This window comes from Ziziphus jujuba, chromosome 10 (assembly GCF_031755915.1).
Source record: "Ziziphus jujuba cultivar Dongzao chromosome 10, ASM3175591v1".
In the NCBI taxonomy this organism is placed as follows: Eukaryota; Viridiplantae; Streptophyta; class Magnoliopsida; order Rosales; family Rhamnaceae; genus Ziziphus; species Ziziphus jujuba.
In genome coordinates this window covers 5,640,703-5,701,650 of record NC_083388.1, presented here as the reverse complement: position 1 = coordinate 5,701,650, position 60,948 = coordinate 5,640,703, and the positions used below count along the sequence as shown (strand labels likewise).

Sequence of the window (60,948 nt, the reverse complement as noted above, 5' to 3'; positions counted from 1 at the left end):
GACATTATAAATAAATTTTACTAAAATTTTTTTATAACATTTTATTATCCTCTTTTCAAAAAAATAAAACTTTATACTATCCTAATATTTTGTGACAAATATTAATAAGTATAGATAACAAACCTGTAAAAATAAAACAATTATTAAAAATTAATAAAATATAAATAAAATATAAATATTAACACTTTTTTTTTTTTGGTTAGAAAATAAATTATTATTTTACCTTATAGACATTCTTGCATGTAAGATTTAAGTTTCTTTTTTTTTTTTAAAAAAAAAATGTATTTAATATGTATATAATAGTGTCATAGTTGTTATTTTATATTAACTATTTTTTTTAATCATTTATAATAATTTTTTTTCAACCTCGATAATTATTTCCATCTTCTATTTTGAATCTATGACTTTTCACATATGAATGTTAGTTTTTGTTTAATTCTAAATAACTAATGGATTAGGATTTTAGGAAGTAAGACAAAAGAATCCAACGGTATATTCTATAGAGATTGTATTTTTCTTTTATTCCAATATTTATCAAAAACACTATGATTTTTCAGTCATTTATCGTCATTTATAATTTGAATTCTGTTATATAACGTATACATGTAATAACATTTCCTGATAAGTTGGAAGAAAAAAGGGATTTTATTATGAGAGTAAATTATTTTCATTTTTCCTTTTGCAATAAATTTAATTATTAAATGTATAATTTTGGTTTTTGATTTATAAAAATCAGTTTTCAGTTTTCATTTTTTATTTATTTATTTTTATTCATCACATCCCTCCAATTCAATCAGGACTAGTTCAAGCTCAATTTCTGCTACCTACTCACACCTTAACTTTCTGTCCTAACACACACCTTAATATGTTCACTTTGCCCACCTGCCCAGGCCCAGTCTTCTCCTTCCTTCTCGTTCTCTCTCTCTCTCTTACTCTGACTCTCTCACTTTCTCTCTCTAAAGCCCAACTGCTCTCTCCCTCTCACTATAATAAATCTTCCCCACTGGTTTGATTCGTGTGCTGACGGTAAGATATCAAAATCTCATTCTTTACGTTTTTGAATTGAAATGAAAAAGAAAAAAAAATTGGTTAATGGAAGCTCTTTTTTGTTTCTGTTTTTTGTCTGATTCATTTTCCTTTTTTCCTCTGCTACCAAATTATTTCCATGATGAATTTTCATCATTATTCACTGCCTTAACGTAATCTGATTCATGAAAATTGCCTAGTTCTTCTTAAGACTCGCACTTAAATACTTGTTTTTATTTCTGCGCATTGCTTTTGGTCCATTGAAAAATCAAACTGCAATGTGTAATAGATTAATGGGTTTGCTACTATTTTCATTTTTCTTATCTGGGTTCTCTTCTCCAATTCAATGTTGATTTGGTTTATGACAGAATGGAGGAAATGAAATGAAGAGTGTAATTTCCGTGTATCTTGAGCTTGTTACTTTAGGTATGGCTTGTCATGAGCTTTTTATTTTATATATATGTTTTTTGCACTTTTTCACTCTTCTGAACTTCCAAGGAAGTAGGATGCAGAAATCTGTGTTGATGAGACACAAAACGGTATTGTTAAAGTTTGTTAGTTACATATTGCACAAAGTCCTAAGGAGAAATGATAAGCAGTTAAAACTTTTCCCATTTGGCGGTTTTAAACTTTACTCCTCATGACTGAATTGAATGTGAAGAAGTTGTAATATGGTTGAGAAAATATTGTTGTTAATCCTCCTATATATATTCAAATTCCAAACCAATAACAGAAGTTTATAGGAAACTAAAAGTATTGAGGTTAGAAGTTAAGACATGCTTTCAGAGAAATTTTTACTCAAATAAAATTAATGCAGTCATTTTACTCTTTACATTATTCTTTTTATTTTCTTTTCCTGTGTGGAATAAAGACTTTAGAAGCTATTTGAGGGTTGTACTCCTGCTAAAGTGCATTTGTGTGGGTGAATTTTTTGCTTAATATTATTGGATAAAGTCTAAAGTATATGACATGGAAAGTTTTGTTGAGTACCTCTGTGCATTATACATTGACCAAAGGTTCAAGTAGTTTTATTTGCTTGTCAATTGTCTACAGACTGGATAATTTGAGCGGTTGCATGAGATTGGTCAGCAGTTTTTCTCTGCATAGATAATGGCTTCAAGAGCAATCTTGCAAAGGAAGAGATATCTCTTCAATTCCCTGAATCAACCCAATGGCTTGGTTCGAGGTTTCTTTAGTTTTGAGCACGGACAATTATCCCAGTCTGATGATTTAGGAACTGTGAACTGGGTTGCAAGCCAACCATCTGCAACTACTGATTGTAGAAGTGAATCTTCGGGAGGCAAGAATGCATTGTCAGCTTTTATAGCATCAGGGTCTTTTAACCATAGCTTCTTTAGGACATCAACTTTGGGTAATGGAATTGGAAGGGCAGGCGTTGTTTCACCTCTGGGAGTTAGATGGACCTTGCAATCTATACGTTACATTTCAACAGCCTCAGCTGGTCAACCTGAATTTGGGAGTAGTGGTGATAGAAATGGACAAAAGGTTTCCGCTCAGAAGAAGGAACCTTCACCGGAGGAGTGTGATCAAGCAGTTGAAGGTTTAAGCACCGTAAAAGCTAAAGCAAAAGCTAAGCAGATACAAGAATCCGAAAAAGATGCTAAATCTTTTATGATAACAATATGGTCCAAGCTTTTGGGAATTGGTCCTGCTCTAAAAGCTGTTGCATCCATGAGCAGGTTTGAAACTTTTTCCTCCTTATGTTGTGCTTGGTCTAGTTTAATATATCAAGTTATTATCTGATGTTTCAGGGAGGACTGGGCTAAGAAGTTTAGTCATTGGAAGGATGAATTTAAATCTACCATGCAACATTATTGGTTGGGTACAAAACTCCTTTGGGCTGATATTAGGATTAGCTCAAGGTTGCTGTTGAAACTTGCTAGTGGGAAGAGTCTTTCTAGAAGGGAGAAGCAACAACTCACACGCACCACAGCCGATATTTTCAGGCTAGTTCCTTTTGCAGTTTTCATTATAGTTCCATTCATGGAATTTTTGCTGCCGGTGTTCCTGAAATTGTTTCCAAACATGCTACCATCAACCTTCCAGGACAAGATGAAAGAAGAGGTAATGATTGCTAAGCTACATTTCATTAAATTTCTAGTTTTATGTTTTTGAAGGAGAAAGAGTGTTTTACTATTTTTATTTCCTTGATACTTTTTAGATCTTCAACAGTTCGCCCTTCCACTTTATGAGTAGCTGGCTTTTCTGATCATGCAGTAACCTTTGTCTTGTGCTTTGTCTATCAACTTTCACTACTAAACACTGATATTATAAGTTTAATTTGAACACTCATTCAATAGTTTTGCCAAAATTGTTTACATTTTTCAACTTTCTGGTACTTGGACTTTGCACACTCAAGAAAGGTAGTTTGTGCACATATATGGGCATGTATGTAAATAAATAATAAATTATTTTATCCTTTCAGTACTGTATGTCTGTTTGTCAAGAAGAATAGTTGTTTTTATTGAAAAGATACTGTACTTGTAGGAGGCATTGAAAAGAAAGCTAAATGCAAGAATAGAGTATGCAAAGTTTCTTCAGGGCACAGTGAAAGAAATGGCAAAGGAATTACAAAACTCGCAGAGTGGAGAAATGAGGAAGACAGCAGAAGATCTTGCTGAATTTATGAAGAGGGCAAGTTCTTATCTTTTCTTCCCTTCCATATCGAAGATTGTGTTTATATTATTTACATACTTATATTTGGCTTTACTTTCCCATTTTAACAGGTTAGAAAAGGTATACGGGTTTCTAATGATGAAATTTTAGGCTTTGCCAAGTTATTCAATGATGAACTTACTTTAGATAACATTAGCAGGTTGGTTTACTATTATAAATTCAATTAGTTTGGAATTTCTGCAACTTTTTCTAGGGATTCTCTCTCATATCGAGTGACAAACTTACCTTTTTGGTTACTACATACAGGCCACGGTTAGTAAATATGTGCAAATACATGGGTATCAGACCATATGGAACAGATGCATATTTGCGTTATCAGCTTCGGAAAAGACTGCGGGAGTACGATATATTTTGTTTATTTTTCCCCTTTAGTTTTATTTTTTGGTTTTAGTAGTGGCATTCATTTTTTGTTGACTTTATCCTTATGTGGTTCAAACTGTTTATTCGCTTGCCCATACAAGTGAATTACATCATTGGATGGACAACCATTTTTTTCATGGTGGTTCTTAATATGGAAAATTTTTTTTTTTCTGCATTGATCTGATATTTTCCTTTTTGTTTGGATTTTGAGTACAGAGAATGCATATTTTACTATGATACCAGTACAGGTTAAAAGATAATATTGAACTTTCTGCATCATAATCTATTTTATGCTTTTAATTCTAACAATTCCAGATATGTGAGAAATGAGGGGAGCATCATAGCTTTTTATGCTTCTTGAAAATTTTCTTAAGTCTTTATATTTTTTAAAAATTGCATATGTTGTATTTGGCAGGATCAAGACTGATGATAGGATGATTCAAGCAGAGGGTATTGAGTCTCTCTCAGAAAGAGAGCTTGTTATGGCTTGTCGAGATCGAGGCTTACTACGACCAATGTCAGTGGAGGAAATGCGGCAAGAGGTTTGTACTTAATCTGTATGCTAACTAGAAAGCACATTGCTTACTCTCTCCCTAGAAGCAATTCAATTAGGCCCAGTTTGTGAATTATATTACTTATCAATAGCTGTATCAAATTGTGATATTCTCTTGAAGTGCCAAATCAACCAAAAAGGTTTTTAGAGCTTTGTTGGCCTGCAAATTTTTATTTGGAGTTGCATTCCTTTTGTATGGTAAATGAAAGCTTCTTTTGTTCGGGCATGTAAAATGTTCTTTCTGTTTGCAGTTGCGTGATTGGTTGGATTTGTCTCTCAACCACTTTGTTCCATCTTCCCTCTTGATTCTTTCTAGGTATTTTAATGCATCAACTGTTTATATCTGTTTTGAGAAATACAGGCATATATAAATCTGCTTTATCTGTTAATGCCTGCAGAGCTTTCTCGGTGCATGGGAAAGTTAAGCCAGAGGAAGCAGTTCAAGCTACTCTCTCCTCTCTCCCGGACGAGGTTGTGGATACTGTTGGGGTTACTGCTCTTCCATCTGAAGATTCTGTTGCAGAGAGGAGGAGGAAGTTGGAATTCCTAGAAATGCAGGAAGAACTGATCAAGGTTGACTTGTTATGCTATCATGCTTTAGTTCAATGTATATAGATTTTTTTCGTGTTTGAGAAATGGTTCTTACATTACTAGACGTGGACTCGCTTTCCCAGTATATCATTATTTCTATCTTATCCAATGGAAGCACATCCTAATGCTTTATTTATGATATAGCAATTTGGGAGGTGATTAAGAAGATTTTTATTGAAGCTCCTGGAAATAAAAATCTTAATTTGATTAGTATTTGCCATGTTTAAACATTATTTTATTCATAAGCATTATCCATTACTTTATCTGAATATATACTATATAATTAAATTGCTTGAATGAGTTGCGTTGTAATGTTAGTTAATTAATCTGCAAGATGCTTGGATATTTATCTTTTTTATGGTTCTCTTATTTCTTTGATGCAAGGTATTTAAGTGCTTTTGTTTGTCATTAGTGGTTCTAACTATTTTAGTTTAAAGGAGGAGGAAGAGAAAGAAGAAGAGGAGCAGGCCAAGTTGAAGGACTCTGTTAGCAGACAAACAGATGTGGCTTTGGAAGAGATGACTACTCCCACAGCTAGAGAAGCACAGGAACAGAAAGGAAAAATACTGGACAAGCATGAGCAGCTTTGTGAGCTCAGTCGTGCATTGGCTGTTTTAGCTTCAGCATCTGTAAGGATAGGCAGTAATTTTGTTGAATATTTTGTTTTTCTAGGTGAGGAAATCCACTTAATTTCTTTTATTTTTCTTGTCTACTACTTCAGTCAGTCAGTCGGGAGCGTGAAGAGTTCCTGAGACTTGTCAACAAGGAGGTGAACATTACTAGTCTCTTTTCTCTGACATTGTGAACCGGTTTTTCTGACTTTTGAATTCATAAATAAATGCAATACATTTATTTGTTTGCTTAAAGTATGTGAATATGATTTTTAGTTTTCCTCTATCGTTGTTTTCCCTCTTTTCTTCTTCTCTATTTTTTCAAGGTTCATGGTAAAACTTGTTTGCTAAGTTGCACTTGTCACCTTAATGTATGTTCCTGGAGGCAATCTTTGTGATCACTTGGAATGAAACTTTATTTGATTGCATATTTCTGTTGAATATCCGGTCTACCTTGTGCAGTGACATCACATTTGTGATGGTCATTTTCTCTTGATATATAGTATCAAATAAATTATCTGATGTTACACCCTAAAAAATAAAAATTCCATCTAATGATGGTTCATTTGTTTATTTATTTTCTTTTTCCATTATTGTAATTCTTAACATTTGCAGGTAGAGCTGTACAATAGCATTGTGGAAAAGGGTGGAACAGAAGGTGAAGAGCAAGCTAAGATAGCATATAAAGCCGCCAGGAAGGACAGTGATCAAGCTGCTGAGATGGCTAAAGGTGATAAAGTTTCTACAGCACTTATAGACAGGGTAATTTTTCTCAAATTAAATGTTCTTAAAGTTGATGTCTTGCAATTGATTAATCAGCTATCTACATCTGTGTTGTCATACATTCAGTGTGGAATTGGAAGGAGCTAAAGTTCTTCTGAATGTTCACATTACATTGCAGGTTGATGCTATGCTGCAGAAGCTTGAAAAGGAAATTGATGATGTTGATGCCAAAATTGGGGATCGATGGCGGTTGCTTGACAGGTCTTCTAGTTACCTTCTATCAGTATTTTGTTCATTTTTAAGTTTTTAGATAGCTACTAGAAACTAAAGGCCAAAACGGGTTCAGATGTTTTTTCATTTTTGAGTCATATTAATTGGTACAAAAGTTCAATGCGAGTGCTGATAAAGAGTTGTACTGCAATGTTTAGGAGTTCTTTCGAGCTAATCTTAATCCCATCTATGAGGTTAGAGAATTCCAAAAATTCTATCTCCATCCTTTGTAGGATTATTGCTGTGGATATGCCATGGCTTAGGTTCAGTAGATGGTTGGTCTTTTACAGGTTCCAAGCAAGAAATTTCAGTGGCTTGAATTCTATCATTTCTTAGGATGGAAATCTATCCTGATAATGCAATACATTTATTTCATTTGGTTATTCTCTTTTGATTTCAACTTCTTCTCCTCTAGGATAGGATGAATTTCGTTAAATGAAATCATATTTGTCATTTGAATGGCAGGGATTATGATGGGAAAGTAACACCTGAAGAGGTTGCATCTGCTGCCAATTACCTCAAGGACACCTTGGGCAAGGAGGGAATTCAAGAACTTATTGGAAACCTTTCCAAAGATAGAGGTCAGTTTATCATTTTCTTTCTTTGGCTTCCATGGCTCTCTCTTATTTGATAAATTAAGTAATTGTAGGGTGTTAGATACCAGAGCGTAACTAAATTTATGGGCAGACCTGCTTAAGACATTTGCCCTCCTTGCTGATCATATAATTTATATTTACTTGAGATAATCTCATTGACCTCTCCTTAATTTGGCACAATTACAATCAACCTACATTGGTTTGAAAATTCATCAATTGACTCCCTTATGGTACTAAAGTTTATCGGTTAATTTCCTTATTGCAAACTATAAATGGTTCTAAACTTTCAAAATGAAATTAGAACTCTTTATAAAGTAGAGGAACTAACTGATGAAGTTTCAAATTACCGGTGGCTTACTATCATTATGTTGAGCATCAAAGGAATCAATGAAACATTCCCTGTTTTCTTTTTCAATGTTTAAGTGCGTGCCTGACGTATGATCTTAAAACTAAAAAATTAATCGAGGATTAAGAAGAAAAAGATTTAATAGGCAAATGTTGATTTATGATTGTGTTCTATCATATTGTCAATGACCTATCTTAAATTGTTTATAATAGTATCACTTAAGAAGCTGCTTTTCATCTGACACATGATTCAATGCCTAAATAGTTGCGAACTTGAGATATGCAAGTCTTCTTTCATGGTTGTGTTCCTTTTCCTAGTCCGCCCGTTTAAACATTATCTAATATCATTAATGTTTCAACAGAAGGAAAAATACGCGTGGAAGATATCATCAAATTAGGCTTCTCAACAGAAGAGGCTGATGCAGAGGAAGCAAGAAAATAATAGAAGATGTGATTTCACGATTTTTGGTTGAGTTGCTTTTTTAGGGCATCTGTTGCATTTTTTTTTTTTAATTTTTTTTTTTATAAGATGCTGGTTTACAAGCCCAATACCTTTCAAAATGAACAAAAGCAGGAAAATGAGGGCGAAAATATATTGAGATTCTTTGTAGCAGTAGGTAACAGGTATCATCAACTTTCTACCAAAAAAAAGGGTAACATATGTATCAATTTTATAGTTATGGAAAGGGCATTATACATGAAAGAACATCAAATTCTTGCACTAATAGACAAACCAATGCTATTATGCTAGATTTTTATTAAAAACTTACTGTATATTATTATGTGGTAAAAATATTTTAGAGGAAGAAGGTATGACTGTCAATAATTCATAAGATGCGTCTGGGGGTGATTGTAAATTGACTGTAAGTGGATTAATGGGGAAAATATCCTAATTTCCTGCTTGAATGAACCATTCAAGATTTGATTATCGTTTTCTGAATTATGTTTGCTGTCTACTGCTTCATTTATTTTTAAACTTTTTGAGATTTGTGCCGTGGATATTAATGAATGGAAAAGCATCTAAATCACAAATCCTCCTCAAATATCTTTGTATTTATGATTCAGTCTAATAATATGCTAAAAAGTGGCTAATGATTGTTGAGATTCAAGTTTAGATTTATTACAGTTTTAAGTCCAAAATAGAGAAGATAAAGTCTAAACATTTTCACAGTTATTAGTTAACAAGAGACAAATCTTCGAGCTCAAAAAACCATGGCAAAGCTGCTACATGCCAGACAACATAGCTGTTTGGTACAAGTTCAGAGAGAAACCAACAAACCCATAAAAAATAATAACAAAATAAAAATAAAATAAAATAAAAAGGCAAATTCCTTGGTATGGATATGAAGCTTTTTGGTAGGGAAAGTTCTTTACATGCACACATCTCTCTATGACCCACAACCGAGGGTAAATTTGCCATTTTACTATCAAATTAGATATAAAGGCGTGCCTGTTTAAATTTACTTGTACTTTTAGTAGAGTGTCTAGGATAATGACATTTGTCAAATAGTGGTATTGTTTTTCTTTTTCTAACTAATTAATGTTAATATGTTTCATTCAAAAGTACTATTTTATTCATTTGTCAAGTAATATATAAGATAAGATATCGATCCCTTACATTTTATTTTTTTTATTAAATTGGATTAAATAGACTTTCGTGTCAAATCTTGCTTCAGAAGCTCCTTAAATTTGAACAAATATAATTAAAAATAAAAAATACTACATCTCAAACTATCCTAAACTAATTAATTCCCTTAGACTGTCCCACCAAAAAAAAAAAAAAAAAATCAATGATCATAAAATCATGTTACATACAATAAAGTTATTCAACAATCAACACAGAATATAAATTTTCTTGTCATTCAGAAAACCAAAAAGTTAAAATCAAACCCCAAAAAACCTGCCGAATAAAAAACTAAATAAACAGAAGAAAACTTAAATTTTTTTTTATTTTTATTTTAAAGATAAAAATATATAAAAGAAAGAAAGAAAAAGACAGCCCGTGGTAAGTCAAAACTATATACAAACAAATTATATTTTATATCATGAAAAAAATTGCAAACTAACACAATATTTCACCAAATAAATTCAAATTATTCAAAAAATAAAAATAAAAGAAAACTGAAAAAGTAAATTAATTGGACATAGCTAATGAAATATATTGATGTTGTATTCAACTGACAATATAATTTATTATTTCTTTTGGACTTGTAATAATGAAATAATTTTATGAATTTTTTTTTTGTCTGTTAATAAATAAATTCGATGATTATTATTTTTTTAAAAAAATTTTAAGACAAAATAGAGAAAAAATTGGAGACTTGTAGTGGTAGTTAGAAAAATAAAAAAATAAAAAATCCAGTTCAGAGAGTTTGAAAGTAGAATAGAGCAGACAAACACCCGAGTCGTACACTAACATCCAACCAAACTTCGAAAAATTCTTCAAAATCTAAAAACCAAAACCCAAAGGCGCTTCCCAATTTTCCCTCACTTCCCTAAAAAATTTTCCCCCTTTTCTCTCTCTCTCTCTCTCACTCTCTCTCTTCTTCCTCTTCCTCTTCCTATCTGTCTCTGTCCGAATCGACGAGTCCACTCGCTCCGATCTCTGACTCGCTGCGCGCTCGACTCAGTCCTCCTCGCTGACTAAATCTCAACGCTTTTTTTCTTTGCTTTTTCTTATTTCTCCACCACCAGTTCCGGTCTAGGGTTTCGAACTCTGCTCCGTTCTTACCAGTTCAGCTCCGGAGTACTCTTTTCCTTTTGCTGAATAATCTTCCATTTTCGACCTGCTTGTCTCCGCAATCGACCTTTTACTGATAATTTGTTAGAATTCGGCTGGAAATGAAGCTCCTTTCCGTTTGATTGTCTGGCTCTTGTGTTTGAGGGCGTTGAAATTTGAAGATAAGAGATGCTTGTATGGGAAAAATTAGGGTTTTTTGTGTTGTTTTGATGTAAGTTTTCGTTGAATTTGAAGTTTTCGTTGCTTTGGGTACTGAAAAATGATGGTGTTGAAGCTAGTTTGTTAGTATCTGCGTCCAAATTTGTTGTTGTGTTGTAATTCAAGAAAGCTCTTGAGTTTTTAGCTTTGTATATTTGGGTAGTGGTCTTTAGGTGGAGTTTGTAAAACTTTAGGGTTTTGAAAGCAAAACTTTCTTTGTATGAATCTAAGGTTTAATTGGTGGAAGTGAGGTGGGGTGGTATATAGGGAGATGTTTTATTCTCAGTTTATATTGGCCAAGAAAGGTCCGCTTGGGACTATATGGATAGCGGCGCATTTGGAGCGGAAGCTTCGGAAAAATCAGGTGGCTGACACCGATATTGGAGTCTCTGTTGGTTAGTTTTTCATTTCTCTACTCTTTGTGTGTTCTAAATTTTTATGTTTTGACTTTGCCAAACATGAACTAGAAGAAAAGAAAACAAAAAAAAAATTAGTAGAATCTTTCAGCTTTTTTAATTTTACTATTGTGGCTTTAAATTTTTCGAGAGGTGTAAAATTTAGTCTTTAATAGGGCCACCGCATGAATTGGGCACAGTTGCTTCAATAATTTGAACGTTATTACTGTTACGTAATATTGCAAATACAAATAAATTTAATGTACATGAGGTACCCCCCAAAAAAAAAAAAGAAAAAAAAAAAGGAAAAATAAATTAGGTTCATCGTTTAGAATTTGTTTTTTTCTTTCTTTCTTTTAAATTTTTCTGTGTTTCAGTAGAGCGTAATTTTTCATTTTCCATTCTTCGATTCCGTCTAACTAGTGTATACTTTGTAGTGGTCGGTAGAACAACTTCCAGTGGTTATTGCACCTTTATTATTATTATTATTATTATTATTTTTTTTTTTTAAAGTATTGCTTCAATATCTATTGCGGGAAAATTCCAACTCCAAATCTGGTGTCCATGTAATTCCCTTTTTTTTTTTTTTTTTTTTTCGGTTTTCCTGTTTCTTTCTCCAACATTTTCTTTGGATGCTTGGTTCCCAAATAGAAATAGGATACGGGAAAATATTACAATTTGAGCTTAATTTAATTTAAGCTTTTAGCAATGGTGAAAGTTTATCCCATCCTTCCTTCGTATTGGAAGTAATTTGTAAAGAATTAGCTTCCAATAATAATTTTCCATTAACAGTATCTGGTATGTGCTGCGGATGTGATAGAAAAAATTAGATTTACATGTAGAGAATACTTTGTTGTCATTTAACGAGGGTAAAAAAGTCTTAAAAAGATTTAAATGGAAAACAGGCCAGTTATTTTGGGAATATTGTTTTCCTTAAAAAGTTTACAAATTTAGAGTATCAATTTCCTAGTGAACTGGCATTTTCCTAATACTGAATTAACCTTTAACTTGGAATCTGAGATTTCCATCAAGAATGATACAAACTAAATAGAAATTAAAGTAGCTAATTAACTAGGTTAATTAGTTAATAATAGATTTAATATAATATTGTTTTTTTGTTTTTGAGAGGTCTGATAGATTCCAATAAACAATCATGTTGCAATTGGTTACCTGTAGGAGTTGCTAAAAAATTGTTTTTCTTACTTTATTGGGAACTTCCAAAATTTTTCCTTGTGCATCTTCTTTTGATAGCTATTCTCAGTCGTTGAAAGGGGGATTATCTCCACCATTGGTATTTACAATGATAATAAATTGGAATAATTCCATTGAACAAAGAGTAATATACAAGAGGAATTTAACAAAAGATTAGGCTCACTAAACAGTTGAAGCAGCATGTACAAGCTAAATGTCATTGTCCAATAGATTGCATATAGAATCTATAGAAACAGATAACACCAGGACTCGAAAAGCAGGTAACTCAGGTTCTTGGAATTGAGATATTTCATCATTGGCATTGTGAAACGTTTTGCATTTCTGAAGTGCATTTTTAATTTCTTTTGTTGGAAAATCTTTCATGACAAAAAACTTTAGTTGGTACCATGTATATTATCTGGCACTTGCCTTCTCAATTTTTCTTCTTTTATAATGTTGATTTTGGTGATACTCTTTCTATCTGCTAATCTAATCTATATGTTTTTTTTTTTTGGGAACAGATTCAATTCTTTTCCCTGATGTTCCAATAGCACTCCGATTGTCCAGCCATCTTTTACTTGGTGTGGTGAGGATATATTCTAGAAAGGTGAATTACCTTTTTGATGATTGCAGTGAGGCTTTGCTAAAGATAAAGCAAGCATTTCGCTCTACTGCAGTTGATTTACCTCCAGAAGAATCTACTGCACCTTATCATTCCATCACCTTGCCAGAGACTTTTGATCTTGATGATTTTGAGCTGCCTGATAATGAAATTTTTCAGGGGTTGGTTTCAACATATTTTCAATGGATTCTTAAATTGTCGTATAGTAGCTATGCTTGAGTAGAAAATTCATTTCTTATTAATCACTGATTTTGTTGCAGTAATTATGTTGATCATCATGTCAGTACAAGAGAACAGATTACACTACAAGACACCATGGAGGGTGTGGTTTACTCCACATCTCAGTTTGGATTGGATGGTTAGTACTCTTTTCATGCCTAGCTTTTTGTTTGCTTTGAGAAATAAATTTAGTAAAATATTCATGGTCATGTACCTAGTAAAATTAAATCTTGAATATTTCATTTTGTGTTCACAGAGCGGTTTGGTGATGGTGATGCTTCTCAAATTGGTTTGGACCTTGATGAGGTAACTTTTCTGTAAACGATTTGCAGTTACCTGTTAGTAAACCTTCAAATTGAATGCTTTTTTTTTTTTTTTTTTTTTGGTTGGTTATCATGTTGATTTGGTGATTTAACTTTTAGGCTCCTTGGAATTCTTCCATTAAAAAGGAAAAATAAGACCTTTTGGCATTTGTACTTTATGGTTCTTAAATAAACTTTTTTCATAGTTCTGTTTATTCTGCCAGAACAAACAGGTAGATCTAGATTACTTAAAGGTTGTTTTGAGGGTTCCGTTAAACTATGAGTGGAGGCTCTTATAAATTGTACAAGGTTTATGATGACTTGGTCTCAGTTAAATTGTCAAACTCGTCCAAATTTTATGGGGAATTCTATGGTCTATGAGGCATACAAAATGATGTTTCAACTTTATTTCTGACTCTGTCACTCACCTGGCTTTGAGCAACTGAACTTATATATTGGTTTAGCATTTGAAAGGATTTTCAGTTCGGTTTGATTAGTGAGGCATAAAATATATGTGCACAACTGTAAATATGCTGGGTTGGTTTCTAATTGACCGTGGAGTACCGTGAAAACTTGTCTGATTCGCATGAAAATTTTAAGAGCACCTGAATGCTGATGTCTTTGCTTAAATTTGCCCCTGCTTTGGTTGTGTTGCTTCTCTAGCCTCTCACTGTCCCCTTTTCTTTTTATTTATTATTATTATTTTTTTCATTGTTGGTTAGTTATAGAAGGTTCTCTTACCTTTCTTGAATGATGTGAAACAGGATTTGTTCTTAGGTAAGCTAGCAGCCCGAGGGAATGATGAAATTGCAGAGTAAGCTTGTTTATCTCTTTATCTCTCAATTTCTTTTCATGATTGTTGAAAAGCATGAATATGCCGCCTAGTAGTTATATTATTTTTTTTCTTGAATGACAATGGTGCTAATTTTATGTGGTTGTATGTCAATGTTAAAGGCTAAAAGTTGTTAATGGCTGGACTTATCTGATGTTCTTAAAATGATAGAAGTTTCTTAGCTTCAGGATTAAATTGGGATATTGAGCTCCAACTATAACTAATTTTGATAAGTTGCGATCTGGCAGACCACATCTATTCAAAATTCATGTTTGGTAATGTTCATCTAGACTTTGGAGTTTCGTTTTGTCTGTTTCTATGTTGTTACTGTGGTTTCCTCCCTGGTAGGTAACTTAACTTGTTCATCTAGTTTCTACTCTTTTAGGCCAATTTTAGTTGTCTAAGTTAGATGGCAGTGTAACGTACTTGCTTGTGCATGTGGCTTTTTGTATCTCGCTGAAAACGTTTTGACAAGAAGAGCTGAGTTTTAACTTGTTCTTCTTCAACTTGTTTGCCATGGTTTTTGCCGCTGACTGATGTTTATGCTGTTTGATCTGTGAAAACCATTTAGAACGCCATGAATTTTGTGACGTACCTTAATTACTTTCTTTAATTGCAGTGCTGATCCAGATGCTTCTGTTCAGCCAATGACCCCTTTGACAAAGGATGAAGCTCATGAGGGGATATCTAGAACTTCAGCAACCATGCAAATCAATGGTGTTGAAAGCCAGGTTGATTATACTATAAATATTTCATGCTTTTCCCCCATATCCTGTATGCGTGTTTTCTTCTTTTATGAGTGGGTTGAGGAGGGTTTTGGAAAGGGAAAGAAAAGCAGACGGAGAGAGAAGAGAATGGCAGAACAAAGAGAAAAATAGAGAGAACAATGAGGGTTAGAAAATAAGAAGTTTATCATTCATTCAGTAACTGGCTTTAGCAACTAGGTGACGTTAAGCCTGTTAGTGTAATAGGTAGTCCAAATCAACAAGGTACAGAAGCCAACCAGGAAACCCTAGTAGAACTCCTCAAACTAAACAAAACCCTAATTTCAAAATCAACTTGGTTCCTAAATAAGCAAAACTGAAAATTTACAGATAGGCAAATTAATTTCTCATGATCCATATCAGTTTTTATCAAAATTTAGATTTAAATGTGATAACTACCTCCTTTTATTGAATATTCTTTGGTAACAGAATGAAATCCTAGCTGCAAATAAAGAAGCTGTTGAGTTTGCTCATTTACCATCTTCTCCTGGACTAGAGGACGAGCCAAACCTGTCTACCATACAGGGGGATCTGGTCCATGATGACAATTTGGAATCTAAAGACCATAGTTTAACAGATTCAGCAGCCGTGGAGTGCACAGAAAATCCTACTAACAAGTCAGATCCCCATCATGAGAATAATGCAGAATGGTTTTTGCAGAAGAATGTAAACGATGACACCGTTATGGGCATGCATACTGAGGATAATGGTTACCTTTTAGGTGACATGGAGAGCAAACAAGCAAAGCCACAAGAATATTTATCAACTATAGGAGTTACTACAGATAACATCTTACCAGATAATGGCCTTTCAACATCTTCACTCTCACCAGTTTCAGTTGAGCATGTTAAATCTACTTACGTAACAGAATCTTTAAACGGGACCTTCAGTACCTTGGATGGTCTGGGCAGGATGGAAGATAAACAAAATGGTGTCTTAATAAACAATGAACCAACTACAGTCCCTATAGAACAAATGGATGTAAGATGTGCAGAATCCCCTAGTTGCTCCCAGGTCACCACTGAACTGGAGGACTCTGGTCGTAGAACTGGTTCAATTGACTTTGAAGCACAAACTGGCCATGATATTGCTAATGATAAAGGAGAATCACGCTCCCCTACCAACGAATTGGCATCAAATGTTATATGTCCGCCGGAATCGCCAGGAAGACCTGAGGTTGTAAACGTTGAAACTCGGGCATGTCAAGAGCCAAATGATACTGAGACTTTCAACCCTCTTACTCATGAAGACATGGTCTCCAGTGACATGCCTGCACTTCGTGCTTGCAACTCTAAGGGACAAATTGCTATGTCACCTCTTGGAGGTAAAAATTCTGTAGTTCCTTGCAACTTACCATCTGAGGCTGTTTGACCAAAATCATTGGAGACATCCAAAGGGGAGAATGTAATCCATTTTTTTGGATTTTCCTTTGACATGCAACCTTGTCAACATAAATATATGCATTTTGTTTTTATTACTAATCCCTAATTTTTTTTAGGTGAAGATAGCCATACAATTGATGCTACAAAACCAGTCTCAGAAAAAAATCAGATTTCAGAATCTGCTTTATGTGGAGTGACTCCAGATGATTGCAGGAAGTTGAATGAAGAAATGGATAATGCAGCGTCCTGTGATAATCAGTTGGAAAATTTGGATAGGTCTGCCACTTTGGAGTTGCCTGCACCTGAGAAGCTGCTTGCAGTATCAGAAGGGCTGACACATAAGCCACATGATTTGCTGGTGGACTCTACTCCTGTCACAGAAGGCCCAACAGGGGGTAATGTGGCTGATGCTGGGATCACAAACATGTCAGGAAAAAAACGTAGCTTCACAGAGAGTACTCTAACAGAGCATAGTCTAAACTCGGGTGAATCATTTGGTGTGAGCAAATTGAGGAGAACTGCTGAATCTGTTCCTGATGATGATGATTTGTTGTCTTCTATATTAGGTATCAAAATGGTGATTTCTTAATGATTGTTATTTGTTCATTCCATTGTTGAGATTAGTGGTTGGAGTTGATGGATCTTGTAAGTGTCAGTGAGTGGAGTTTAATTTGGTCATTTGTGACTGAATTTATTTCATATTGTTCCAGTTGGAAGAAAATCATCAGTTTTGAAACTGAAGCCTACTCCACCGGTGCCTGAAATAATATCCACAAAACGCTTGCGATCTGCTTCACGGGCTAGTGCTTCAAAGAGGAAAGTGCTTATGGACGATATGATGGTTTTGCATGGCGAGTATGTGATGGTTTTCATGCTCATTACTTTTTTAGGCTTTTCTTTTCTTTTCATTTGAACAGTTATCGATCGAGTAGTTTGTTAAGCCAGTGATAGTTTGTTAAGCCAGTGATTTTCCTAAAAGCCTTAAGTTGGTATATGGTAAGAAATTGACTTGACAAATGATTTCAAGAGAACATTGTGTGTGTTCGTGCCTGCCTTTTTTGTAAATTGCTAATAATGCTAGATGGAAATATGTTTCTTGTTGTGAAACACTAATGAACTTGCTTGCTTTTGTTGTGAAGTACAATACGCCAACAGTTGACAAATACTGAAGATATACGTCGCATGCGAAAGAAGGCCCCGTGTACTCGCCCAGAAATTTCAATGATTCAGAGACAATTCCTTGAAGAAGAGATTTTCAGTGAACCCATCTTTACTGGTAAGTTAATTATGGTGGAAATTTAATCCCTGACCTATAATTTGTTTACAAGGGAGGGTGGTGTTTTTGAAAAATGAATTAAAAATTAATGCTCTTCCTCCTAGATGTAGAATATGGAAGATTAGGGGGGAAAAAAAAAAAAAAAGAGAAAAAGAAAAAGAAAACTGCATATTAATGTGTTTTTCTAGGATGTGTATATTCTACAGTCAGAATGGAAGAAACGAGACTGCAGGGAATATGTTTAGTTGTGTATATTCTAGGATGTAGTGACTCATTATGGTTGTCTGTACTTGGGAAATTTTGATTGTTTTGTGTTCGTACTATTTTTCTCGGTCCTTTCATTTTATTCTTTTGAAGCAATATGCATCTGCTTGTGTTAAAAGAGTTTAACTAAATACCTTAAGAAGCTTGCTGAGATGGTTTTCATATCTTGTACAGGAATGTCAGGAGCACTGATATATTTGCACAGCGGAACATTTGATCTTAGTAGAACCACGGTTTTAGAGAATGATCCAGATAATGCTTCTGTTGAAGTACTGAAGGATTTTGAATCTTCTGTGGTAATGAGAAGTAAGACAGAAGTTCCGTCCGCTGATGTTCCCATTCAGACTCAGAGTCAGAATGCTGAAGATCATAAATTGAGATCTGAACATGAAACCGTGGGAGAGACAGCTGAAATAAGAATTGAAGGAGAAAATATTGAGAGAATTGAAGGAGAAAATGATGAAGCTGCTGATGCAGCAAATCGCTCTGTTGATGGGCTTGAGGCGTCTTTCCTGACTGATCCTGTTTCAGCTGATTTTAGTAACATGCCAGCAGACATTGTGCAACCAAGTCTTGTGGATAAAATTGATGATGTAGATGCTTCATTGCAGATAGATATGTCATGCATGTCACCAGGAAAATTTGAACCTCAACCTGTTGAGGAGGATGCATCAATAGTGAACATAAGTAATGGTGAGGGAGTCAATGCTGTAGAAATTGGAAATACTGCTGAAATTGGAGTAGATCTTCAGACAGATTTTCCTGAGCATAGTAACAATGCAGATGTCTCCCTGACAGTGGCAGCATTGGAAACTGGTGGATATAATAGTACGACTTTTGTAAATGGGGATGAGCCTGCCGAACAAATTGAAAATGATAATCTGGGTCTTATGAATGAGGATGAAGTCCTGGCATCAGACTTGGGGTGTGAAGACAAGGATCTGAGCTCTACTTGTATGCATGGTGAAAAAGCAAAAGGGGATTCTGCATTTTCCTCAGAACTTGTTGTGGATTTAAAAAATCCATCTTCAAATGATGGAGAAAATGCAGGCGGTCAGGAAGCTGATCCACAGAGTGTCATGGATGTAGAGATCACTGCCGACCGTGTAGAGGATTGTCGTGTAAGTTTTTGGTTTGCCACCTTTTATGAGATTTTATTTAGTTCCAATGTTATGTCACATACATTTCTCTTTTTGGTTGGGGATTTTGTTGTTTCTTTCTTCTTATCCGGTAAGAAAATCTTGGTGATATTGTTTCTCCATTTTGATGACAAGAGAAATACATTTGTTTCTCCTTTCCGTGGCTGGCTAGAAATGATACTTAGCTATCTTTTCTACTTTACCTTCGCCATATTTATGTACTTCTGCACCTCTGTGACGTACAAATATGTAGTTTCTGTAATTAATATTTGATATTTTTTATGCTGTATAGATAATCCACTATTTGCTGCAACAAGTCATTATCTCTCCTCTCTCTTGTTTAGTTAGACGTGAAAACTCTCTTTAAGATCCTGATGCATGCTGTAACTCTTATCTCTTTGCTAAATTATACAGGATTTTGAAGATGTCACTTTTGGAAATGATACAGGTTCACTTCTATGCTTTTGCTCTACTTACTTTTCATTTGAAATTTTTATCTTCTTCCTACTATTTAATATCTTTGGACTTTATATTAATGTGGATTGTTCACTAGGTGGTAAGACATGCATACGCATGTGCTATGTGCTCGTGTGTGTGTCTTTGTATATAGATATTTATATATTGTTGAAATAAAGAAGAAGAAAGAAGAATGTATAGAGGGAGCATAGATGGTTACACCGGCGAACAATGTTTTTACTCATTTTCACTTCTTAGTTTGGGACAAAACTAGATGAAACAACCCTAAGTTGCTAAATACAAAAATGCCCTAAAATAATTAAACTTCTAAAATCTCCCTCTCTCACACACACATGGCAGTACTCTTATTATCTTCTTCATTTTTCTTTTCCTTTTTACTTTTAAATGAAATAAGTACATTGCGTACTGCTTTATATTTTTTGCTTTGACTTATTTTCAGCTGATCATCTGGAGCTGTATTCTTGTATCTTTGTTGAAATGTCCTCTCTAGCTGTTTTATCCATGCCACATTTGGCTTCTTTTTCTCACTTCAGCATAAATCAAGGCACTTCTTAGTGCTGGTGCATGTGCTATGTAGTTCCCTGGATAATAGTTTCTTCTTCTTTTTTTTTTTTTTTTTTTTTTTTCAATTTTCCGCCTGTAGAATTTTTGAACGTAGATGATGATGAAATGGCTGAAGATGATGATGATAATTTGCCTGCTGAGGATACTCGTCTGCTTGAGAACAGTGGATGGTCCTCTCGGACCAGGTGTGTATGCTTTGTTTACTCTACCTGTCTGCATAAGTTGGGTTTGATAATCACATTTTCCTTCTGGTCTCAAAGTTCTGAATGCAATACCAAATGAACAGTGTGTTGAGGTTCTGCTGGTGGTCTTTGTTCTTTTATTTTTCATTTTTCTTTTTTGAGTCATGTATCAATTTGCTCTTCCGTTCACCCTTGACAAACTGAAGCGTGGCAGTTCTTCAGTACTGATCTTAAATGATTTAGCAGTCTGATTGTCGTGGGCCACAAGTTTAGTTAAAATCATTAGAATTATGGTTTATTTTCTTCCAAGGAACCTGCAATCTTCTTGTTATGTTCATCAGGTTATAGCATATGACTAGTTCTCTTTTGTATTTTACATTCTGGTTGTCAATGGATATCATTTATTTTCATAAATTTTTACCACTCCCTTTTAACAACTTCTTGGTGCTCCTCATTTTCATAGAGCTGTAGCCAAATATCTCCAAATTTTATTTGATAAAGAAGCGGTGCATGGAAGAAAGGTTCTCCCAATGGACAACTTAATAGCTGGTAAAACTCGTAAGGAAGCATCAAGGATGTTCTTTGAAACTTTGGTATGTTCATTGTTGGGAATTTTATCAAGGGCTTCAAACTCTCTTTGTATATGTCCATTATCTTATCTCTGCCCTGTTTCTTTGAAAGTTCCATGTGTTGATGATGTAAAATTCATCATTTTTCAGGTTCTAAAGACCAGAGATTACATCCACGTAGAACAGCCGAAGCCCTTTGACAATATTAGTATAAAGCCAAAAATAAAGCTCATGAAATCAGACTTCTGAACTCTTACATAGGAAAAGGCAGACAGATACAAGTTGAAAACGCCTTAGTGCATAGTTTGGCAGGTGCTTGGTGTTTATTATTTTTTCTACATTAGATTTTTTTTTTTTTTTTTCCTTCTTTCTTTTACTTCAAAAGTCGCCCTTTTATTTTAAATTTTTTGATGGGGGAGGGGATAAGGGGGTTGGGGTTGCTAGGAGTCATGTCATATTTAGTTCTTTGTGTAATTGGTAGATGGTTTAACAGTGCAATCTGAGGGGCATATGTATCATCCTGTTGATTGTAGCAACAAGGTTGTAACATGGATCATATTTATATGTATATATCTGTAAAATATTATCATTTGCAATTGAAGAAGCTAATTTACTTGAATCTATGTCGAATGTGTCTTTGGCTTTCGTAGAGTTTCAACCAAAAATGAATTCTCCTCTTTTGCCTCCGGCTTTAATACCAGTCTTTTCCAATCTTTTAATTTTGTGACGCAGGGATTGATAGTTTCCTGTCCACATATTTTGATAACGTAAATTTACATGTCCTTGATATGGAGAAATACCTTCTATAAAATATCACCGTTTGTGTGTGTGTGTGTATATATATATAGATATGATGTCCAAGTTTTATTATTTTATGCTAAAAAAATGAAAAATCATGTAAGAAAGATTGGGTTAAGGTTTGTTACTTTGTTTTATGGATAAGCGCAAAGGATGTGTTCTTGAGGATAACAAACGCAGGGTTAGATGAAACAGTTTGAAGGACCTACATATATGTTCTAATCAGTAGGCATGTAAATAAATGCTAATTAGTTGCAAAATATGGGTTAAAAAATTTAGCAAAACCGCTCTATTTATGTTGAACTTCACTAGCAAATTCAACGGGCTTGTTGGTTGTTGGCAAAATAAGCAAATCATATTTGTATGTATGGTGACTGTTGTTTCCTTAAAAGTACAACATTATTTGCATCATATAAATGAAGAACCACATCCCTTTCTTAATTTACACATATCAAGTAACAAACTACCAAGACTATTATGATAAGGTACAGATGCCCTGAATGAGTTTCTTAGAGTCGCCCAGCAATAAAAGTACCAATGGGAAGAATGTTCTTTGGAAAGATGGCATTTTAGGGAGAAGTTAATTACTCGCTCTTGCCATTTTTACATTCATCAACCTTGAAGAACCTCAAGAACCAATAGGCAGAGGACTTTGGGTGGCGGGTGAGTCCATTCTTGTAGTCGACGTACACCAAACCAAATCGTTTAGTGTATCCTTCAGCCCATTCGAAGTTGTCCAGTAACGACCACGCAAAGTATCCCCTCAAATCTACTCCATCCCTGTCCATGCAACACATAAACAACGACTCATTATTCTTGTAGTTTCATAGATAGATTGGCATGCAAATGCCATGTTCGCGCATAGGGTGGATGGGAACCATATACGGAAAGGAAAATTGCATTCAGACAAATATGCCAATGATAGGGAAGCTAGGCTGCACAATGAGTCACCAATTTCTACCCTCAAAAAAGCTCCATACCATATGCTAGTAGATACATTTCTGATTTGTCCATGCCCTCCTATCTATTGCCTCTAATTTTTATAAAACTGGAGGCCGAAACAGACCATCAATTATGGCAGGGTTTTAATAATTTGGAGGCAAACAATGTGAATGAGCTACTGATAATCTATTGAAAAGGAACTCAGAAACATTATTTGAATCATAACAAAATATTAAATTATACTCACTTTATTGCCTGAGCAACTGCTGCTAGATATCCCTTATAGTAGATGACTCTCAGTTTGTCATTTAGCATTTCATGAAGTGGGAGAGTGTCATTATCTTCATCATCCATTCCTGCAAAACGGCAAGGAGGGTTCAGAAAAAGTGAAAGGACCTTGTCTGATATAACATGTCACAAAGTTTTAATTTGCTGGATTTCAAACAAGTTTTATCAGTAAGTTTAATCAACTCCTATTGAGTTGGATTTGGATTGGCCAGGTACTTTGATCTATTAGTTTTACAAACATCCCTAGCTCAACATCTGAAACGTAAATCCACGAATGCTTACCATTCTCAGTAACATAAACTGGGGGATTATTGTATTTTTGTGCTATGTATTTAAGAACCTTCCTGATGCCCCAAGGAACTACATAAAGCCATTCTGATGCTCCCTGCCATATTAAGCTTTTAACACATAAACATGCTCACAGGAAGCAAATGTTGGGGCTTGTGTGTGACAGAATGTGGGGCATAGGGGGTTGAGGGAGAGAGAGAGAGAGAGGATTCATACCTTCTCACCGATCAGCTCACCTCCTTCCCATTCAACTGTTGACAGAAAGGATAGTAGAAACCTTTTCACAACTGAATAAAAGAAGAAGAAGAATACTGGAAGAAAGTAGTAAGTTGGTTTTACCAATTCTCTCCATCTGCTGCGCTTTATAGAAATCGCTTTCCTCAGGACTCTCTTTAACATAAGCAATAAACCTTGATGTATAATGATTCAGACCAATAAAGTCAAGTGAGTTTTTAAGCAACTTCTTTTCTTCTTCTGTGAATTTGGGAAGTCGATCTCCAAGAATTTCACGCATAACTTCTGGATATTCACCAAAATATATTGGATTTAGGTACCTGTTTTAACATGAGGTTTAGCACAATTTAAACATTATACCGTTAATAGTTTTACTCTCATAACAGGTTAAGTTACAATAAATTCCAAAAGCTTGAGCTAAATATGTATACCAAACTAACACGATAGACAATTACCAAGTAATAAGTGGAATTGATATATACATTATCAAGGGAGAGATTTATAAAGACATTTCCAAACTCATTTTGCTTGTCATTCATCCCACTGCAGCAGGGTTGGAAGTGGGCAAAAGCTGAATAAGAAGACAGCTGACAAGCAAAACCCAGTGAAATATGACTTTATTTGCCTTTAAAAACGATAAACATAACAAGAAACAAAATCAAAGAATGGCCCATATATTCTAGCACCATTTGAGTATTGTTTTCATCTATCCAAGGTGTTAAACTAGAAGGTATACATAAACAGCCACGTGTATGGTAGAGTATCACATGGAGGAAGTACATAGTGAAGCAGAATGGCTTAAAATAGGGCTAATATGCTTTGTTTTCCATTGATAAAAGCTGCATAGCAGTTGGGTTACATTTCAACTCGAAGGAAAAATGGAATCTGTCAGTAATGTGCATGATAGACATGCAGTCTTGTTGACCATTCGCCTTATTGTCATGCCAACTATAATAATTGTTACATAATAAATTTAACCGGGGTGAAAATGTAGTTTACTGAAGACCCTAACCTGTCCCTTTATCTCTTCAATTAAATGACCAACACAGATAACAGAATTGCAAGTCAAGAACCGTAACTTAAGTGAAACCCTTTCTTTATTAAGGGTTATAAGGTTCTCATTTCCAAAACTGACATGCTTTGAAGTTTGAACATTCACAGTTACACTCAAGAATTTAAATGGACGTATATGCATGCATAAATAAAAAATGGGAAACATAAGTAATCAACCAAAGTTAAGAGGAATATGACAATATTTTAGAAACTAAAAATTATACCGTAAGTTAGGGCATTACCATCCAAGCTGAAAGTCAAGGCGCCTTGCTGCAGCAATTTTATCTTCAATTTTATCGGAATTAGCTTCTGCCCATTCACAATCTACCACCAAACCCACTTGGCCCCCCTGTTTTTCCTGCAAGAAGAAATAAGCTCGAGGAAAGTTATACTTGGGTTTAATTCATGTGACACCAATAACACATTTCTCACCGACTATAGATAAAAGAATCATCTGTATTTCAAATCATGGGCATATATGTCTTTACAACATTAGGAAATAAACTAGACGTAGCATTTTCATGGTGATTTGAAAGTCAAAATTCAGTATGACTAACAATTAGCCTAAATGGTAAAATTATGGTTGTTCTGATACACTATTTTTGCTTAGGCATGTCTCATTATACTCATTTTAAGGAGAAACAAATATAGAGAAACTATCTTGTTTACTTTAAACTTTCTATCTAGAGAAACTATCTTGTTGACCTTAAACTTTCCGTCTAGAGGTTCTTCACATAAAAATATACAGTAAAATAGTAATGCATGCTACATAAATTTGCTGAATTAGACTAATCATATAAGAAATAAGAGGGGAAAAAAAGAAGAAGAAGAAGAAGAAGAAGAAGAAGAAGGTAAGTTCTAAGGAGATAAACAGGAGATTCCAAGGTGGAATGGGAACTTCTCAACACAAAGTTTATTGGCCGGTTCTACTGGATCTTCCTTGTCCACCCTTATCCCATCCCATCCGAAAGATTAAAAATAAAGGAACAGAAAAAATGAACTGAAAATTGCAGTACACCTTATACTTGCATTGGTAAATGGAGAAGGCAGCTGCATGGGCCAATAGTTGGTGATGTGCAGCTATATAAGTCTCAGTTGATGAATTTTCGTTTCTTCCAGGAGCAAATCTCCCGAGACCATAACCATTCACAGCAGTATGAAGGGGTTCATTAATTGTCATCCAGTTCTTTACTCTATCACCAAAACTTTTGAAGCAAGTTTCTGCATAGATTGAGAAGTATTTTCTGCATATTTTCCATGTACAGGACACAATTAAATGGGATTCTGAAACAGTTTATGTTTATACTAACTATACGAAGTAGAAAGACAAATTAACAAAACATTATTTCTTCCTTCCATATTTCAAAGAGGATGACAAAAAGTTTCGAAAATTGGTTCTTTTGGTTCAATGAGAGCAGAATGTCAGGCAGGTCATTAAAATAATGCAAAACTCTATATAACCCTTCTGAAGAAATCTTTATGTAGCTGGATTTCAGTAGGGCCATGTTATCACTAAAAGTGCATAGAAGTCTTAAAATAGTTAATACATATTTTTGTTAATTTGTTGAATGTAAAAATATGTGGTTACGTTAGTTTGATATAAAATTGAAGCATGCCTATCACGTCTAACATGTTAAACCACATACCTGTTCTGCTTCGTTGAAATTGAAACCACATAACGGTCTTATCAAAAGACCCCTACATTTCCATACATTTGCAATTCTCCTACTATAAAGGTCATAGGCTTTCAGTATATTATTTGTTTATTAATAACTAATTTCTTCTTAATTATTTTAGAATTATTGAGTCTTACTTGACATTTTTTCAATTATCAGGGGTTGTCTAGGAACTGCCTTGTTGGTTTTATTTTTCTTCTTGTGCTTGAATTGCCTTCATATACTTATATAAACGCGCCTTAATGTAGCCTAGTTTACTAGTCTTGCAAGTAGAACAATCTAGATCATCCCCTCCCTAATGTCTTTCCCTCTGCCTTCATCTTATGCTCTTTTTCCCTCTGCCTTCATCTTATTCCCCATTCTAGTCATTCTCCCTCTTTCTGTTTCTATTTCTTCTCTATCCTGCATGATCCAGCCTACTGATTATTCAATAAAAAAGTATTGCAGATTATCTGGTTTCTGAGAACAATTATAGTTGCATAATGAACACAATACTTACACAATTTCCTTATTCAGCCATCCTCCCATTGTTTCGTGAAGATGCAAAGGAAGGTCCCAATGGTACAAAGTTACATAAGGCTGAATACCTGCGGGGCCAAATTTTTAAAAATATGTATATGATTGGTGAAGCAATAAGGAAACCAAACCAGATGAAAATGATTTTATACCTTTTTCAAGTAGGGCATTAATGATGTTATTATAGTAAGCAATACCCTCTTCATTGACCTTGGTTCCCAAACCATCTGTCAGGAGCATAAGTTGAAAAAATGAAAAAAAAAGGAAAAAAAGTGTATATATATATATATATATACACTTCCTCAACAATAGCTAAAACCATTTTGTTCACTTTCCAACCATAAGATGTATAAGGTTAAAGTTTTGGCATCAACATAATAGTAGAGACAAAAGAACAGTGACTTTGAGAGGTTCCGACAACACTTTGTCAGAAGAGAGACAAATACAACATCAAAGGATGAAATGCAACAGAAATGGATGCATGGAAATGTATCAATATACATATATTAAACAGAATCAGCTAAGCAAGGAAACAACGAATTCAACTTGACTTTCTTTATCGAGAAAAGAAATTAAATTCTGAATTCTTAAGAAACCTAATGAATTGGCATGTTATTAGAAAGATGCATTGTTGGCACTTTCATGAATAAAAACTTAAGGTGGTACCATATATATTATCTGGCACTTGGCTTCTCAATTTTTGTTCTTTTGTAATGTTGATTTTGGTGATATTCTTTCTATCTGCTAATCCCATTTGTATGTTTTATTATTTTTTTTGGGACAGATTCAATTCTTTTCCCCGATGTTCCAATAGCACTCCGATTGTCCAGCCATCTTTTACTTAAGACTGGTGAGGATATATTCTAGAAAGGTGAATTACGTTTTTGATGATTGCAGTGAGGCTTTGCTAAAGATAAAGCAAGCATTTCGCTCTACTGCAGTTGATTTACCTCCAGAAGAATCTACTGCACCATATCATTCCATCACCTTGCCAGAGATTTTTCATCTTGATGATTTTGAGCTGCCTGATAATGAAATTTTTCAGGGGTTGGTTTCAACATATTTGCACTGGATTCTTAAATTGTAGTATAGTAGCTCTGCTTGAGTAGAACATTCATTTCTTATTAACCACTGATTTTGTTGCAGTAATTACGTTGATCATCATGTCAGTGCAAGAGAACAGATTACACTGCAAGACACCATGGAGGGTGTGGTTTACTCCACATCTCAGTTTGGATTGGATGGTTAGTACTCTTTTCATGCCAAGCACGATGTAAATTTTAGTGGTTGCTTTGAGAAATAAATTTAGTAAAATATTCATGGTCTTGCACCAAGTGAAGTTAAATCTTGAATATTTCATTTTGTGTTCACAGACCTGTTTGGTGATGGTGATGCTTCTCAAATTGGTTTGGACCATGATGAGTTAATTTTTTAGTAAACGATTTGCAGTTACCTGTTAATAAACCCGCAAATTGAATGCATTATTATTATTATTATTATTTTTTCATGTTGATTTGGTGACTTAACTTATAGGCTCCTTGGAATTCTCCTATTAAAAAGGAAAAATAAGTCCTTTTGGCATTTGTGCTTCATGGTTCTCAAGTAAACTTTTTTTCTAGTTCTGTTTATTCTGCCAGAACAAACAGGTAGATCTAGATTACTCAAAGGTTGTTTCCTGCTGTCAGGTGGTTTTGAGGGTTCCATTAAACTATGAGTGGAGGCTCTTATAAATTGTATAAGATTTATGATGACTTGGTATCAGTTAAATTCTCAAGCTCGTCCAAATTTTACGGGGAATTCGAGGGTCTATAGGGCGTACAAAATGATGTTTCAACTTTATTTCTGACGGTGTCACTCACCTGGCTTTGAGTAACTGAACTTATATGTTAGTTTAGCATTTTAAAGGATTTTCAATTCGGTTTGATTAGTGGGGCATAAAATATATGTGCACCAATTTAGATATGCTGGGTTGTTTTCTAACTGACTATGTAGTATTGTGAAAACTGATATGATTCGCATGAAAATTTTAAGAGCACCTGAATGCTGATGTCTTGCTTAAAATTGCCCCTGCTTTGGTTGTGTTACTTGTGCATGCTTCCCTAGCCTCTCATAATCCCCTTTTTCTGTTTATTTATTTATTATTATTATTATTTTAATATTGGTTAGTTATAGAAGGTTCTCTTACCTTTCTTGAATAATGGGAAACAGGATTTGTTCTTAGGTAAGCTAGCAGCCCGAGGGACTGATGGAATTGCAGAGTAAGCTTGTTTATCTCTTTATCTCTCAACTTCTTTTGATGCTTGTTGAAAAGCATGAATATGTCGCCAAGCAGTTTCATTAGTTTTTTAATTGAATGACAATGGTGCTAAGTTTATTTGGTTGTATGTCAATGTTAAAGGCCAAAAGTTGTTAATGGCTGGACTTAGCTGATGATCTTAAAATGGTATAAGTTTCTTACATTCAGGATTAAATTGGGATATTGAGCTCCAACTATAACTAATTTTGATAAGTTGTGATCTCGCAGACCACATCTATTCAAAATTCATGTTTGCTAATGTTCATCTACACTTTGGAGTTTCGTTTTGTCTGTTTCTATGTTGTTACTGTGGTTTCCTCCCTTGTAGGAAACTTAACAAACAAAGCCACAAGAACATTTATCAACTATAGGAGTGACTACAGATAACATCTTACCAGATAATGGCCTTTCAACATCTTCACTCTCACCAGTTCCAGTTGAGCATGTTAAATCTACTTATGTAACAGAATTTTTAAACGGGAGCTTCAGTGCCTTGGATGGTACGAGCAGGATGGAAGATAAACAAAATGGTGTCATAGTAAACAATGACCAACTACAGTCCCTACAGAACAAATGAACGTAAGATGTGCAGAATCCCCTAGTTGCTCCCAGGTCACCACTGAACTGGAGGACCCTGGTCGTAGAACTGGTTCAATTGATTTTGAAGCAAACACTGACGTTGAAATTGCTAATGATAAAGGAGAATCATGCTCCCCTACCAATGAATTGGCATCAAATGTTATATATCCGCCTGAATTGCCGGGAAGACCTGAGGTTGTAAACGTTGAAGCTCAGGCATTTCAACAGCCAAATGATACCGAGACTTTCAACCCTCTTACTCATGAAGACATGGCGTCCAATGACATGCCTGCTTGAGAACAGTGGATGGTCTTCTCGAACCAGGTGTGTATGCTTTGTTTACTGTGCCTATCTGCATAACTAGTGTTTGATAATCATATTTTTCTTCTGGTTTCAAAGTTCTGAATGCAATACCAAATAATCAAACTCTGTGTTGAGGTTTTGCTGGTCGTCTTAGTTTTTTTATTTTCTTTTTCTTCGAGGATATCCTATCTGTTTGCACTTTCTAAGTATGTCTTCGAGTCATTTATCAATTTGCTCTTCCATTCACCCTTGACAAACTGAAGCATGGCAGTTCTTCAGAACTGATCTTAAATATTTAGCAGTCTGATTGCTGTGGGCCACAAATTTAGTTAAAATAGTTAGAATTAAGGTTCATTTTTATTCCACTGAACTTGCAATCTTCTTGTTATGTTATCAGGTTATAGCATATGATTTTTTACCCTATTGTATTTTACATTCTGGTTGTCAGTGGATATCATTTATTTTCATAAATTTTTACCGCTCCATTTTAACTTCTTGGTGCTCCTCATTTTTATAGAGCTGTTGCCAAATATCTCCAAATTTTATTTGATAAAGAAGCGGTGCATGGAAGAAAGGTTCGCCCAATGGACAACTTAATAGCAGGTAAACTCGTAAGGAAGCATCAAGGATGTTCTTTGAAACATTGGTATGTTCATTGCTGGGAATTTTATCAAGGGCTTCAAACTCTCTTTGTATATGTCCATTATCTTATCTCTGCCCTGTTTCTTTGAAAGTTCCATGTGTTGATGTTGTAAAATTCATCATTTTTCAGGTTCTAAAGACCAGAGATTACATCCACGTAGAACAGCCGAAGCCCTTTGACAATATTAGTATAAAGCCAAAAATAAAGCTCATGAAATCAGACTTCTGAACTCTTACACAGGAAAAGGCAGACAGATACAAGTTGAAAACGCCCTTAGTGCATAGTTTGCAGGTGCTTGGTGTTTATTATTTTTTCTACATTAGATTTTTGTTTTTTCTTTTTCCTTCTTTCTTTTTCTTCAAAAGTCGCCCTTTTATTTTAAATTTTTTGATGGGGGAGGGGATAAGGGGGTTGGGGTTGCTAGGAATCATGTCATATCTAGTTTTTGTGTAATTGGTAGATGTTTTAACAGTGCAATCTGAGGGCATATGTATCATCCTGTTGATTGTAGCAACAAGGTTGTAACATGGATCATATTTACATGTATATATCTGTAAAATATTATCATTTGCAATTAAAGAAGCTAATTAATCTATGTCGAATGTGTCTTTGGCTTTCGTAGAGTTTCAACCAAAAATGAATTCTCCTCTTTTGCCTCCGGGCTTTAATACCAGTCCTTTCCAATCTTTTAATTTTGTGAGGCAGGGATTGATAATTTCCTGTCCACATATTTTGATAACGTAAATTTACATGTCCTTGATATGGAAATATACCTTCTATAAAACATTACCGTTTGTGTATATATATATATGTATATATATATTAAGTCCAAGTTTTATTATTTTATGGTAAAAAAAAATTGAAAATCATATAAGAAAGATTGGGTTAATGTGTGTTACTTTGCTTTATGGATAAGGGCTAAGGATGTGTTCTTGTGGATAACAAAAGGAGGGTTAGATGAAACACTTTCAAGGACCTACATATATGTTCTTATCAATAGTCACGTAAATAAATACTAATTAGTTGCAATATGGGTTAAAAAAATTTGAAAACCGCCATATTTATGTTAACTTCACTAGCAAATTCAACGGGCTTCTTGGTTGTTGGCAAAATAAGCAAATCATATTTGTATATATGGTGACTATTGTTTCCTTCAAGTACAATATTATTTGCATCATATAAATGAAGAACCACATCCCTTTCTTAATTTACATATCAAGTAACAAAATACAAGACTATATTATGATAAGGTACAGATGCCCTGAATGAGTTTCTTAGAGTCGCAAGACTCACTAGCAATAAAAGTACCAGTGGAAAGAAAGTTCTTTGGAAAGACGGCATTTTAAGGAGAAGTTAATTACTCGCTCTTGCCATTTTTACCTTCATCAACCTTGAAGAACCTCAAGAACCAATAGGCAGAAGACTTTGGGTGGCGGGTGAGTCCATTCTTGTAGTCGACGTACACCAAACCAAATCGTTTAGTGTATCCTTCAGCCCATTCGAAGTTGTCCAGTAACGACCACGCAAAGTATCCCCTCAAATCTACTCCATCCCTGTCCACGCAACACATAAACAACAACTCATTATTCTTGTAGTTTCATAGATAGATTGGCATGCAAATGCATACGTTCACGCATAGGTTGGATGGGAACCATATTCGGAAAGGAAAAGTGCATTCAGACAAATATGCCAATGATAGGGAATCTAGGCTGCACAATGAGTCACCAATTTCTACCCTCAAAAAAGCTCCATACCATATGCTAGTAATACATTTCTGATTTTTCCATGCCCTCCTATCTATTGACTCTAATTTTCATAAAACTGGAGGCGGAAACAGACCGCCAATTACGGCAGAGTTCTAATAATTTGGAGGCAAACAATGTGAATGAGCTATTAATAATCTATTGAAAAAGAACGCAAAAACATTATTTGAATCACAACAAAATATTAAATTATACTCACTTTATTGCCTGAGCAACTGCTGCTAGATATCCCTTATAGTAGATGACTCTCAGTTTGTCATCTAGCATTTCATCAAGTGGAAGAGTGTCATTATCTTCATCATCCATTCCTGCAAGATGGCAAGGAGGGTTCAGAAAAAGTGAAAGGACCTTGTTGGATATAACATGTTACAAAGTTTTAATTTGCTGGATTTCAAACAAGTTATATCAGTAAGTTTAATCAAATCCTATTTGAGTTGGATTTGGATTGGCCAGGTACTTTGATCTATTAGTTTTACAAGCATCCCTAGCTCAACATCTGAAATGTAAATCCACGAATGCTTACCATTCTCAGTAACATAAACTGGGGGATTATTGTATTTTTGTGCTATGTATTTAAGAACCTTCCTGATGCCCCAAGGAACTACATAAAGCCATTCCGATGCTGCCTGCCATATTAATCTTTTAGCAGACAATAAAACAATTCATAACACATAAACATGCTCACAGGGAGCAAATGTTGGGGCTTGTGTGTGACACAATGTGGGGCATAGGGGGTTGAGAGAGAGAGAGAGAGAGAGAGAGGATTCATACCTTCTCACCGATCAGCTCACCTCCTTCCCATTCAGCTGTTGACGGAGAGGATAGTAGAAAGTAAGAAACTTTTTCACAACTGAATAAAAGAAGAAGAAGACTACTGGAAGAAAGTAGCAAGTTTGTTTTACCAATTCTCTCCATCTGTTGCGCTTTATAGAAATCGCTTTCCTCAGGACTCTCTTTAACATAAGCAATAAACCTTGATGTATAATGATTCAGACCAATAAAGTCAAGTGAGTTTTTAAGCAACTTCTTTTCTTCTTCTGTGAATTTGGGAAGTCGATCTCCAAGAATTTCACGCATAACTTCTGGATATTCACCAAAATATATTGGATTTAGGTACCTGTTTGAACATGAGGTTTAGCACAATTTAAACATTATACCGTTAATAGTTTTACTCTCATAACAGGTTAAGTTACAATAAATTCCAAAAGCGTGAGCTAAATATGTATACCAAACTAACACGATAGACAATTACCAAGTAAAAAGTGGAATTGATATATACATTATCAAGGGAGAGATTTATAAAGACATTTCCAAACTCAATTCACTTGTCATTCATCCCACTGCAGCAGGGTTGGAAGTGGGCAAAAGCTGAATGAGAAGACAGCTGACAAGCAAACAGTGAAATATGACTTTATTTGCCTTTAAAAACGATAAACATAACAAGAAACAAAATCAAAGAATGCCCCATATATTCTAGCAGCATTTGAGTATTGTTTTCATCTATCCAAGGTGTTAAACTAGAAGGTATACATAAACAGCCACGTGTATGGTAGAGTATCACATGGAGGAAGTACACACAGAAGCAGAATAGCTTAATATAGGGCTGATATGCTTTGTTTTCCATTAATAGAAGCTGCATAGCAGTTGGGATACATTTCAACTCGAAGGAAAATGGAATCTGTCAGTATTGTGTATGATAGACATGCAGTCTTGTTGACCATTTGCCTTATTGTCATGCCAACAATAATAATTGTTATATAATAAATTTAATCGGGGTGAAAATGTAGTTTACTAAAGACCCTAACCTGTCCCTTTATCTCTTCAATTAAATGACCAATACAGATAACAGAATTGCAAGTCCAGAACCGTAACTTAAGTGAAACCCTTTCTTTTTTAAGGGTTATGAGGTTCTCATTTCCAAAACTGACATGCTTTGAAGTTTTGAACATTCAGAGTTACCCTCATGAATTTAGATGGACACACAAGCATGCATAAATGAAAAATGGGAAACATAAGTAATCAACCAAAGTTAAGAGGAATTTGACAATTTTTTAGAAACTAAAAATTATACCATAAGTTATGGCATTACCATCCAAGCTGAAACTCAAGGCGCCTTGCTGCAGCAATTTTATCTTCAATTTTATCTGAATTAGCCTCTGCCCATTCACAATCTACCACCAAACCCACCTGGCCCCCTTGTTTTTCCTGCAAGAAGAAATAAGCACAAGGAAAGTTATCCTTGAGTTTAATTCATGTGGCACCAATAACACATTTTCACCGACCATAGATAAAAGAATCATCTGTATTTCAAATCACGGGCATATATGTCTTTACAACATTAGGAAATAAACTAGACGTAGCATTTTCATGGTGATTTGAAAGTCAAAATTGAGTATGACTAACACTTAGCCTAAATGGGAAAATTATGGTTGTTCTGATACACTGTTTTTGCTTAGGCATGTCTCATTATACTCTTTTAAGGAGAAACAAATATAAAGAAACTATCTTGTTGACTTTAAACTTTCTATCAAGAGAAACTATCTTGTTGACCTTAAACTTTCCGTCCAGAGGTTCTTCACATAAAAATATACAGTAAAATAGTAATGTACGCTACATAAATTTGCTGAATTAGATTAATCATATAAGAACCAAAAAAAAAAAAAAAAAAAAAAAAAAAAAAAAAAAAAAAAAAAAAGGAGAAGAAGAAGAAAAAGGTAAGTTCTAAGGGGTTTTATCTTGCGATAAATTCACTAAGCTATAATTGTTATAAAATCCCTTATGTGGAAATTACCACTTTTAGGTTTTATGACTTGAAACTATATTCTATTATGATGAATATTACTATCATGGACAAAAACTAACACAAAAAATTAACCTATCATGAGCTACATATAACCTTCACTTTTGTGTAGAAGAAACATGCTTAGTTCATGATACATAACAAATTTGGTGGCGTACTATTTTGCACACCAAATACTACCTTAAGTGAATACCATAAACAGGAGATTGCAAGGTGGAATGGGAACTTCTCAACACAAAGCTTATTGGCATCCGAAAGATTTTAAATAAAGGAACAGAAAAAATGAACTGAAAATTGCAGTCCACCTTATACTTGCTTTGGTAAATGGAGAAGGCAGCTGCATGGGCCAATAGTTGGTGATGTGCAGCTATATAAGTCTCAGTTGATGAATTTTCGTTTCTTCCAGGAGCAAATCTCCCAAGACCATAACCATTCACAGCAGTCTGAAGGGGTTCATTATTTGTCATCCAGTTCTTTACTCTATCACCAAAACTTCTGAAGCAAGTTTCTGCGTAGATTGAGAAGTATTTTCTGCATATTTTCCATGTACAGGACACAATTAAATGGGATTCTGAAACAGTTAATGTTTATACTTACTATAGGAAGTAGAAAGACAGATTAATAAAACATTATTTCTTCCTTCCATATTTCAAAAAGGATGACAAAAAGTTTCAAAAATTAGTTAGCATGAAGGTGGCGGTCAATGACACTTCTTTTGGTTCACTGCGAGCAGAATGGCAGGCAGGTCATTAAAATAATGCAAAACTCTATATAACCCTTTTAAAGAAATCTTTATATAGTTGGATTTCAGTAGGGCCATGTTATCACCAAAAGTGCATACAAGTCTTAAAATAGTTAATACCTATTTTGTTAATTTGTTGAATGGAAAAATATGTGGTTAGATTAGTTTGATATAAAATTGAAGCATGCCTATCAAGTCTAACATGTTAAACCACATACTTGTTATGCTTCTTTGAAATTGAAACCACATAACAGTCTTATCAAAAGACCCCTACGTTTCCATACATTTGCAATTCTCCTACCATAAAGGTCATAGGCTTTCAGTACATTATATGTCTTATTAATAACTAATTTCTTCTTAATTATTTTAGGCTTATTGAGTCTTACTTGACATTTTTTTAATTATCAGGGGTTGTCTACTTGCTGGTTTTATTTTGCTTCTTGTGCTTGAATTGCCTTCACATACTTATATAAATGCGCCTTAATGTAGCCTAGTTTACTAGTCTTGCAAGTAGAACAATCTAGATCATCCCCTCCCTAATGTCTTTCCCTCTGCCTTCATCTCATTCCCTCTTTCCCGCTGCCTTCATCTTATTCCCCATTCTAAACATTCTCCCTCTTTCTGTTTCTATTTCTTGTCTATCCTGCAAGATCCAGCCTACTGATTATTCAATAAAAAAGTATTGTAGATTATCTCGTTTCTGAGAACAATTATAGTTGCATGATGAACACAATACTTACACAATTTCCTTATTCAGCCATCCTCCCATGGTTTCGTGAAGATGCAAAGGAAGGTCCCAATGGTACAAAGTTACATAAGGCTGAATACCTGTGGGGCCAAATTTTTAAAAAGACGTGTATGATTGGTGAAGCAATAAGGAAACCAGATGAAAATGATTTTATACCTTTTTCAAGTAGAGCATTAATGATGTTATTATAGTAAGCAATACCCTCTTCATTGATCTTCGTTCCCAGACCATCTGTCAGAAGCATAAGTTGAAAAAAAAAAAAAAAAACAAAACAAAACAAAAAATCCACTTCCTCAACAATAGCTAAATCCATTTTGTTCACTTTCCAACCATAAGATGTATAGGGTTAAAGTTTTGGCATCAACATAATAGTAGAGACAAAAGAACAGTGACTTTGAGAGGTTCCAACAACACTTTGTCAGAAGAGAGACAAATACAACATCAAAGGATGCAACAGAAATGGATGCATGGAAATGTATCCATATACATATATTAAACAGAATCAGCTAAGCAAGGAAACAATGAATTCAACTTGACTTTCTTTATCGAGAAAAGAAATTTAATTCTTAGTTCCTAAGAAACCTGATGAATTGGAATGTTATTAGAAAGATGCATTGTTGCCACTTGATGGTTTACTATAACATACATATCATGCAGCAACCCAGTAGAACCTAATCCTGTTTAGCATTTGAAAGAAGTCTTCTGTATTGTATTTAATGAAAATGAAGTAGTAAACTTTAAGCGTCTTTTCCTTTCAGAAAGTTGTAAATAAATTCTTTACCTGTGAATCTCAACTTTAGATATTTAAATTATCAATCTCAGAGTGCATTCAGAACCAAACATTTTTGAAATTGGCGAGCTTATAATCATTTATTCTTTGTGGCAAAATGTTGCTAAGGACTGTTGAATGAAGTTTTGATCAAATGGCTAAGAATCACTTCTGTCGTACAACTTTGATGAGTAAAACATCAACTACCCCTTCTCAACATGCTAGCTGGTTGAGCAATCTTGCATGTCCATATACTAAATTCCCTAAATCATGTAAACCAAGTTTTTCATGTCATTCGAGTCAGCTTGAAAGGATTCAATTGTATTGCTGCTAATCTAGAAAGAACAAAATGACAAGAATAATGCTTCATTTTATAAAGGACATAATGATAATGTAGAATACTAAATTGACAAAATTACTTTTTAGTATTGGTAGAAATGCATTAAAGATGATAAAGCAAATATATATATATATATATATATTCATTAGACTTACCAGGGAATATGCGAGACCATGATATGGAAAAGCGATAAGCCTCAAAGCCCAACTTGGCTATAAGTTCAACATCTTCCTATACATCAGTATTGATGTTTAGACAACCAAAAACCAAAAAGGGTTACCAAAAAAATTGAAATTGCTTTTACTGTAAATGACAGGGAAAAGAAAAAAACATGCGCAGAAGAAAGAAGTTGAAACTAATAGATAGCAACTAAACACCAAGGTAAAATATAAAAAAATAAAAAAATCAACCCTAATAGAAGCAAACATCAATTGTCTATATGACTCAACACAATAAAAACACAACAAAAGCATGAGCCAGTCATCCATAAAACAATGACTACCGACCTTGTATCTATGATATTGATCCACCGCAGTGTCACCATTGCTTTTATCACGAATTTTTCCTAGAAACAAGATAGACACACTCTATAACTTCTAAACCAGAAAATTTCAAAATACCAATTCAAATTCTTGCCTTGGAAGATTTCTTTCACAAGCTTGTTTCAGATTAAAAATAAAAAATACCATCGGTGTGTGAAAAGGCATCCCAAATGCTAGGACCCCTACCACCCTCCTTGCTAGCTCCTTCAACCTACAAATAAAAAACAAAGAAGATTAAATATCTAGATTGTCTCCAGCATTTCTATGGTAACTATAGCAAATTTATTTTCTTCCAATTTTAATTGTAAAAAAAATATTATGTTTCCCTTATTTTCTTGTAGAGGTTATCAACGCCAATCCCTAATTTTTTTTTTTTTTTAACATTTTCTATCTTATTTTCTTCATTTTTTCAACAATAACTCAAAAAGCCATTTTTTATAAACAAATTTGGCATAGCAACCATATTACCAAACAAAAAAGAAGCCAACAGCAAGTTCATTGTCCTATTCCATTTTTTACCCCCAAAAAAAAAAAAAAAGAAAAACAAAAGAACACAAAATAGAAGAAAAGTTCAGAGGACAACATTCCCAATGTGATCAAATCCCCTATTAATCTGAGTCATGTGCCAGTAAGTCTTTGTGGTAACTTTTTATTATTTTCTTTCCATAATTCCATGTTTTCTTTTCATTTATAGTCGTTTCCAAAGAATCATATTACTTTACCATTCACACGACAAACTTATGGAAATGAAAAAGGGCCCAAGAAAAAAATGAAAACAGAGAACCTGATATGCAGAAGTTGCAACTCCAAAGACGAAATTGGGAGGGAAATCAGTGCGAGAGACATCTTTGGTGGGTTTGTCTGATTCACCATTTTTGTCTGCAAAATCATTAAAGAAGTTCTCCTTCTTGGGCATTGTTTGGAATTGAGAAAGAAGGGATTTTTTTGGTTGATGCCTCTGCTTCAGTTTGAGATTGAGTTTCAGTTACAGCAATAACTGTGCGTGTTTGATTGCTCTCTCTCTCTCTCTCTCTCTCTCCTCTATGAGACTATTAATATACATATGTTATACTTCAATTATATATTAATTTATGATGTATAAATTAAAAAAAAAAAAATGTTGAAACTTTGCAATCAATTACATGGCATGGATAGCTTCTAAATGGAAGGTTCTGGAAAAAAGACAGACTCTGCGAGAAAAAGAAGAATAATTGTTAAAGATTCGCAATCAATGGTGACATTATTGACATAACATGTACCTACTAAGTTTGGACTTTCCTATGACACGTGTCCTTAAACACCCCAATCTTTTTTTTTTTTTTTTTTTTTGCTTTTTCTAAAATGACTTTACACGTTATGCATGGAGAAAAGAGAGTTGAATTTAGGCCCTGGGATGGGTTTGAGGACTCTACTTTCAAAATATAATAATTAACGACCATGAACCTTTGTTTTTTTTTCTTGATCAATGTGACTGTCTGTTACTGAAAATATCTTTGAAGCACAACAAAATAAATCTATTATTAAAAAATTCAAAGAAAATTAAAACAAAACCCTAGTCTTAAGGATGTCCTCTCTTCTTTTTTTTTTTTTTTTTTTTTTTTAAGGTTCATATTTTGTTAATCATTTTGGTTGTTGGTGAATAATTATTATAATGGTAGAACTCATCATTTTAATACATATTGTTTGAAAAGTATCAAAAGTTAAAAAAAAAAAATTTAAAATTTAATATTCTTATATTTAATTTTTAGAAAATTAAATCTTTTTAGTTTGTTTTGTAAGTAATAGAAAAATTGAAATTTTTAAGTAATTAAATTTAAAATTATATAATAAATTAAAGATAAATATGTATTTTAAAAAAATTTCACAACTATTTTTTCTAAAATTCTCAAAATTACACTAATATACATAGAAATAATTTTTCCACGTATTTTTTTTTACATATTTTTCTATATTTGTGGGAATCTAATTTTCTGAACACATACTTTTTCACTCTACAATAAATATTCAAATAAAATAAAATTATCACTTTTGTAAATGAATTAGATTCCTGCTAACTTTACCTTTATCCAAACATCACGCCTCATAATTTGTTGGCTAGGATAATAATGGGGTAAATTTCATTTAGATTACCTCAAATTTATCATAATTATATTTGAATCACATATTTTAAAAAAAATTAATATTAATAGTTTTTTATTTATCAAAATAAATTTATCCATTAATTTTTATTAATCAATTCTCCTTAATATAAAAAAGGTTAAAAATAAATATTTTACAATTAAATACAACTTTAGTATTTAATTGTTGAAGTTAACAGGTTATTTTGATAAATGTAAAATATTAAGTAGAAATTAATGATGATTTTCTTAAATCGTAGGATCTAAATAGATAAAATTAATAAGGTTTAAGTGAAATTTTTTAGTAAATCTCCAACTAAACAAGTCTTACTGAACTGTAAGCTAATGTAGATATGTTTTATATGACTATATTGTCTAACTGTAGTATTTATTAAAGGGGTTGTCAGGAATCCTGACATTTGTATAAATTCACGTAGTGTAATGCAATGAAACATAACTTCCATAATTATTTTTTCCAAGCTTAAACTTTTATCCCTTGTAGTTTTCTTTATCTTTATGGTATCAGAGTTAACAACTAAGCCATGACTAAAAATTTTGGAAAAAAGTTGTTTGACCTCTCCTAGTTCAATTCACTCTTCCTAACTGCAATTTTCCTTTTAAATTAGAATATGAAAATTATGTTTTCTGAATATTCTTTGAAGTCCTAGATTCTGCCAGCTTCCATTGGAAGTGAGCAAGTATATATGAGAAGAGAACACAGATCATCTATTATTGCAGGTGAGGAAGATATATGTATATTTATTCATATAATTATTTATAGGCTGTACGTGTAAAGAAAATTGATTAATATTTTTTCAGAGGAGTTATAGTTATATCACCAAATGAGTTTTTTGCATTATAAATTTATATTTATATTTTTATTTAAAATTACTGTTAAAAATATTTAATAATTAAATATATTTATATTCAAAAAAATATGTTTGATTATTTTAAATATGTTCGTTACTAAAACATTTTTTATGAATATTCGTTACTAATTATTTGACATAGCCATATTACCATAGATAAAAATATCAATTAAAAGTTTGGTGTAAAAACTTAAATTTTACATAAAAAATGTAAAATTAAATAATTGTTTCGTTTAACAACAAAATATATTAATATTTTATTTTGCAATTAATTTGTTTTCATATTATTTTAATGTCATACTAATTAATATTTATTTCAAAACATTTGAATAATATATTGTTGTAGACAAATTTTATTAAAATTTATATATTCTCAATGATATTATAATTTAGTTTTATATTTTTAAAATAAATTATGACATATTATTTATTAGTTTTGATGAAAATTTAGTAATATATATAACATAAAAAAGATAATATCTCAAAATTGTATTTTTATTGTGTAAAATTTATTATAGGTATTTTTTTAATTGCAAAATTACATTTTTTTTAATGAATAATTGTCATTAACACCCATGCAATTTGAGTGCTTTTTTTTTTTTTGGGCTTATTTGTTAAATAGTAAAGTTAGTGAATTATCTGTGTTTGAATATATATATATATATATATTTTATAATATTATGTTTGAATATTTATTTGGTAATGGGAAAGTGCAAACCCAATGGATCAAATTTCTATGTGAGAAAATTATTTTTACTTACGTTAGTATGTGTAGAAGTTATTCTTATTTTTAAAGATGTCATTTTCTATATTTTTAGAGATTTTTTAAAATAAAAAATTATTCTTAATTTATTATATAAAACTAATTTAATTATTTACAAATCTTAACTTTTTTATTATTTGCTAATACTAGTTCTAGGAATTAAAAAAATAAAAGTTGGCTTTAATTTATTGTACAAAACTAATTCAAATACTTACAAATCTTAATTTTTCCATTATTTATCAAAAATAACAAGAAAAAAATTGATTTTCAATAAATAATATTCCAAAAAATGAAATCTAGAGAATTAGTTTCCTTTCAAAGTTCCCCTTTATTAGTTTTCTATCAAGATTACAATATATATATATATATATATTTTATAATCTAATAGCAAGGGGGATGTGATTTGAGCTTATGATATCAAAGATATTAGAATGTCTTCAAAGATCAATGTAAATTACTACTTATAAAGGATATAAATTGATATTATCTAAATTTATATGATATAAATTTAAAATTATTTTTAAAATTATTTGCCAATAGTAATATGCAAAGGTTATTTATGATAATTAATAAATTATATATATTATATTAAGGTTTTTTTTGGGAAAAAAAATTGACATTTTAAAGAAAATTTTATTTTTAAAAAAATTTTAAAATGTCTAACAGAATTTTTAAAAGTAGAAGATTATTTTTAAAATGTCTTTTATTTTTATTTTTATTTTTTAACATTAGCTTGATATGGTATTTAGAAAAATCTATTGGAAATGTTTTTATTGTCTTTTTGAGAGGTTCTGTATTTTTCTAATGTGAAAAAAAAAACTAATAAATAGACAAAGTCATTAAAAGTTACTGTAAATAAATATAGGAATAAAATACTTATTCCATACATATAATTTTTTTTAAATTCGATAAGTTTTTAAATTTAATAACAGTTATTTTATCGAAATAAATATAACATCATTTGAAAGAATACCAATTTTTTTTTAAAATCATAAAATTTTTATTTTAATATTTTAATCTAGATAAATTTTTTAATATTCTTATTATATTTACACTTACATTGATTATCACATACTATTAATATATAAAAAAATATAAAATTTAACTTTTAATTACTTTTTACTAAATTTAATTTTTTTTTATAAAGATTAAATTTTGATTTTAAGGTAATGATTTTACCAAACATATAAATAGAAATTATCAATTTATTATTATTATTATTTTTTTTTTTTATGAATAACTTTTATTATTTTCAAAGTAATAATTATTCTGAGCCCCAGCTGCATGCTCGGTGATAAAGCAAAAGGGGATTCTACTTGTTGTGGATTTAAAAAATCCAGCTTCAAATGATGGAGAAAATGTAGGTTGTCAGGAAGCTGATCCACAGCGTGTCATGGATGTAGAGACGACCGCTGACCGTGTAAGGATCGTTGTGTAAGATTTTTTTTGGTTTGTCACCTTTTATTTTTGATTTTATTTAGTGCCAATGTTTTGTCAGATACATTTCTGTCTTTTGCTCTCTTTTTGGTTGGGGATTTTGTGGTTTCTTTCGTCTTGTCGGGTAAGAATATTGTTTCTCCTTTTTTGATGACGAGAAATGCATTTGTTTCTCCTTTCCACGTCTGGCAGGAAATAATTCTTAGCCATCTCTTCTACTTTACCTTAGCCATATGTATGTACTTCTGCACCTCTATGATGTACAAATATGTAGTTTCTGTAATTAATATTTGATATTTTTTATGCTGTATAGAGAATCCACTATTTGCTGCAAAAAGTCATTCTCTCTTCTCTCTCTTGTTTAGTTAGGCGTGAAAAACTCTTTTTAAGATCCTGATGCATGCTGTAACTCTTATCTCTTTGCTCAATTATGCAGCATTTTGAAGATGTCGCTTTTGGAAATGATACAGGTTCACTTCTGACCTTTTGCTCTGTTGACTTTCTAATTAAAGTTTTTATCTTGTCCCTACAAGTTAAAATCTTTGGACTTTATATTCATGGGGATTGTTCACTAGGTGGTAAGACATGCATATGCATGTGCTCGTGTGTGTGTGTGTGTGTGTGTGTGTCTTTATATATAGATGATGATGATGATGATGAAATGGCTGAACATGATGATGATAATTTGCCTGCTGAGGATACTCATCTGCTTGAGAACAGTGGATGGTCTTCTCGAACCAGGTGTGTATGCTTTGTTTACAATACCTATCTGCATAACTTGTGTTTGATAATCATATTTTTCTTCTGGTTTCGAAGTTACCGAATGCAATACCAAATAATCAAACTCTGTGTTGAGGTTTTGCTGGTCGTCTTCGTTTTTTTATTTTCTTTTTCTCTGAGAATATCCTAGCTGTTTGCACTTTCTGTTTATGTCTTCGAGTCATCTATCAATTTGCTCTTCCATTCACCCTTGACAAACTGAAGCATGGCAGTTCTTCAGAACTGATCTTAAATATGTAGCAGTCTGATTGCTGTGGGCCACAAGTTTAGTTAAAATAATTACAATTATGGTTCATTTTTATTCCAGTGAACTTGCAATCTTCTTGTTATGTTTATCAGGTTATAGCATATGATTGGTTCTCCACATACTTCGAGAACGCAAAATTACATGTCCCTGATATGGAAATATGTCTTCTATAAAATATATATATATAGATATATATAGATATATACATATATTTATATAAAGTACAAGTTTTATTATTTTATGCCAACAAAATGAAAAATCATGTAAGAAAGATTGGGTTAAGGTACGTTCCTTTGTTTTATGGACAAGGGCTAAGGATGTATTCTTGTGGATAACAAAGGAGGGTTAGAATCAAAGAGTTTTTTAAGGACCTACATACGTGTCCTAATCAATAGACCTGTAAATACATGTATTTTTAGTTGCAATATGGGTTAAAAAAATTGAAATAGAAAATTTAGCAAAGCCACCATATTTATATTGAGCTTCACTTGTTGGCAAAATAAGCAAATCATATTATATGTATGGTGACTGTTTCCTTCATTTACAATATTATTTGCAAACTTATAAATGAAGAACCACTTCCCTTTCTTAATTTACATATCAAGTACAAGACTCAATTATGATAAGGTACAGATGCCCTGAATGAGTTTCTTAAGAGTCGCAAGACACACTAGCAATAAAAGTAACCAACGGAAAGTCAGTTTTTTGGAAAGATGGCATTTTAAGGAGAAGTTGATTACTCGTTCTTGCCATTTTTACCATCATCAACCTTCAAGAACCTCAAGAACCAATAAGCAGAAGACTTTGGGTGGCGGGTGAGTCCATTCTTGTAGTCAACGTACACCAAACCAAATCGTTTAGTGTATCCTTGAGCCCATTCGAAGTTGTCCAGTAACGACCACGCGAAGTATCCCCTCAAATCTACTCCATCCCTGTCCATGCAACACATAAACAACGACTCATTATTCTTGTAGGTTCATATATGGATTGGCATGCAAATGCACATGTTCACCCATAGGGTGGATGGGAACTATGGAAAGGAAAATTGCATTCGCACAAATGTGTGAATGATGGGGAATCTAGGCTGCACAATGAGCCACCAATTTCCACCCTCAAAAAAATTCCATACCAGATACTAGTAAATACATTTCTGATTTTCCCATGCCCTCCTTTCTATTGACTCTAATTTTTATAAAACTGAAGGTTGAAACAGACCATCAACAATGGCAGAGTTTTAATGATTTGGAGGCAAAACAAGGGGAATGAGCTACCGATAATCTATTGAAAAAGAACTCAAAAACATTATTTGAATCATAACAAAATATTCAATTATGCTCACTTTATTGCCTGAGCAACTGCTGCTAGATATCCCTTAAAGTAGATGACTCTCAGTTTGTCATCTAGCATTTCATGAAGCGGAAGAGTGTCATTTTCTTCATCATCCATTCCTGCAAAATGACAAGGAGGGTTCAGAAAAAGCGAAAGGATCTAGGTTGATATAACACGTAGACAAGGTTTTAATTTGCTGGATTTCAAACAAGTTTTATCAGTAAGTTCAATCCAATCCTATTGAGTTGGATTTGGATTGGCCAGGTACTTTGATCTATTAGTTTTACAAACATCCCTAACTATACATTTGAAAGGAAAATCTACAAATGCTTACCATTCTCAGTAACATAAACTGGGGGATTATTGTATTTTTGCGCTATGTATTTAAGAATCTTCCTGATGCCCCAAGGAACTACATAAAGCCATTCTGATGCTGCCTGCCATATTAATCTTTTAGCAGACAGCAAAACAATTCATAACACATAAACATGCTCACAGTAAGTGAATGTTCTCGTGTGTGACAGACAGTGTGGCATAGGGGGTTTGCGGGAGAGAGAGAGAGAAAGGATTCATACCTTCTCACCGATCAGCTCGCCTCCTTCCCATTCAGCTGTTGACAGAGAGAATAGTAGAAAGTAAGAAACTTTTTTACAACTGAATAAAAGAAGAAGAATAAGAAGACTGGAAGAAAGTAGTAAGTTGGTGTTACCAATTCTCTCCACCTGTTGTGCTTTATAGAAATCGCTTTCCTCAGGGCTCTCTTTTACATAAGCAATAAACCTTGATGTATAATGATTCAGACCAATAAAGTCAACTGAGTTTTTAAGCAACTCCTTATCTTCTTCTGTGAATTTGGGAAGTCGATCTCCAAGAATTTCACACATAACTTCAGGATATTCACCAAAATATATTGGATTTAGGTACCTGTTGTAACATGAGGTTTAGCACAATTTAAACATTATACCAGTTAATAGTTTTACTCTAATAACACGTTAAGTTACCGTAAATTCCAAAAGCTTGAGCCATTAAGAAATTAGCCAAAATATGTATACCAAACTAACATGATAGAAAATTACCAAGAAATAAGTGGAATTGATATATACATTATCAAGGGAGAGATTTATGAAGACATTTCCAAACTCATTTCACTTGTCATTCATCATACTACAGCAGGGTTGGAAGTGGGCAAAAGCTGAATAAGAAGACAGCTGACAAGCAAAACCCAGTCAAATATGACTTTATTTGCCTTTAAAAATGATAACCACAACAAGAAACAAAATCAAAGAATGACCCATATATTCTAGCTCCACTTGAGCTTTGTTTTCATCTATCCAAGGTGTTAAACTAGAAGGTATACATAAACAGCCACATGCCTGGTAGAGTATCACATGGAGGAAGTACACTGTGAAGCAGAATAGCTTAAAGTAGGGCAAATATGCTTTGTTTTCCATTAATAAAGGCTGCATGGCAGTTGGGCTATATTTCAACTCGAAGGAAAAATGGAATCTGTCAGTATTGTGTATGACAGGCATGCAGTTTTGTGTATATATTTTATCATTGACCATTCGCCTTATTGTCATGCCAACTATAATAATTTTTACATAATAACTTTAATTGGGCGAAAATGTAGCTTACTAAAGACCCTAACCTGTCCCTTTATCTCTTCAATTAAATTACCAATAAAGATATGCATAAATGAAACCCTCTCTTTTTTTAGGGTTATGAGGTTCTCATTTTCAAAACTGACATGCTTTGAAGTTTGAACATTCACAGTTACATTCATGAATTTAAATGGACGCACAGACATGCATAAATGAAACTAAAAATTATACCAAAAGTTAGGGCATTACCATCCAAGCTGAAAGTCAAGGCGCCTTGCTGCAGCAATTTTATCTTCAATGGTATCCGAATTAGCTTCTGCCCATTCACAATCTACCACCAAACCCACTTGGCCCCCTTGTTTTTCCTGCAAGAAGAGATAAGCACCAGGAAAGTTATCCTTGGGTTTAATTAATATGGCACCAGTAACACATTTGTCAGTGACTGTTGATAAAAGAATCATCTGTATTCAAATCATGGGCATATATGTCTTTACAACACTAGGAAATAAATTAGATGTAGCATTTTCATGGTGATTTGAAAGTCAAAATTGAGTATGACTTAACTATTAGCCTAAATGGTAAAATTATGGTTGTTCTGACACACTGTTTTTGCTTAGGCATGTCCTCGTTATACTCTTTCAAGGAGAGACAAATGTAAAGAAAATGTCGTTGACTTTAAACTTTCCACCGAGAGAAACTATCCCATTGACTTTAAACTTTCCATCTAGAGTTCTTCACAATAATATATACGGTAAAATAGTAATGTATGCTACATAAATTTGCTGAATTAGACTAATCATATAAGAACCAAGAAAAAAAAAAAAAGGTAAGTTCTAAGGAGTTTTATCTTGTGATAAAATCACTAAGCTATAATTGTTATAAAATCCCTTATTTGGAAATTACCACTTTTAGGTTTCATGACCTGAAACTATATTCTATTACGATTAATATTACTATCATGGACAAAAACTAACACAAAAAATTAACCTGTCATGAGCTAAATATAACCTTCACTTTTGTGTCGAAGAAACATGCTTAGTTCATGATACATAATAAATTTGGTGGCGTACTATTTTGCACACCAAATACTACCTTAAGTGAATACCATAAACAAGAGGTTCCAAGGTGGAACAGGAGCTTCTCAACACAAAGCTTATTGGCCGGGTCTGTTGGATCTCCTTGTCCACCCCTATCCCATCCCATCCGAAAGATTAAAATAAGGGAACAGAAAAAATGAACTGAAAATTGCAGCACACCTTATATTTGCTTTGGTAAATGGAGTAGGCAGCTGCATGGGCCAATAGTTGGTGGTGTGCAGCTATATATGGCTCAGTTGATGAATTTTCGTTTCTTCCAGGAGCAAATATCCCAAGATCATAACCATTCACAGCAGTTTGAAGCGGTTCATTAATCGTAAGCCAGTTCTTTACTCTATCACCAAAACTTTTGAAGCAAGTTTCTGCGTAGATTGAGAAGTATTTTCTGCATATTTTCCATGTACAGGACACAATTAAATGGAATTCTGAAAGAGTTTATGCTTATACTTGCTATAGGAAGTAGAAAGACAGATTAACAAAACATTATTTCTTCATTCCATATTTCAAAAAGGATCACAAAAAAATTTTGAAATTTAGTTAGCATGAAGGCAGCGATCAATGACACTTCTTTTGGTTCACTGAGAGCACAATGTCAGGCAGGTCATTAAAATAATGCAAAACTCTATAGAACCCTTCTCAAGAAATCTTTATATGGTTGGACTTCAGTAGGGCCATGCTATCAATAAAAGTGTATAAAAGTCTTAAAATAGTTAATACCTATTTTTTTTAATATGTTGAATGTAAAAATATGTGGTTACATTAGTTTGATACAAACTTGAAGCATGCCTATCAAGTCAAAAATGTTAAACCACATACTTGTTCTGCTTCTTTGAAATTGAAGCCACATAACGGTCTTATCAAAAGACCCCTACATTCCCATACATTTGAAATTCTCCTACCATAAAGGTCATAGGCTTTCAGTATATTATATGTTTATTAATAACTAATTTTTTCGTAATTATTTTAGGCTTATTGAGTCTTACTTGACATTTCTTTAATTATCAGGGGTTGTCTAGGAACTGCCTTGCTGGTTTTATTGTTCTTCTTGTGCTTGAATTGCCTTCACATACTTGTATAAATGGACCTTAATGTAGCCTAATTTACTAGTAATGGACCTTAATGTAGCCTAATTTACTAGTATTGCAAGTAGAACAATCTAGTTCATCCAATCTCTAATGTCTTCCCCTCCGACTTCATCTTATCCCCATTCTAGTCATTCTCTCTCTTTCTGTTTCTATTTCTTCTCTATCCTGGCCGACCCAGCCTACTGATAATTCAATAAAAAAGTATTGCAGATTATCTGGTTTCTGAGAACTATTATAGTTGCATAATGAACACAATACTTACACAATTTCCTTATTCAGCCATCCTCCCATTGTCTCATGAAGATGCAAAGGAAGGTCCCAATGGTACAAAGTTACATAAGGCTGAATACCTGCAGGGCAAACTTTTTAAAAATATGTGTATGATTGATGAAGCAATAAGGAAACCAGATAAAACCATTTTATACCTTTTTCAAGTAGAGCATTAATGATGTTATTATAGTAAGCAATACCCTCTTCATTGACCTTGGTTCCCAAACCATCTGTCAGAAGCATAAGTTGAAAAAATGAAAAAAAAAAGGAAAAAGAAAAAAAAAAAATCCACTTCCTCAACGATAGCTAAATCCATTTTGTTCACTTTACAACCATAAGATGTAGAGGGTTAAAGTTTTGGCATCAACATAATAGTAGAGACAAAAGAACAGTGACTTTGAGGGTTCCAACAACACTTTGTCAGAATAGAGACAAATACAACATTAAAGGATGAAATGCAGCAGAAATGGATGCATGGGAATATATCCATATACATATATCAAACGGAATCAGCTAAGCAAGGAAACAATGAATTCCACTTGACTTTCTTTATCGAGAAAAGAAATTAAATTCTTAGATTCTTAGGAAACCTAATGAATCAGCATGTTATTAGAAAGATGCATTGTTGTCGCTTGATAGCTTACTATAACATACATCTCATGCAGCAACCCAGTAGAACCTGTTCCTATTTAGCATTTGAAAGAAGTCTTCTGTATTGTACTTAATGAAAATGAAGCAGTAAACTTTAAGTGTCTTTTCCTTTCAGAAAGCTGTAAATAAATTATTTACCTGTGAATCTCAACTTTAGATATTTAAAGTATCAATCTCAGAGTGCATTCAGAACCAAACATTTTTGAAATTGGCAAGCTTATAATCATTTATTCTTTGTGGTGAAATGTTGCTAAGGACTATTGAATGAAGTTCTGATCAAATGGCTACGAATCACTTATGTCGTACAACTTCGATCGGTAAAACATCAACTACCCCTTATCAACATGCTAGCTGGTTGAGCAATCATGCATATCCATATACTAAATTCCCTAAATCATGTAAACAAAGTTTTTCATGTCCATCAAGTCACCTTGAAAGGATTCAATTGTATTGCCACTAATCTAGAAAGAACAAAATGACAAGACTAATGCTTCATTTTATAAAGGACATGATGATAATATAGAACACTAAAGTGACAAAATTACATTTTAGTATTGGTAGAAACGCATTAAAGATGATAAAGCAAATATATATATTTATTAGACATACCAGGGAAGATGCGAGACCATGATATGGAAAAGCGATAAGCCTCAAAGCCCAACTTGGCTATGAGTTCAACATCTTCCTGCACATCAGTATTGATGTTTAGACAACCAAAAACCAAAAAAGGTTACCAAAGAAAAAAAACAAAAATTGAAATTGCGTTTACTGTAAATGACAGGAAAAAGAAAAAAACATGCGCAGAAGAAAGAAAGTTGAAACTAATAGATAGGAGCTAAACACCCAGGTAAAATACAAAAATAAAAAAATCAACCCTAATAGAAGCAAACATCAATTTTCTATGACTAACACAATAAAAACAAAAGAAAAGCATGAGCCAGCCACGATAAAACAATGACTACTGACCTTGTATCTATGATATTGATCCACTGCAGTGTCACCATTGCTTTTATCAACAATTTTTCCTAGAAACAAGAAAGACACACCCTATAACTTCTAAACCACAAAATTTTCAAAATACCAATTCAAATTCTTGTCATGGAAGATTTTTCTCACAAGCTTGTTACAGATTAAAAATGAAAAATACCATCGGTGTGTGAAAAGGCATCCCAAATGCTAGGACCCCTACCACCCTCCTTGCTAGCTCCTTCAACCTATAAATAAAAAACAAAGGAGATTAAATATCTAGATTGTTTCCAGCAGTTCAAAGTTGTGCCTCAACTAGCTGAAAGGGGCAAAAAAATAAAAGAAACGAGAACCGAGGGACAAAAAAAGTAATACCAGCTGCTTTCTCAGTAATATGTTAGGAAACTTAGTACAGGTTGATGTTCATTGTTCTATGGCAACTATAGCAAATTTATGTTCTTCCAGTTTTAATTGTAAAAAAAATATTATGTTTCCTGTAAGTTTCTTGTAGAGGTTATCAACGCAAATCCCTAATTTTATTTTGTTTTTTAACATTTTCCATCTTATTTTCTTCACTTTTTCAACAATAACTCAAAAGGCCATTTTTTATAAACAGATTTGGCATAGCAACCAAATTACCTAAAAAAAAGAAGCCAACAGCAAGTTCATTGTCCTATTCCATTTTTAACCCCCCCCCCCCCCCAAAAAAAAAAAAAAAAAAAAAAGAAAGAAAAACAAAAGAAACCAAAATAGAAGAAAAGTTCAGAGGACAACATTCCCAATGTGCTCAAATCCCCTATTAATCTGAATCATGTGCCAGTAAGTCTTTGTGGTAACTTTTTATTATTTTCTTTCCATAATTCCATGTTTTCTTTTCATTTATAGTCGTTTCCAAAGAATCGTATAACTTTATCATTCACACCACAAACTTTGGTTAAAAAAAAAAAAAAAAAATACAAACTCAAATGGAAATGAAAAATGGCCCAAGAAAAAAAAAAAGAAAACAGAGAACCTGATATGCAGAAGTTGCAATTCCAAAGACGAAATTGGGAGGGAAATCAGTGCGGGAAACATCTTTGGTGTGTTTGTCTGATTCACCATTTTTGTCAGCAAAATCATTGAAGAAGTTCTCCTTCTTGGGCATTGTTTGGAATTGAGAAAGGAGGGATGGTTTTTTGGTTAATGCCTCTGCTTCAGTTTGAGTTTGAGTTTCAGTTACAGCAATAACTGTGTGTGTTTGATAGATCTCACTCTTTCTCCTCTATGAGACCACTAATATAAACTATCTAACATTCAACAAACCAAAAAAGTGTCTTTATTTGGCAATGGTAGTTGCAATGCACATCACAAACATATACGTTACACATACATACATAATAGATCCCCAGTGCGAATACTATTCATATATGTATATATATATATATATTTAAAAAAAAGTAGTCTGAATAAATAAATAATAAAAATATAATAAATTTGTGAACCCAATAAAAAGAGCATGTGAAAAAGTGACCCAAAAAAAAAAAAAAAAAAAGCACATTTGACAATTTATTGAATAAAAAAAAAATCCACTTTTAAACCAGAGATTGGATTTCACATGCATTCTGAAAATATATATTTTCTGTCTTCACTTTGTTTTGTATCTTCCATACATAAGCTCTCTCTCTCTCTCTCTAATATATATTTATATATAAAAATTACCACTCCATATATTTTTCATTATTAGCATTTTTATTATTAATTCTGTTGCTTTACTACCAATTCATAACTTTATCAATTATTTTAGGAAAAAAAAAAAAAAAGAAACTATATCATCTATTGAAGGTTAGGTTTTTCCTTTTATTTATTTTATTATTATTATTTTTGGGTGGGGGGTTGGAATATTGATAGTTGGATTGAATAATTGAAAGTGTGAATTCGTTTTAGATATTAAATCGACACAATATTTTAATCTCATGATTACAATGCACATGGTATACTTCAATTATGTATTAATTTATGATTTATAAATTAAAAAAAAAAAAGTTGAAACTTTGCAACCGATAACATTGCATGAATAGCTTCTATCAAAAGAAGGCTCAGGAAAAAGACAGACTTTACAAGAAAAAAAAAAATAATTGTTAAAGATTCGCAAGTGACATCACATTTACCTACCGAGTGTTTACTTTCCCATGACACATGTCCTTAAACAGTCCAATCTATTTGTTTTTCTTTTTATAAAATGACTTTAGGCTTTATGTATGGAGAAAGCGAGTTGAATTTAGGCACCTGGGATGGGTTAAAGGACCCTACGTTTCAAAATATAATAATTAACACCCATGAACCTTTTTTTTTTTTTTTTTTTCCTTGATCAATGCGACTAACTGTTACGAATATATTTTTGAAGCACAACAAAATAAATTTATTATTAAACAATTCAAAGAAAATTAAAAGAACCCTGGTCTTATAGATGTCCTCTCTCTCTCTCTCTCTCTCTCTCTCTCTCTCTCTCTCTCTCTCTCTCTCTCTCTCTCTCTCTCTTCTTTCTTTTTTTAGTGTCATATTTTGTTAATCATATTGTTTTTTGGTGAATTATTATTATAATGTTAGAATACATCATTTTAATACATATCTTACCATAGTTTGTTAGCTAGGATAATAATAGGATAAATTTCATTTAGAATACCTTAAATTTATCGTAATTATATTTAGATCATATATTTTTAAAAAATTAATATTAACATTTTTTCAATTTTTTATTTATTTATCAAAATAAATTTATCCATCAATTTTAATTAATTAATTTTAATTAATATACAAAAGGAGGTTAAAAATTAAAAATTTATGATTAAATAATATTGTGAAAATATAACTTTAGCATTTAATTGTTGAAGTTAATATGTTATTTTGATAGATGTAAAATATTAAAGATAATTTAACGATGATTTTCTTTAATCGTAGTATTTAAATATAATTAACATAAAATTAATAAGGTTTAAGGGAAATTTTCTAGTGGATCTCAAACTAAACAAGTCTCATTTAATTGCAAGCTAATGTAGATATGTTTTATCTGATTATATGGTCCAACTGTAGTATTCATTAAAGGGGTTGTTAGGAATCCTTACATTTGTATAAATTCGCATGGTGCAATGCAATGAAACATAACTTCCATAATTATTTTTTCGAAGCTTAAACTTTTATCTCTTTTAGTTTTCTCTATCTTTATAGTACCAGAGTTAAGGACTAAGTCATGGCTAAAAATTTTAGAAAAAAGTTGTTTGACCTTTCCTAATTCAAATTACTCTTCCTAACTACAGTTGTCTTTTTAAATTAGAATATGAAAATTATGTTCTCTGAATAAAGTCAAATTAAATAATTGTTTCGTTTAACAACAAAATATATTAATATTTTATTTTCCATTAATTTGTTTTCATATTATTTTAATGTCATATTAATTAATATTTATTTCAAAATATTTGAATAATATATTGTTGCAAACAAATTTTATTAAAATTTATATATTTTCAATCATATTATAACTTAGTTTTATATTTTTAAAATAAATTATAACATATTATTTATCGATTTTAGAGAAAATTTAGTAATATATATAACATACAAAAAGATAATTATATCACAATGGTATTTTTATTGAGTCAAATTTATTATAAGTATTTTTTAATTGCAAAATTACTATTAGTTTTTTTTTTCTTTTTTTTTTTTTGCATGAATAATTGTCATAAACACCCACATAGTTTGAGAGTTGTTATTATTATTTTTTTTTCCTGGCCTTAGTGAAAATTTATTTTTTTGTGTGGAAAACCACAACTTTGCTACGTTTGAATATTTATTTGGCAAGGGGAAAGTGCGTGCCCAATGAATCAAATTTCCACTTATGTGGACAAGTATGTGAAAAGTTTTTTTTTTTTAATTTTATCTATGTCAGTATGCAAAAAAGTTATTTTCATTTATGGAGGTATATTTTTTTTTTTACATTTTTAGAGATATTTTAAAATACAAAATTTACCTTTAATGTATTATACAAAATTAGAGTTTTAACTTTTTCATTACTTACTAAGAAACTAGTTCTAGGAATTAAACAAAAAAAATACAAATTTGGATTTAATTTATTGTACAAAATTAAATTTAAATACTTACAAATCTTAATTTCTTCCATTATTTACCAAAAGTAACGAGAGAAAATTTGATTTTCATTAAATTGATTTCCAGGAAATGAAATATAGGGGATTAGTTTCCTTTCAAAGTTTCCCTTTATTAATATTCTATCAAGATTACAATATATATACATATATAGGTGATTTGGACTTATAACCTTAAAGATATAAGAGTATTTCCAATGGTCAATGTGGATTACTACTTATGAGGTATGTAAATTAATATTATCCAAATTTGTATAACATAAATATAAAGTTAATTTTAACATAATTCTCCTATGGTAATATACAAACGATTATTTATGGTTATTAATAAATTATATATAGTTTGTAATTTTTTGAAAAAAAAATTGACATTTGAAAAAAAATTTATTTTTAAGAAAATTTTAAAATGTTTGACAGAATCTTTAAAAATAGAGGGTTATTTTAAGAGTATCTATTTTTTTTTTTCCACATTAGTTTGACAAAGTACTTGGATAAACCTGTTGAAGTGATCGTGTATTTTTCTATGTGAAAAAAAATCTAGTGAGTAGACAAAGCCATTGGAACTTACTCTAAAGGAATATGTGGGGCTTATCACTAGACTAACTTTATTTGTCCTTTATTGGTTAATTTATCTAAAGGAATATGCTAAGTATCAAAATTTTTTTGAAATTTCAAAACTCTTTTGTAAATGACAAAACAAATGCTATTAGTTACAAGTTGAATTATATTTTTTAGTTTCGATAGTACTTAATCAGATAACCAATGGCTCATTTGGAAAAATTTGTGAGATTAAAATTTTGGAATCCTTATCGTCATTCTTATTTTAGTAGTATTAAAATGACAACCTATGGTTCATTTGCAAAACATTGGGAGATTATTCAAAATACTGTAAGAAATAATTATTATTATTAGTATTTGTATTTTTTTAAAAAAATTGATTTAAGAATAAGTGAACTATTAAACTTTAAAGTTAAGAAAAGTAAATAAATTTAACTTAGTTAGCAAATCATCAATCTGTATTATTCGAAGATTATAGATTTGAGATACTGAAATGGAAGGAATTATTGTAAATGTTCAAAAATAAAAAGTATTAAACTTTAAATATTGTACATGTTAAGGTAACTTTATCAATTAAGAAATTTGAAAAATGAATGAGCTAGGCTCTATACATAATGTTTTTATATGTTTTTATTTTGGTGCAGATATTCTCTCTCTCTCTCTCTCTATATATATATATATAAATGAATATTATTTGTTTTATGAAAAATACTATTTGTTACTACTAATAAAAGATCATTAATAAAATTTACATGTCAGGAAAAAGTTTAAATGACTATTATTAAAAATTTACTTTTAGGGATTTATTATAAGAAATAATATAATTAAATATCCTTAATTAAAATCAACAATAAAGATTGATGATTGTCACCAGCAATCACAAATAGCAAAGCTCTTGTTTTAAATAAAAGGGTAATTTTTTTTGGGTAAAAACACAAATAGGTTATTTTCTAAGTTAACCTAAGATTTCATTTTTATTTTTACTTTATTTTATTCCTTGATACAATTGACTTTGCTATATATCTTTGTGAAATAAATTAGGACACTGAAGAAAAGAATACGTGAAAATCCTCGTTTGTTCGAAGAGTATAAGGGAATAACAAACAAAAAAACACAATTTATAATCAGACAATACAAATTGAATAACCGACTATTAATTAGACAATCAAAGTTCCTGTTCTCTTTATAGAATAGAAGGGTAGTCAAGCTTGTACATGGATCAGCATATTCTTTGTTTGTTGGTTTTTTTTTTTTTTTTTCATTTCTGTCCATTATCAATCATTTAAAAAAATAACAAAATAAAATAAACCAACTAAAAAAAAAAATTTCTTTTAAGTGAAGTTGAATTAATTCTATCATCCATTGGACGTGAATAGGGAACAAAAAACAATAGTTTGTTAAAAAATTTAATCAATTAATGAGCCTTTTTAATTAAATTAATCCTTAAATCTATATTTCGAATAAAAAAAATCCTTAAATCTATCCGTATATATACTTAATTACCATATATGAATATTCTCATGATTTTCTAAACCATTTTTCTACCACATATTCCTTCATACACTTACTCTATATATACATTTCTTTCTGTAAATTTTTATTCCCACGCCAACCACTTAGTTTCTAAGTCCTGATGTAACATTTCGTCCTGAAGTACACAGGAAATTTCTCAAATTTGACCAAGGTTGACCGGGTTTGACTATCGTTGACCGAGAAAGGATCAAATGTTGACTTTTTGCTCCTGATGGAATTTTCCCATTGACTGAGATACCGTTAAAAAGTACACATTGGCACGAGTTCATAAACTAGTAGCATGTCGAAAACGGAGCTACGGTTTGAAAGTTATGAGCAAAACAAGTTGAGGTCTAAACTGTCCAAGGGGTGCCGGAGTTGACTTTTTGTTCATGCAAAGTTGAGCTTTGACTCATGCATGGTTGTGAATTACTCGTCGATACGAGTACATAGACTAGCGGCACGCTTAAATTGGACATCTGGTTAAAAAGTTATGGACATACAAAGTTTTCTGAATACCATAATATTTTAATATATTTTGACTAAAATGAACAGTATGTGTGCCATGTGTCGTATTTTACGCCAATCCCGTGAGTAAACAGTGTCACTCACGGGTGGCTTTTATTTTGGCCAAAACACGTGAGCCAGAGAAGAAGAGAGAAAGAGGGGAGGAGAGAGAGAGAGATAGAGAGAGAAATCCAACCGGCCAACCGTCGTTCATCCATTTCTTGCCACAAGAACAGTACACGCACGATCCTAGCTTGAAGCTCATTTGAAAATCGATCACGGACAACCGACCGCCAACGCTCCTCTTGGGAAGTTGCAACTCCAAAGATGAAATTGGGAGGGAAATCAGTGCGGGATACATCTTTGGTGGGTTTGTCTGATTCACCATTTTTGTCTGCAAAATCATTGAAGAAGCTCTCCTTCTTGGGCATTGTTTAGAATTGAGAAAGGAGGGATTTTTTTGGTTAATGCCTCTGCTTCAGTTTGACTTTTGAGTTTCACTTACAGCAATAAGGTTCAGGAAAGAGACGAGACTTTGCAAGAAAAAGAAAAATAATTGTTGAATTCGCAATCAAGGGTGACATTATTGACATAACATGTACCTACCAAGTGTGTACTTTCCTATGACACATGTCCTTAAATAGGCCAGTCTCCTTTTTTTTTTTTCTTTTTTTTTTTTTTTTTTCTTTTTTAAAATGACTTTAGGCTTTATGTATGGAGAAAGCGAGTTGAATTTATGCCCATGGGATGGTTTAAAGGACTATACGTTTCAAAATATAATAATTAACAACCATGAACTTTTTTTTTTTCTTGATCAATGTGACTTAACTGTTACGAATATATTTCTGAAGCACAATAAAATAAATCTATTATTAAAAAATTCATAGAAAATTAAAAAACACCCTAGTCTTATAGATGTCCTCTCTCTCTCTCTCTCTCTCTTTTTGGTTCATAATTTGTTAATCATTTCTTTTTTGTGAATTATTATTATAATGCTAGAATACATCATTTTAATACATATCTTACCGTAGTTTGTTAGCTACGATAATAATAGGTTAAATTTTATTTTGAATTTATGATAATTATATTTAAATCATATATTTTTTAAAAAATAATATATAGTCTCAATAAAAAGAATTGAACACCAACCAACGAGTGGCGGATTTTCATGGAATCTCGCAGAAAAAGAGCCTTACTCTATAGGGGTGCTGGTGCGCTTTAGGGTAATTTCATTTTGAATTTATCATAATTATATTTAAATCATATATTTTTTTAAAAATAATATTAATATTTTTTCCAATTTTTTTATTTATCAAAATAAATTTATCCATCAATTTTTATTAATTAATTCTAGTTAATATATAAAAGGAGGTTAAAAAATTAAAATTTTATGATTAAATAATATTGTGGAAATGTAACTTTAGTTTTTAATTGTTGAAGTTAACATGTTTTTTTTTTTTTATAGATGTAAGATATTAAGGAGAAATTAATGATGATTTTCTTAAAATCGTAGGATTTAAATATAATTAACATAAAATTAATTAGGTTTAATTGAAATTTTCTAATGAATCTCCAACTAAACAAGTCTTACTAAACTACAAGCTAATGTAGATATGTTTTATCTGATTATATTGTCTAACTATAGTATTGATTAAAGGGATTAATAGGACTCCTTGCATTTGTATAAATTGGCAGAGTGCAATGCAATGAAATATAACTTCCATAATTATTTTTTCGAAGCTTAAACTTTTATTTCTTTTAGTTTTTTTTCTATCTTTATGGTATCAGAGTAAATGACTAAGTCATGGCTAGAAATCTTGGAAAAAAGTTGTTTGAACTTTCCTAGTTCAAATCGTTCTACCTAACTACAATTTTCCTTTTAAATTAGAATATGAAAATTATGTTTACTGAATGTTCTTTGAACTCTTCGATTCTACCAAATTTTATCGGAAGCGAGCCTATATACATGAGGAGAGAACACATATCATCTATTATTGCGGATGAGTAAGATATATGTACATATATATATATATATATATATATATATATATATATATATATATATATATATATATATATATGTATTTATGGTATAGACAGTCCGTATGCGGATCTGCGTCGTTATCGATGCTATCACACAGAAACAGCATTGACGATAATTTTTTCAAAAACTTTCATCAAAGATACGAATCTGCATGCAGACAGTCTGCACCATAGAAATATCCTATATATAATTATCTATAGGCTATACGTATAAGAAAATTGATTAATATTTTTTTAGAGGAGTTATAATTGTACTTGCAAATGAGTTCTATACAGTTTGATTATAAATTTATATTTTTATTTCTATTTTAAATTATTATTAAAAATATTTTATAATTAAATATATTTGCATTCAGAAGTATATATAATTGAATATCTTAAATATGTTAAAAAACATATAACTAAATGTCAGGACCCGTCTAAAATTCCTCACCGTAACCCTAGACAAGCCCTGATCCCAGAGAAATCTTATTGGACCTTCCAATGGAAAATCCAGCAAAATCTCCCCTAAGGGTTGGACTTACCACAAATTTCCTGCACAGAAAATACACTCCAATAAACACCACCTTATTCCTCCCACCTTACTACAATTTGTTTCCACAAATTTATAGCACTCCAAAATAAAAACAATGAATTAATACAGTATTTAATAAAATGTGTCCAATACAGTATACAGAGCATTATACAAATAAATATGAAATTAATACAATATCAGATAAAGAAGCAATACAAGATGGATAGTAAAAGGGGAGGAAATACTTCTTGGACTTTT

General features: G+C 32.3%; 5 protein-coding genes and 1 long non-coding RNA gene across 10 annotated transcripts; 3 read left to right on the top strand and 3 right to left on the bottom strand.

The window, feature by feature from the left end:
- Positions 1–864: 864 nt before the first annotated feature.
- Positions 865–8,505, top strand: LOC107410664 (uncharacterized). 3 transcript variants are annotated; one of them, XM_048468928.2, is made up of 16 exons: positions 867–1,026; positions 1,395–1,452; positions 2,080–2,726; positions 2,799–3,111; positions 3,535–3,681; positions 3,774–3,862; positions 3,970–4,062; positions 4,499–4,625; positions 4,888–4,952; positions 5,035–5,209; positions 5,665–5,856; positions 5,949–5,996; positions 6,454–6,600; positions 6,740–6,822; positions 7,297–7,412; positions 8,135–8,505. In XM_048468928.2, the coding sequence occupies exons 3-16, from the start codon at positions 2,137–2,139 to the stop codon at positions 8,212–8,214; spliced, it is 2,265 nt and encodes a 754-aa protein (XP_048324885.2). In that variant the 5' UTR covers positions 867–1,026; positions 1,395–1,452; positions 2,080–2,136; the 3' UTR covers positions 8,215–8,505. The 3 variants fall into 3 exon arrangements, with proteins under 3 accessions (XP_048324886.2, XP_048324885.2, XP_060668263.1); XM_048468929.2 differs by lacking the exon at positions 1,395–1,452 and having other exon boundaries at positions 865–1,026; XM_060812280.1 differs by lacking the exons at positions 867–1,026; positions 1,395–1,452 and adding an exon at positions 1,899–1,944.
- A 1,688-nt stretch (positions 8,506–10,193) lies between these two features.
- LOC107410673 (sister chromatid cohesion 1 protein 4) lies at positions 10,194–21,511 on the top strand. The gene is made up of 15 exons (XM_016018128.4): positions 10,194–11,105; positions 12,818–13,079; positions 13,179–13,276; positions 13,394–13,443; positions 14,204–14,253; positions 14,891–15,002; positions 15,465–16,359; positions 16,534–16,983; positions 17,128–17,272; positions 17,557–17,693; positions 18,132–19,078; positions 19,511–19,544; positions 20,217–20,322; positions 20,783–20,912; positions 21,039–21,511. The coding sequence occupies exons 1-15, from the start codon at positions 10,982–10,984 to the stop codon at positions 21,135–21,137; spliced, it is 3,639 nt and encodes a 1,212-aa protein (XP_015873614.3). The 5' UTR covers positions 10,194–10,981; the 3' UTR covers positions 21,138–21,511.
- Positions 21,512–22,012: 501 nt separating this feature from the next.
- On the bottom strand, positions 22,013–26,537 carry LOC107410667 (beta-glucosidase 42). The gene is made up of 8 exons (XM_060811765.1): positions 26,305–26,537; positions 25,510–25,735; positions 24,734–24,849; positions 23,544–23,758; positions 23,421–23,455; positions 23,199–23,301; positions 22,876–22,984; positions 22,013–22,466 (listed from the first exon to the last, which is right to left on the bottom strand). The coding sequence occupies exons 2-8, from the start codon at positions 25,669–25,671 to the stop codon at positions 22,271–22,273; spliced, it is 936 nt and encodes a 311-aa protein (XP_060667748.1). The 5' UTR covers positions 25,672–25,735; positions 26,305–26,537; the 3' UTR covers positions 22,013–22,270.
- Positions 26,538–28,231: 1,694 nt separating this feature from the next.
- On the top strand, positions 28,232–31,099 carry LOC112490513 (uncharacterized). Its single transcript, XR_003054725.3, has 3 exons — positions 28,232–29,882; positions 30,379–30,507; positions 30,634–31,099. It is a non-coding gene; the product is annotated as an uncharacterized LOC112490513 (long non-coding RNA).
- Positions 31,100–31,604: 505 nt separating this feature from the next.
- On the bottom strand, positions 31,605–39,310 carry LOC107410671 (beta-glucosidase 42). 2 transcript variants are annotated; one of them, XM_048468469.2, is made up of 13 exons: positions 38,993–39,310; positions 38,353–38,419; positions 38,173–38,231; positions 37,822–37,897; positions 36,714–36,788; positions 36,550–36,637; positions 35,373–35,598; positions 34,357–34,472; positions 33,170–33,384; positions 33,039–33,073; positions 32,791–32,893; positions 32,467–32,575; positions 31,605–32,057 (listed from the first exon to the last, which is right to left on the bottom strand). In XM_048468469.2, exons 1-13 carry the CDS (start codon positions 39,122–39,124, stop codon positions 31,862–31,864), a joined length of 1,497 nt encoding a protein of 498 aa, XP_048324426.2. In that variant the 5' UTR covers positions 39,125–39,310; the 3' UTR covers positions 31,605–31,861. The 2 variants fall into 2 exon arrangements, with proteins under 2 accessions (XP_048324426.2, XP_048324427.2); XM_048468470.2 differs by lacking the exon at positions 38,173–38,231 and having other exon boundaries at positions 38,993–39,069.
- A 5,599-nt stretch (positions 39,311–44,909) lies between these two features.
- On the bottom strand, positions 44,910–52,767 carry LOC107410672 (beta-glucosidase 42). Of its 2 annotated transcripts, XM_048468467.2 has the most exons (13): positions 52,433–52,762; positions 51,602–51,668; positions 51,421–51,479; positions 51,064–51,139; positions 49,959–50,033; positions 49,796–49,883; positions 48,608–48,833; positions 47,601–47,716; positions 46,460–46,674; positions 46,326–46,360; positions 46,085–46,187; positions 45,761–45,869; positions 44,910–45,353 (listed from the first exon to the last, which is right to left on the bottom strand). In XM_048468467.2, exons 1-13 carry the CDS (start codon positions 52,562–52,564, stop codon positions 45,158–45,160), a joined length of 1,497 nt encoding a protein of 498 aa, XP_048324424.2. In that variant the 5' UTR covers positions 52,565–52,762; the 3' UTR covers positions 44,910–45,157. The 2 variants fall into 2 exon arrangements, with proteins under 2 accessions (XP_048324424.2, XP_048324423.2); XM_048468466.2 differs by having other exon boundaries at positions 46,326–46,674; positions 52,433–52,767.
- Between the last annotated feature and the right edge of the window lie 8,181 nt (positions 52,768–60,948).

Bases quoted from the DNA above. Each gene is read 5' to 3' on its own strand.
- LOC107410664 (XM_048468929.2), top strand. From the start codon at position 2,137: ATGGCTTCAAGAGCAATCTTGCAAAGGAAGAGATATCTCTTCAATTCC. The intron at 4,626-4,887 runs GTTTGTACTTAA...TTCTGTTTGCAG, and splicing joins TGGAGGAAATGCGGCAAGAG to TTGCGTGATTGGTTGGATTT. The intron at 6,601-6,739 runs GTAATTTTTCTC...ATTACATTGCAG, and splicing joins CTACAGCACTTATAGACAGG to GTTGATGCTATGCTGCAGAA.
- LOC107410673 (XM_016018128.4), top strand. From the start codon at position 10,982: ATGTTTTATTCTCAGTTTATATTGGCCAAGAAAGGTCCGCTTGGGACT. The intron at 11,106-12,817 runs GTTAGTTTTTCA...TTTTGGGAACAG, and splicing joins CGATATTGGAGTCTCTGTTG to ATTCAATTCTTTTCCCTGAT. The intron at 15,003-15,464 runs GTTGATTATACT...CTTTGGTAACAG, and splicing joins TCAATGGTGTTGAAAGCCAG to AATGAAATCCTAGCTGCAAA.
- LOC107410667 (XM_060811765.1), bottom strand. From the start codon at position 25,671: ATGACAATTAATGAACCCCTTCATACTGCTGTGAATGGTTATGGTCTC. The intron at 23,302-23,420 runs GTATGAATCCTC...TTAATATGGCAG, and splicing joins GTGAGCTGATCGGTGAGAAG to GGAGCATCAGAATGGCTTTA. The intron at 22,467-22,875 runs GTGAGTATAATT...TTGCATGGACAG, and splicing joins GCAGTTGCTCAGGCAATAAA to GGATGGAGTAGATTTGAGGG.
- LOC107410671 (XM_048468469.2), bottom strand. From the start codon at position 39,124: ATGCCCAAGAAGGAGAACTTCTTTAATGATTTTGCAGACAAAAATGGT. The intron at 33,074-33,169 runs GTAAAACAAACT...CTCCGTCAACAG, and splicing joins GCAACAGATGGAGAGAATTG to CTGAATGGGAAGGAGGTGAG. The intron at 32,058-32,466 runs GTGAGTATAATT...TTGCGTGGACAG, and splicing joins GCAGTTGCTCAGGCAATAAA to GGATGGAGTAGATTTGAGGG.
- LOC107410672 (XM_048468466.2), bottom strand. From the start codon at position 52,564: ATGCCCAAGAAGGAGAACTTCTTCAATGATTTTGCTGACAAAAATGGT. The intron at 48,834-49,795 runs GTAAGTATTGTG...GAAAATATGCAG, and splicing joins TGGCTGAATAAGGAAATTGT to AAAATACTTCTCAATCTACG. The intron at 46,675-47,600 runs GTAATGCCCTAA...ATGTTACAACAG, and splicing joins CTTGACTTTCAGCTTGGATG to GTACCTAAATCCAATATATT.